This window comes from Pinus tabuliformis, chromosome 3_2, assembly GCF_031772625.1.
Source record: "Pinus tabuliformis cultivar Carrire ecotype Pingquan chromosome 3_2, CPIR1, whole genome shotgun sequence".
NCBI classification, from domain to species: domain Eukaryota; kingdom Viridiplantae; phylum Streptophyta; class Pinopsida; order Pinales; family Pinaceae; genus Pinus; species Pinus tabuliformis.
In genome coordinates, this window is record NC_142302.1 from 295,686,391 (window position 1) to 295,758,479 (window position 72,089).

General features: G+C 36.6%; 1 pseudogene; it reads right to left on the reverse strand.

Moving 5' to 3' along the window:
- Positions 1-5,558: 5,558 nt before the first annotated feature.
- Positions 5,559-37,971, reverse strand: LOC149180753 (CDPK-related kinase 3-like; annotated as a pseudogene).
- Between the last annotated feature and the right edge of the window lie 34,118 nt (positions 37,972-72,089).

Consider the following 72,089-nt stretch of genomic DNA (forward strand, 5'->3'; position numbering starts at 1 on the left):
TGCCACTACTATTTACTTTATGCATAATTAATATTGTACGCAACTTGTTATCTATGCCACAATCCATGGTAACCAAATAGCTTAATATTGGTTATTCCATGTTTTCAATTTCATGTTTTAGATATAGAGAATAAAGATCTGACCAAACAGTTTAATCTTGGTAGATAAGTAGATAGGTAGAGTGAATAAAATGAGCTCAATAGTTTAATCTGACCCCTTAGATGTAATAAGTGTAGATTTAGATAGATATCACTATGTAAAAGAAAAGAAAGTTTGAAAAAGATTTTCCAGTCTAAGTGCACCCTAATAAAGAAGTGAAAATTCTAGGGTAAAGTAGGTAGGGTAAGTAGATGATGGTTGCAGAATAAATGTGTGGTGAATGGTTAAGTTTAATGCTCAAATATTTTTCTTCCATTACTTGGACAAAGCACAACTCACATTGGAGATAGCACATCAAGGAAACAAAGTCAAATTAATTAATTTCCCTATCCATTTTCCCCCTAAGTTTCACTAATTTCCCCTAAGTACTAAATGCACTTACAAAATTAGAGGGCTCAGAACATTTCTCTGACTTTTGGAGGGATCGGACCCTTGGCCCAATAATTGGAAATGCCTAAAGTACTTAAGTCCCTTTTATCAATAATTCCCCCACCATAAAAGCATTCATTTCCTTTACAAAACTTATCCTAAGTAAAATCCTATTTTACTTCGGGAAATGGAAATAACTCCCATTTATTTGGTTATATTAACCACTAATGTTATTATTATATAATTCTTGAATAAAAAAACACTACCCAGGCTCGTATTATTATAAAAATCCCAAATATTTACATATCCCATCTCGCGGTTAAATATAACATTAACAAAGTCAATAAATGGAATTAATTTAACCAATCTGCGTTAATTAAGAACCCGAACGCCTGCCATACTAAATGAGGATTAATTAATAACTCAGTGACCAATCAGATTGCCCCCAATATGAGTAACTCCTTTAATTAATATCGGGCCAACCTTCCATTATCAATCAGTCACTTCATCAGCCCATCCACCATCTGATCGGATCCCTCAGATCCGACGGCTATCGCTCGTATCCCGTGGGCCTTTTGGTCGACCTTTAGCATGCGATGTGAGCGGTTTCCCAAATAGTGCCTATGTTACGTGTTGAAAGATGTGTGGAATCATGTGGTCCTCCCTAAAAATGATTTCCCTCCCATAAGCGGTGCGTTGAGAAACCCGCTTACCACCCCCCACAAACGACAAAAAATGTCAAATCACCCCCACTAACGCAACTTGTCTGTTTCACAAACTTTCCAAAAGATTGACTTTGCATAAAAAACAAGGTGAAATCCATTTTCATCCTTTATTATGAAAAACTCATGCATGTAGTCAGTACATAGAAATCAACCAGCTCGTACCCAAACCATCAACTACCCTGAAAGTTGCTGCCCAACACCGCTCCAGTCCAATGTATGCTTCCAGTCAACAAGTTCACCATTACAAGTCACTTAATAACAGGTACTTACCAGTTTTCTTCCAAAAACCCTGTTAAATACTAAAATTCCTCTGGAATTATGTTGAAACCCAAAATTCCAATGTAATTTAGTTGCAAGGCTTAAAATCAAATACTCCCATGACCTCTGTTTCACCTATTTTCACTCAAAAAAGCCCCAGTTTCATTTCTGAATCCACAAGAACCAGAAATGGAAACCCCCGTGGTCCTCATTGTAGCTCTAGTGAATGCTCCACATAAATATTTGGACCACCTTCCCTTAGCTGATAGGGACTTCCAAATCAAAGACCTCACATTTGATCACTCCCCCCTAAGACTACACTGCAAATACTGGGACCTTTACCTCAATAAGGCTGACAATATTGGTCTGTGGGAATCAAATCTACCAAAGTACCAATTCCCTTTTGTGCATATCTTACTAGACATTTTCCACCAGTGCCATGCAAATTACAACCCTAATCTTAGAGCTGTAATGTCCCCCGACCAACAAATCATTTTTACCATTACAGCAGAATCCATCAATGAAATATTGTAGTTGCAACCTAGTCAGGACCGTACCCCTCTATCTATTGGTGATTTACTTGCAAATCTTAAAAACTATCCAGGTCAGAAATCACCAGAGTTTGCCAAACTTTCATGTTAAAAGAATACATCTTAAATAATCCTCCACCTTACATGACAGGTGCTTTTGCAAGCCTGGGGAGGGATATTATTACCATGATTGCCTGCATTCTTGGTTTCACAACCAATGAATATATAGATGAAATGACCTTTGCTTACATGACTATCTTCACTCGTGGTTAGCCTCCTGCTGTCAAATACAACTATGCTGCATTCATAGCTGACAAAATCCATGAGCAATTCATGAGGCTAGAAAATGAGAGAGCATTCAAGTATTCTACAATCCTATATCACCTCTTCCTTTACTATCAAACTAACAAATTGACCCTTTCTCTATGCATAAGCTTGATACAAAAGGTAACCCTAGGTCAGTCATTTTCTGGACCTCTATTTTTCACTACTCATCCTCCTCTCCCTATTGATACATTGATTTCATTGATCAATTTGTCCATCCTATAACTACCATGTTGACAGGAAATTCTCCCCCTAGAATCAGTGATGATATCAAAAGAATCCTTCAATTGTCAAAGCAGTATAGGATAGGTGACTGGTACTTATACCAGAATCATACTAAGATCAGAATCTATGGGTGTGAACTGCCTCCCTACAAATTGCCCAAATATGTCCCCATGAGATTATTTGCCTTGCAGTACTATAGGCAACTAATCAGCTTTGATCAAATCCATTTCATGAAAGCAAAGAAGAAAGCCCAGCTGAGGATCAAAGACCACTTAGGCCCATTTGTGTGCAACAACAGAAAAGCGGGACAAGAAGTAGAAGAAATCATAGAAGAGAAGATGTATTTAAAGAAGAGATTTTCTTGGACATATGATCCTCATAGTTTCATCTGTCATAGAAGGACAAAACACATGTTATCACCCTATATACATCACAGCATTCCTGAAATAAAGAAATATTCCAATTTAAATGAATGGAGGGAAGGAACATTGATAGCGCAAGATAGTGATAAAGTTGAAGTTGAAAATTTGATGAGAGATTTGGAAAAGGGACTTGACCTGCACTCCTTTGTACAGGTGCATGCAGAGTCTTCCCAAAGGCCAACCTAGGAATCTAGTGCTCCCACAGCAGAGCCTTCATAGAGACAAACTCAGGAAACAAGTCCATCTACATCAGAATGACTAGAAACAACAGAACAGCCAGAGAAATTAGAGCAACCTAAAATATCAGTAGAGTTAGATACACCATAGCCACATCTAGTTCAGACTAATATGGGAAATCATCTAGTCCTACAGACTCCTTTGAATGAGGAAAGGAACTTAAAAAGAGACAGGGAAGCATCTACCCCTCCAAGCATACCTACATATCAACCCTTTGCTAAGGAGAAAAGTATGAATCCATATTTAGAAGATGAATTCATTGGAGAAACCACAGAGAGCATAAGGAAGGAAGGAACAGACAATCTACATACGTTCCCAACAGGTGGGACACCTTCAAGCTCACAGAGGTAAGAACTAGAAAGGAAAAACAACATAGAAGTGTCATCCTTCAGGACTTCTTCTGAGAAGATTATAGATATAAAGGGGAAGTTCAAAGAGATCAAGACAAAGAATGAGCAACTGAAGGCCCAAGCCTATGCTTAGGACTTAAAGATGGCCCCTACAAGCCAGACTAGACTGATGTCAGCCTTTGACATCAAAGAGGGAAAAATGCAAATGAGTTTCCTGAATCCCACAGTGCTGCAACAAAAATCCTTGGCAGATTATCTCAAAACTGACTTTGAAGTCATGGCTAAAGACATCCACCCCATAGACCAGATTGAACTACACAAGCAAATGGGTGAGGTGGTATATTCAACACTGACCAGCAAAGCAATGATCAGGGAAAATTTTAAGAACCCCCCCTAAATTTATAAATATAATAAATGGGCGAATCTCCATGGTATATAGGAAAAATGGAAGGCGATTTTATCAATAATATAATATGTATATATAATTTTTTGGCGAATCTCTCACTAGGCATGGCGAATATTTTACTCAATTATAAAATCTTGTAAGATCTTGGCGAGTCTTCACTAAATAATAAAACTTTGTAAAGTCCTAGTGAATCTTAGCATAGGCTACATGCTGGTTTAATTCCCCCATTTAAATAGGCTACATTCCAGGTGAATACCATGGGTCAATACCATGTGCCATTTTGGTGAATACCATGGGTCAATACCATGTGCCATTTTTAATTTTATTAATTCTAATATTAGGGTTAATAATGGTTTTTTGCATGGTATTAATAACAATCTAGTCCATGGTATTTGTCCCATAGTATTTTGGCCATAGGTGTCACCTAAATATAACCCATTTTTTGAGTGTCCTTAAATATAAGGTGACTTATGGAGTAAATATAAAAAAATGTTTTATTTGTTTACCATACCTCTCGTTTATTTATATTTTTATTAATTTACCATACCTCTTTTACAAATATGGTATTTGGCCCATAGGATTCACTTAAATAAAACCTCTTTCTTGAGCCTTCATAAATAGAACGAGGGTTATGGACTAAATATAAAAAGAGGTTTTATTTATTTACGATACGTCTAGTTTATTTATATTTTTATTTATTTACCATACCTTTTGAGTAAGTATAAAAAGACGTTTTATTTATTTACCATACCTCCACTTTACTTATATTTTTATTTGTTTACACCCTTACATGTATATAAGGTGACTTATGGAGTGAATATAAAAAATGTTTTATTTATTTACCATACCTCTCGTTTATTTATATTTTTATTAATTTACCATACCTCTTTTATAAATATGGTATTTGGCCCATAGGATTCACTTAAATAAAACCTATTCTTGAAAATGGGCGAATGGATTCACTTAAATAAAACCTATTCTTGAAAATGGGCGAATGGAAGGTTGTAAGTCCTAATTTCAAGGGCTAAATTTACCTTTTTTACCCTCTGCCTTAAAATAAGGTGGGCTATTTGAGGTGATTTGTAAAAATGTACTATGATACAAAATATTCGCCCACTAAAAATTTAAAACCCCTTAATTTCACCAAAGGGCAAACATTCGCCCCTAAAATTATCCTTCGCAATGATGGCTCATAGACTACAAAATTCATTGAGAAACACTACAGCCCAATTGCAGTTGGAGAAAGCCTCCTCATAGGGAAAAGATAACAGAATAAAATCACTTGAAGATTTAGTAAATGAGTTGGGTCATGACCCAAAAGATTTTAAGGCAGTAGAAAGATTAATTAAGAAAAAGAATGAAGATATAGTTGCACTTAGAAAACAATTGAAATTTCCACCACTCGTTCATTCTTAGACTATTGAGGTTATAGAGAAGAAAAATGAAGAAGAACTTATGGACTTGGTCCTTAAGTTAAATGAGCAATTAAATGAAACAAAGTAGGAATTGGAAAAAGTAGTGCAATCAAGGCAGAGTGAGTTGACCAAACAGCCTCAAACTATAGTGCCAATAGTTTCAACAACAGTCCCTTCCACAATGGCAATTGTTTTAGCACCTAACATTCCTTTAGTAACAGCTGCACCCATAGAAGCAACAGGCACAACACAGGCAGGTACACCAACATAGAGCATAGAGGACTTGATTAAGTCAATGGAAGAAATGAAACTCCAAGTAACAGAGCTGCAGAAAGTATAAAAGAAATTGACAACTTTGGAGCATAAATATAATATATCAAAGATCAATTATGCAGAAGAGATAAGAAAAAACAAAGGCATGTCCCAACAAATTAAAGCATTGGAGAAGGATCTGACATTTGAATAGCCTTTGACAGGCATTAGGAAGATCTTGTGGACTAATATCATTGATTCCATCAATGATATTTGGTCATCCATTCAAATTATTTTTGAAAAAATTGATTTGGTTAAGTCCGCTCTTGAAGAAATTCAGAAGACCAGAGAGGAACTGGGTAGAAACCCTGAAGAGGCAATCTAGTTAATCAATTTTCTAAATAGTAAAAATAGACAACAGTTGGAGCAATTAGACATTGAGGATAGGACTGCTACGATTCTCAAAATAAAGAAAGTGTTGACCAAAAAAAAATTGATGTAAGGCCTGGAACGTAGATGTCTAAGCATGCAGGAAGATATAGATGAGTTCATGAAGAAATTTGACATCTTAAGGAGTAAGGGACTCCCAAGCCCTTTAGTCATAAATGATAATCTAATGGTTCAGATAGACTACATCAAGAAATTACATCAGCAACCTAAAAGTCAAGCTATTTCATCCTCAGCAAAGGCACTACCCACAGGAAAAGTGCTTTATGATGGTTTAGAGAACCTTTTCTTTATTGAACATGAAGTAAAACACTTATTCACAGTCCAGCCTAATTTTGTGAAATACACTGAGGCTGATGAAATTTACAGGAAACTGACAAGGATGATTATACCAAAGGATGATTGGTGGACCAACATGAACGACATCCTATAAATTACCATGACAAAAGTGAGGTAAATAGAAATATTTACCACAGTGATTTTTTGTAAAAAGGATGAATGTTGGTAAACAAGTAAAGAGTATCAGTTAAAAAGGTCAAATCAGATGTCTAGCACAGAGTTACTAAGGCAACAATAAGACGCAGATTCGTAGAGCATGCCTCCAGCTCCTTCAACAAAAACAAGGACAACAAAACTCAATTCATTATCTGTCACTATATTTGAGACCATCTGTCTCTATATTTGTGTAAAGAGATATTTTATATTCCTAGAATAAATCCCATTTAGTTATGAGATATTTTGATGTAAATTTTGTAGAAATACTTCTTTATTCGAAGTATTAGGGGTGGATTCTACAACATTTCTATAGAAATTTTCTTCTGGAATTGAAGTGCTATTGTACGAACATTTGTATGGCTTGCTGGATCAAGAAATAAAGCTGAGGCAGTTTACAAGATATTTGTGTCAAACAGAAATCAAATAAGTATTCTATATCTCTTGTGTTTTACTATTTCCCTTCTGTTTATTAATAATTACATGTGTTTTCATGAAATCTGAATGATAAATGAAATAATGATATTTCAGAAGTTGCTTTGCTGCAATCTGTTTTAAAAGGTTTATCTTTCTTAATGTTTTCTTCTAGACTATCATAGTTAGCGAATTCTTAAATGCTCCCTTGCTTTCATAGTTTATCATAGTGACCCATTTAAGAAAGAATACTTAATTGCTCCGTATTAATGAGTACCCTATATTCTACATATTAAACATGGTTAAAGGATTCTTCATTGCCCTTTCTCCCTGTTTATTACCATTTCATCCATCCATCTGAACTTGGAATTTGCCTTTTGTTTTACTACCTTTCCCTATGAGTTTCCCCTTTAGTAATTTGATCTCATCCAGTTGGGCCATCACTCAATTTGACTCCATAGCCAATGGCTTGAAGGCCTTGTTCTATCCATCTGTTACCAGAATTTCACCACCCAACCAAAATCCCCTACAAGTTTTCATATCTAGCCTAATATCCCATAAAACAAAGCTAAATCATAAAGAGAGAGCCCTATCTAAGTACAAATTGGCTAGAGCCTGTACTTAAAAGATTGGTTTGTGATTACCTTGGACCCCTTTCCTTCTTCCCATAACTTCTAAGGAAAATCTGAGTGTTAACAGAGGAAATGGAGAGTCATCAAGGGATGAAGTGAATAGTCACTCCCTCTTATATATAATAATGAACAACCTAAATGAATAATACAATTTCATTTGAGGAGTTACCTCCTTGCCTGACATGGTATTAGAGCCAGCTATATCTTTAGCATTACAATTTGCCTTTGTAGCTCCCTCTTGGACTATGTTCTACCTATTTTGTAGAATTGACACCTTTTTCATGCTCTAGAGGCCTGAATAATGCACTATCATATGCATTTTCTTAGTCCTCCATTTAGAATTGGCATCTTCTGCTCTGTTGCCAAGTGTTTCCTCAGCTTTACATAAACATTGTCCCCATATATCATATGTGTTTTTATTATGTATGTTTTTATACTGTGTGCCTCCTCATATATGCACTCCACTAGACTCGAATACTGCTCCATACTTCTGCTTAGCTAATACTCTCTCACTTAGCTAATACTCTCCTGCAAAATAGTTGTTTGTGGCCCTGGAAATCCATCACAAAGGCATTTAAAAAGCCCCTCTATTCATTATTTTTTTGGGGGTTCATCGCGAAATTAAATGGATTCCGATGGAGAGCAATTTAATGTAACATTGTTTGGCTCCATGTTTTTTCATAGTCCCATATATATGTTGTTCCATGGTATAAATGCTCCTCAATATATACGTTGTTTTTCGTGGTTTGCTAGGGCATCTGCCAAGTATGCGCATTATCATATATAGTGTCTATGCTCTCTCCGCATTTTTTTTTAATACAGGTGTTTTGGATATAACACAGGCATGTTTTATATATTATTGTGTGGAATGGGTACTATTATGTACCACTTATTGGGTTTTGTGAGCATGTCCATACCTCTGTTATATACATTAAAATTGTAGTTTTTTTTTTACAAGCGGAAGTGCAATTTTATACAACATATTGGCAGGAGAAGTATATTTTAAAAAAAATGCACTCATTAATATCTATTGTGGGAGTGCTTCTCACCGGGAAGGAGAACTATCCAGAATGGTGGCGGAAAATCAAACACACTCTCATTTTTAATGAGTTGTGGAAAGGAGTGTGTGTTGGAAATGAAGACAGAGAGCTAGAATACCCTACCTCAGACAAGGAATTTGACATTTGGGAAAATAAGAACAACAAGGCCTATGCATTGATTGAAACATCAGTAAATGAAGAGGTGAGTCACCATATTTCTCTATTTTCAAATGCTTTCAAAGGCTTACAAAAACTGAAGGAACTCTATGGCTCACACTCCGCACTTGAAGTTGTTCAACTCATGATTTAATTGTTCATCCTTGAATTGCAAAATGATGATCCTCTTGCTCTTGCATCGGAAGTAAAATCTATTATGCATGATATTGAAGTCACTAATGTTGAACTAGACATTCCTCTGATAACTTTTCTCAAGGCACTTTATCCCACTTACACAAAGTATCTTGAGTCATTACAAGCAAATGGAAACCTCAAAGATATTACCTTTGACTCGCTTGTGAAAAAATTTGTTGAAAGAGAGAAATCTTTTGGGAAGAAGACAAATCCTCAGTCTTCTGAAGAGGTTGTGTGCCTTGCACATAGAGAGAAGAATCTTGCTCAATATTCTTCCAGAGGAAGAGGTGGTCGAAGAGGAAGAGGAAGAAATTTCAGAGGCAGGGGGGCAGAGTCTCTTAAGGAGAAAAGTCAGATTTGCATTGCATATGTTGCAAAAGAGATGGATCACATGATGCATCCACATGCAAGTTTCCTTGGGACAGAATTGAGCATGAAAGAAACCAACCCAGAGGTAAAACTAATGACAAAGAGAAAGGTAAATCACCTGAATCCACTCACTATGTTGTGGCACATTGTAATATTGGAGTAAATGAAGACTTATTTAATGCTTCACTTGCTTCTTGGAAAAATGATTGGTTGCTTGATTCAGGAGCAACTTGCCACATGGATTTTAGAAAAGATTTTTTTGAAGAATTTTCTGACAATGTTGATGGAGTAGTATACTTTGTAGACAAATCAAAACTCAAGCCATCAGGGCTTGGCACAATCAGGCTTAAATTGCGTGGTCTTCCAGACTTTCTTCTGCATCATGTTTTATATGTCCCACAACTGAGGAGAAACATGTTTTCCTTGGTCCACATCCACCAGCAAGGACACTATTCATATATTTGATGGCAAGCTTGAGGTGAGAAAAGCATCAGACCACTCACTTGTCATGATGGGGATAGAAGAATAAAGGCTTCTCAAGCTGCAGGGTACCTCTGCTCGTACACAAAATTTCTCATACAATTATCATTATGAAGAAGGTACATTGCCATCAAGTTTATTATGGAATGCTATATTTGGACACTTGAACTATGACAGCCTCCGCTTGTTGAAGAAAAATTATGTTACTGGTTTACTTATAATTCCTAGGATACTTAAGCAATGTGATGCTTGCATTCTAGGAAAGCATAGCAAACAGTCTTTTCATGATTCACATTCCATAGCACATAGAAAACTTGAACTCATTCATTCAGATTTATGTGATCCAATGCCTATTCCTTCTGCAAATGGAAATAAATATATGAGGACATTTATTGATGACTACACTAGAATGTGTTGGCTTTATTTATTGAAGAATAAATCTGATGCTTTTCAAACATTCAAGAACTTTCATACATGGATTGAAAATTATGCACAATCTCATATTGGCTCTATTCGCACTAATAGTAGAAAAGAGTACATTTCAAATGAATTCAAAAACTATCTTCACCAACATGGGATCAAACATTAAACAATTGTGCCTTATAATCCCCAACAGAATGGAGTAGCTGAAAGAATGATTAGGACAATCTTAAACATGGTGCACTCCATGATTTTTTTCAAAAATGTAAAATTGATGTTTTGGGCTGATTCAGTTCTATGTGTTGTATATGTAAAGAATAGATGTCCATCTAATTCTATTAGAAACAGAACTCCTTATGAAATGTGGTATGGGCACATTCATTCCATAAAGCATCTCAGGGCCTTTGGTTCCACATGTTATCCGTTGATACCAAAGGTACATAGAAACAAACTTGGTGCAAGAAGTCATAAGTGTATCTTCCTGGGGTATTCAAGCACCTCCAAAGCATATTGTCTCTATGTTGAAGTCAATAAAAAGCTTGTTGTATCTAGATATGTATTCCTTCTTGAATCATCAAAAACTTACAATGGTGTTGAGTGGCAACTTGATCGCTTGGATAGAATCACAAATGCAAAATCATTTCAAGAATTTGATAATTAGATTTTGGATCTTGAAGGGGGGTTTCCTATACTAGATGAACTTATGGAATCTTCTTCTAAGGCACTCTCTCCCCTGCATGAAACTTTAACAATGGATTATACTTTGAGTGATGTGATTGACAGAATTGGGAGACTCAATCTTGATTCAATCCCAACTAAATCAACAGAGTAGCCTGGACCATCTCAGAAAGGTCCCCCAAAGTGGCTAACAAAGACACTTGAAAGTTTTCATCCTGATGAGGTGGGAAAGGCAGGAACTAGAGATTAAACCTAACAAAATGGGGGGAATATAGTTGAATTTGATTCACCTATTGATATGGATGTTTCTTCTAATTGTGAATGGAATTTTTCTATAGATTTTGAACCAAATTCCTTCAAAGAAGCTGCTTCCCATGATGAATGGAAATAATCAATGCAAAAGGAGTATGATTCCTTGATAAAGAATGGCACTTGGAAGTTGGTTGATCCTCCGTTGGGAACCAAACCAATTGGCTGCAAGTAGGTCTATAAGAACAAGTATAAAGTTGATAGCTCACTTGACAAACACAAATCCAGGCTTGTGGCAAAAGGTTTTGCACAAAAGGGAGGGGTTGATTATGAGGAGACTTTTCCCCCACAACAAAATGGGCTACTATCCAGACAATCTTTTCCCTAGCAGCTCAGAACAGTTGGAAAGTCCATCAAATGGATGTAAAAACTGCTTTCTTGAATGGAGATCTAAAGGATAATGTTTTTATGTCCCAGCCTGAAGGATTTTTTGTGAAAGGACATGAACATAAAGTATGCAAACTTGTGAAATCCTTGTATAGCCTCAAACAAGCACCGCGAGCCTGGTTTGAAAAACTAACTGAGCATCTTCTGAAAATCAAGTTCAAACATTATGATATTGATGATGCAACTTTGTTTGTCAAGAAAGTTGGAAAAAAGTTGTATATCTTGTGGTATATGCAAATTATCTTTTGATGACAGGGAACAATGAGAGCTACATTTCATCCATAAAGAAGGAATTGAGGAAAGGTTTTGAAATGACTGATTTGGGCTATGTTCATTACTATCTTGGTCGTATTGAAGTATCTCAACATCCAAGGCCATATTTCTTTCTCAAAAGAAGTACATTGGAGATCTGCTTAATAGGTTTGGCATGACTGAGTGCAATCCTCTGACTACTCCAATGGAACAAAACTTAAATCTCACATCCATTGAACGAAAAGAATTTGAGGTTGCAACAAAGTATAGATAGCTTGTAGGAAGTATCAACTACCTAACTACTACCAGACCAGACATTTCGTTTGCTATTGGAATCCTCTCCAAGTTTATGCAAAATACTTTTGAGGGACATTGGTCTACTGCAAAAAGAGTTCTAAAGTACCTGAAGGGAACTCAAGACTTTGGACTCAAGTATACACAGGTGTGCAACTTTAGCTTGATTGGATACTCTAATCCATACTTCAATGGAGACAAAGAAACTGGGGTATCTACTTCAGGTTATGCTATGAGTCTTGGATTAGGAGTTGTCTCCTAGAGATCACAAAAACAATCAGTTCCAACAGATTCCCCAACAGAGGTAGAATATGTGGCAACAACTGAGGCAACAAAAGAAATTGTGTGGCTCAAAAAAATTCTGGAATATTTGCAGGTAAAATAAGTACAATTGACTCCACTCATGATTGACAATACCTCAGCAATAAATTTGGCCATGAAACCAAAGTTCCATGATCAAACAAAGCACGTCAATACAAAATATCATTTGATTCGACATCATGTTGAGGCCAGAATAATCCATCTTCACCATTGTTCCACTAATTAGAAGATTGCATACATGTTCACCAAAGCACTTGGAAGAGAAAAGCTTGAAAGATTTAGAATGATTCTTGGACTCACCAACATCCCTTCAGATTAAGGGGGGAATGTTGACACCTAATCATAGGGATTAGGTGAACAACTGTAATTAGTGTAAATAAATAATAGAGGAAATGGAGATTCGTCAAGAGATGAACTAAATAGTCACTCCCTCTTGTATATAATAATGAACAACCTAAATGAATAATATAATTACATTTGAGGAGTTACCTCCTGGCCTAACAGGATACCCGCTTTACTTTCACAAGATAATGAAGCCCTAGGTAGAGCTAGATAAAGCATGAATCCAGATGTTCATCCAAAAATATGAGAAGCTCCCTTCGCTCATCACTACCATTCAGGCTTCCTATGCACGGTTGTTAAAGAGTCTGGATGTCAGAGTGAGGACACAAAGGATCCCTTCAATTGGATCCTTCACTCAACCCATGAAGAATAACCAAGTCCTATTGGAGGTCGAGAAGTAGATGGAGTAGTTGATGTGAGATGCCACCAATGATAACTTGTAGTGGAGCACAGAAATCATGTAGAAGTACATCGGGGGTACAACCACACTTAGGAAAATGTTGTGCATGCATCAAGATGAGTTGGACAAAGGTTCTAAAACCATATATCCAAAATCAATGGAGATGAGAGTGTCTTTCCATAAATACATCACCAAATAGTACGAGGAAGCAGTAGTGCAAAACCAAGCTTGGTATCACTTTGTCAGTGAAGAACGTCAAGAGGATATTGTTGAGTTAGTATTTCCTCAAAATTCCAAGTGATGGTGTTTGTCTTCTTAGGCTGACTCAAGCCTATTTTGTCCTACATGGGTATATGTGGAAATTGTATTATTATTTGTAAATTTATTGTAAGTTAAATTCAATAGTGGAATGTGAACAATCACTATGTAATGTAAAGAGTTATTTATAAATGAGTTGAAGAATCATGAGGGTAGTCAAAGAGTCAAAGGGGAATGTCAAGGGTCACCCCACCCTTTTGTACATATAGAAATTCATAACTCAGAGTAGAGACTTTTGGGGAGCCAAGGTTTTGGCTATGCATTGCTTAGAGAAGGCTTGGAGAGTATTGTGATGAGCCTTGGCTTCTCCACAGTGTAGAGTGAGTACACTTCTTTGGAGGAGCAGGAAGTGTTAACTGTAACATTCCACTATTGGGGCTAGTGGTTGTCAATGGTGTATGTATTGATGGAAATTTCACTTAACAATATAGATGAGCCAACACGTTTTCATGCATATGTTTTTATTGTAGTTGGCCTATTTTGGTTGCTTTAGTGATGTATGTTATTTAACTTATGCATTTGTGTATGAACTATTTTGTATGAAATTTTATGAATCTTGTTGGAGATGTGTTGTTGGATTAACCTGTTGGAAATAATACTGCTGCAATTCGTCTCTTTCTTCCTTTAATAAGAAACTTGTTTTACAATGTACTGGTGCAGTCCTTTACCAGCATGCAGGCTTAAACCTGCAGAGGGCTACAACCCTCTTAGCTCTTGTACTAGCTAATATACTAGTACGTAGGTGCTGACCTACAGAAGGCTACAACCTTCTTATCTTCAGGGACCACGTTTCATCAATTTTCAGACTGGATCCATGAGTACAAAACAATCACTGCTACAATACAATCATCAACTTATATTTGCATCATAAATCTCAAAATCACCCAATACTTAATCACTGAAACCCTGTCATCAAAAACACAGAACACAAACCAGAGCCCAGAACTCTGTAACAACCACTAGAATCAACAACAACCTGAAACACCAAATCTCATAATGCATACGCTACTTGACTATATCAAAACCGCGTGTGTACGCGCTTTCACCAGAGACAACCCGCGTACAGATCTAAAGATAATTACTTATACCTTCCCTGCCAGATCCAACCTTAGCCAAGCATCACAAACAGATAACCAGCAATACTAGATCTTCCCACTTCGTCAGACATCCATTCCTTGCTCCTCCTCTTTGCCTAATGATCTTCTCCTCCTTTTATAGTCTTAGGCCTTGCTCAATACCACGGTCCAAAACCATAATAAATCAATACCAAGAGCCCAATACTTGGGTTCAACACACTTGTCGAGATACCATGGTCCAAAACCATAGGTTCAAATACCGAGGACTAACTACCATGGACCAAGACATAAGTTTTCCCACCTGTACACGCTTTTCCTTGCATGAAAGTCCGTGTATACGCATACGCATCTTCGACACGTCCAACCCGTGTGTATACACTGATTTGTCACAATGAACCTGCGTATATCTCTTTCTTGACCTTTGACCTGTTGTACTAAGATCTGTCCTCTGATTAAGTTGCCATCACCTGTATCAACCTCTGAGAGAGTTGCCATCAAGGACAACACTTGTATCATAATGCCAACAATCTCCCCCTTTGGACTTGATGGCAACCACCACACCAAGTCACTCTCCCCCTTTGACATCAAGGGCAAAGGGTGGACCAAGGTATTCTCTTCCTTGGTATACCTTTTGCTATCCATACTCCCCCTGAGTACATGCTGAAGTTTTTGATTGAGCTCCCCTTTGTATATGCCAAGTTGTATCAATCCATCCATGCTCCCCTGGAGCAGATGCAAGTTCTAAGACCAACAATTCATTCAAGACCATGGCTATCATTCATCATATATGATCTGCACCATAAGCATCAGCATCCAAACCTGCAATACCATTCCTTTGATCAAACAACAAATTGTATCATTTAGCTTTATCAACAACTTCTAACCATAATGCCAACAATGCATTATTTGAAGTATATGCTCCCCCTGAGCCTGAGCCAACCATGACCGAACCATTTCCTGGGTTTGTTTTGCTGCCCTTTCTTCTGATCTCCATATACGCGACTCTGCAGCATGTAACTCGCGTATATACACGACTTATCTTCATTATATCAGGGTATGCAAGATGGAATACTGAATTTCTTCACTTTCATATTCCCCTGTGTCTATTATGTCAGCTAACTGAGTTATGTCACACCTTTCTGTCTCTAATTCTGTCTTCTTCAATTCCTGGAACTGTGATGATGTATGGTCCTCTTGTTTTCAATTTTGAAATTTGCTCCTGCATTCCCTTGCTTTATGTCCAAGTTTGTTGCATGTATAACATCTTACATATTTCATGTTCCTTCTATTGCAATCAATCGCTTTGTGTCCATATGCATTGCAGGCAAAGCAATATCCTCTGAAATACCTGGGATGCGATGATCTTTTGTGATGGTCTTGAACCATTCTACTTCTACATCTGGCTGCAACATGTCCAAGATTATGACATACATAGCATTCAACATTATTCAGTGGAGGAAATAATCGTCTATCACTTCCATAGTTAGGAGTAAAGGATTTTCCTTGAGGAATTTCTTTCTTTGGTTGTTCCTTGTTGAGCATTTCAGATTTCTCATTAGAGTTTCTTGCCTCACCTTGTGAGCTAGATTCACCTTCAACAGATTCATAAAAACCAAGACCAATTTTGATAATAGGGGATCTTTGACTACCAAGAATGTCACCCAAAATCTTAGTACTATCTTGAAATCGCAACAATTTATCCTTTTCTTCTAATTTACCTTTTAAGATATTTACCTCAACCTGATGTTGTTCTTCTTTTTCCAGATACTGATTCCTTAGGTCTTCTTCAGCTTTTCTTCCTTGTTCCACTTGTTTCTTTAATTTGATCACTTCATGTTCTTGATCTTCAAGAGCTTCTCTGTTCTGCTCTCTTGATTTTTCAAGATCTTCTTTTAGAGAGAGGATCTTTGATTCAAGTCTCTGAATTGTTATGCTCTGATCATTTACTATATCCTGCAATTTCTCCCTTACCCTGGTTACTGTCTCCAATTGTTCGTTTAATTTGGTAACTTCCTCAGTTTCTGCATTCTTCTTTTCATATGCCATGAGACTTCTAATGTCTTCACTACCATTGAATGAGTCATTACTTTTAACATGGGTATAGTAGCTTCTATTACCTTCTTCAGACATCTTTCCTTTGTTATGAGGGCATCTAGCAGCATAGTGACCAACTCTACCACATGAAAAACATTTGAAAGGTAGCTTACCTTTGAACCGTCCAGTTCCCCGTTCAAGATTCTTGACAAAATTTACCTCATCTTCTTCCTCTGACATGTATCCTGACGCTTCGAATGCGGCTTCTGATGGTCCCTCTTTTCGCATTTCAAAAGCAGTTAAGATTCCGTGAAGCTGTGACATGGTGATTTTCTGCAGATTCTCCTTTTCTTCTATGGCAGACACTTTGGAATCAAATTTAGCAGACAGAGATCTCAAAACCTTTTCAACTAAGACAACTTCCTTAAATTCTTCACCCAAATCCCTCATACAATTTACAATTTCATCCATACGCAGGAAATAATTAGCTATGCTTTCATTACTATGCATCTTAAGATTTTCATACCAGATTCTGAGGGTTTGAAGCTTTTCTCTTTTTACCTGATCATCTCCTTCGTAGCTTAGAATGATTTTGTCCCATATTTCCTTAGCTGATTTGAAATGCATGACCTTCATAAATTCTGATTGTGTCAAACTTCCCAATAAGACAGTAACAGCTTTGGCATTGAGCTCATATTGTTTTTTCTTTGTTGCATCTGTAGGAGTTGCTGATGGGAATTTGTATCCTCCTTCTACGATTCCCCAAACTTCTGCTCCAAGTGATTGTAGATATGCAGTGGTTCTTATCTTCCAGTGGGTAAAATTGTTCCCGTCAAAGATTGGTGGCCTGATGTGTGCCTTTCTTTCTGGATTAGTCATTCTGATGGATCTTTTCCTTCAAGCGATCAAGCTACCTCTAAAGGACCCACTCCGATACCAATTGTTGGAAATAATACTGCTGCAATTCATCTCTTTCTTCCTTTAATAAGAAACTTCTTATACAATGTACTGGTGCAGTCCTTTACCAGCACGCAGGCTTCAACCTGCAGAGGGCTACAACCCTCTTAGCTCTTGTACTAGCTAATATACTAGTACATAGGTGCTGACCTACAGAAGGCTACAACCTTCTTATCTTCAGGGACCACGTTTCATCAATTTTCAGACTGGATCCATGAGTACAAAACAATCACTGCTGCAATACAATCATCAACTTATACTTGCATCATAAATCTCAAAATCACCCAATATTTAATCACTGAAACCCTGTCATCAAAAAAACAGAACACAAACCAGAGCACAGAACTCTGCAACAACCACTAGAATCAACAGCAACCTGAAACACCAAATCTCATAATGCATACGCTACTTGACTATATCAAAACCGCGTGTACGCGCTTTCACCACAGACAACCCACGTACAGATCTAAAGATAATTACTTATACCTTCCCTGTCAGATCCAACCTTAGCCAAGCGTCACAAACAGATAACCAGCAATACTAGATCTTCCCACTTCGTCAGACATCCATTCCTTTCTCCTCCTCTTTGCCTAATGATCTTCTCCTCCTTTTATAGTCTTAGGCCTTGCTCAATACCACGGTCCAAAACCATAATAAATCAATACCAAGAGCCCAATACTTGGGTTAAACACACTTGTCGAGATACCATGGTCCAAAACCATAGGTTCAAATATCGAGGACTAACTACCACGGACCAAGACATAAGTTTTCCCACCTGTACGCGCTTTTCCTTGCGTGAAAGTGTGCGTATACGCATACGCGTCTGCGGCACGTCCAACCCACGTGTATACGCTGATTTGTCACAATGAACCTGCGTATATCTCTTTCTTGACCTTTGACCTGCTGTACTAAGATCTGTCCTCTGATTAAGTTGCCATCACCTGTATCAACCTCTGAGAGAGTTGCCATCAAGGACAACACTTGTATCATAATGCCAACATAACCCATCACTTTGGATTGTGGACTACTCTTCTTTCCACCTTGTGATGTCATTCCACTCATGTGTTCCTTTTCGGATGCACACTATTAGATGATTCTAAGGGACACACTTCCTTTTCCCCTCTGTCTGTTAGAACCCCCATGCATCTCACTTGAACCAATACAAGGTCACACACTTTCTTACGACCAAAAATATCATACTTACCTGTACGCGCTACCACGGCCAAGGCACTAATTTAATACCCATGGTTGGGACTCCTACTCCAAATGGTATGAGGTGTAGTTGGGACTTCTTACTGGGGAGATTGCTTGAAATGTTGGCAAGTCAGGCGTCGTCAACATTTCTGGCACTAGAAGGAGGGGCAGATGAGAAGATGAGTCCTCAAAGTCTATTTTGAATATCTGCACATCATTCATGGCTTACATTAAAATCTCAAATCCGACATGTTTTTATCATGCACATGATTTCAAAGTGTCAGAGGTTGTCATTGATGACTTGTCACCAATCACATACAACAGTGAAGGAAGAATAGCCCTATTAAGACACAGAGTTTCCTTCTTAGGCTTCTGCGAGAGGAATGAAGTCCCTTTGGATGAAATTTGCTGTGGGTTATTCACTCACATGTTTGGATGGTGTGTTCAACAATGGTGTATCATATTTCCTACAACCTCTATTCACTCTTTTAATCACATGATCAGAAAGTTAGGAAATTATTTCTTTTGTTGTGACTATAGAGAACTTAATAGAAAAAAATTGGAATTACGGAAAGCACCAGATGAATCTGTTTCTCAATTTTGGGATTGCTTTTGTAATATTTCTTTTCAAATCCCTGAGGATAAAGCTGATTCAAAATTTCTGAAAGAAATATTTCAGTGTATTCTTCACATATCTAGAAATCCACATGACTTAGAATCATTCGAACCCCTCCCAGCATACCTTGGTGTTAGAGCTTCCAAATTTAAGACATAAAAGGTCGTTGTTGCGAGTGACTCTCTATCCTTTTCTCATAAAACAACTCTAGCTTCACAGGACGAGGTGGGAGAAGTTGTGAACCCATCTATTAAACTATCACCTCCTCCCACAGCACTTGCCCTGGATATCTACACAGATTTGGATTGCAACCCTAATGATTTTCATGTGACCTTGTTGTGTCAACCTCCATCCTCTAGTTCCTATGATCCTCAAGATTTTATTGTGCTGTGTTCACCCATTCCGAACTCCACAAATGTTGTTCACAAGGATCAAGTTGTCGATGGAGTTGGTGTTGAGCAGCCAACCTGTGCTATCATTTTTGATGAGTATGTGTGGGAATATGAAGAAGACCTATGGTGAAGGATGACCTCCTTATGTCTGTAACTCGTTTTCTTTATCCTAACATCTTCTGTGATTCTACTATTTCTGATTTTTCTTGTGAAAATTCATACCCGAATGTTTCCACTTCTGATAATTCACAAGAAAAATAGGAGGTTAGTCCATCATTTGAATGTGGAGAGAATTTTTTTTTCTCCCTAAATCCACCCTGTCTGTCACCTTTTCTTTCTAGAAATTCAGGGAGTGAAAATTTTTGTGTCTCATCAACCCCTCTAAATGATTCATCAGACCATGAGGATGTCGATGCTCATCTTGAATTTTATGATTGTGGCTATCGTTATCCTTTTACTCATTCGTGTGATCATAGTTTTGATTCAATTACTATTGATATTTCTAAGCCATCAGTCTTTGATGATCTATTTGATGATGATTTGGAAACCCCTCAAGCTGTTGAGGCAATTCAGCTCGAGATGATGGTTATGTCAGGTTCTCGTTGCCCTGAGGTCAGTTCCACTTCTGATAAGAAATATGTTAAATCACCCTGAATCCTCATCACTCTCTTATTTACATTGAGAATCAACTTGATCTACAAATTCCACATCCTCAACCAGAATCACACAATCCTATTGCTCATGCATTGGAGGATTCATACGTAGCAAGTCATGTTGTGAAACAAAATTTTTCTTCTTTTTGCATGTTTTCTCATTTTTCAAGGTCAAAAGAGTGTAAATGTTTGTTATCTATGCACAATGTGATGAAACACCATGATACATATGTAGAGTGCCTATCATGTGCTTTTACTCTTTTCTTTTCTGTGGATGCATTCAAACTTTGAACGTGTTGGTTTTCATCACTTCATATTTTTTCTTTCTAGTTTTCCTAAATGTCTTTCTTTTCAACCATTCCTTCACCTACATGGGCCAACTAATGCACCGATGGCTTCATTAGAAATATCACTTCAAGTGAGAAGGCCCATGCACTATTTAGCTTGGGGGTAGGGTTACTATTTGCTTTCTTGTTTTTCTTTTTCTTACTTGGTTTCTCTTCATGTTACTACTTTCCTTTGCTTGTTCATTTGTTTATGGACCCATAGGATTATCTCTCCCATGAAACCATGTTTGGCTTCCTGAGGCAAGCGGGGTGAAATACAAGAGGACTTGTACAAATATCAACATTTGGTTACCTTTCAATCCCCTCTCCTTACGAAGATATTCCATTTCTTTTAGTTGATGATACCTTGATGGAAAATATGTTCCTTTCAGAGTGAATCTTGGTGAAGTCACAATGCTTGCACATTTACCTAGTACCACCTAGTCTAATTGGTTTTCTATTTTCGATTAACCCTTTTCGACTCAGTCAAGTAGAGTAAGGTGCAGTAGAAAACCTTTACAAGTATTTCAAAGGTATATATAACATCCTTCTATGAAGGGATAACCTCTTCTGCTCTCAATAAGTCAAGATCCCTCTTCTACCTCATGAAATAAATAAGTGCCTATGCACAGTTATTTCAAAAATGAAAAATGAAAAAAAAATGAAGGCGAAAGAAGAGAAAGTATTTTTGCATAGGGATGTGAAGAATGTATCTCCATCTAGGTACTTTTGAGGCTCACTGGTAGTGAATAAATGCTTGTGTTCCTGAAGTGACTTCGTCGGGCACTGTCCAAGCCTGCTAGTAGTGGAGAAACACCAAATATGAAACTAAAACTCTAACAGTCTATATTACTTGTGCATCGATATACCCCTCATCCCCAATCAAAATAACTCAGCTAACTTGGCTTGGTATGTGTGCTGACCGATCAAGAGAATGGTAGGGATTATATCTTTGACTCAAGCTAGTAAAGAAGCCATGATGACGAAAGAATTGAACAATACTTCCAAAAGAGTTAGAATCGCTTTACATGAGACAAGGTCCATATAGAGAGCTAGAGTTTTACCTGTGTGTCGTTAATGTTGTAGCGGCTACAACCAACCACCAAAAATTTTCCTTAGCTTTCTTTTGGAGCCTCCCTACTCAAATATCAGCAGCTTATGTTACACTACACAGGTACTTTTTCTTTCATTTGATTTTTATCTTTCTCTTTACAACTTGTGTTTTCTTACTTGCTTTGTTTTCCAAGCACAAGATGACCTCCTCACTTGGTTGCAATTTGATTTTATCACTGCCTTGATGATCTATGCAATCCAAGAGGGCAACCAACCTTGCTCTTAGGAGCTGTGTAGTTCAACCTAGCAATGAGCTTTGGCTCTAGAATTACGCAGTCCTAGCTAGAAGCTTGTCTTCAGCTGGGAAATTGCACAAAGCATGAGAGGCAACCATAACCACTCAACCCAAGAATCACACAGAAGCATTCCCCCAGTAGCTACCCGAGGCATGTGCTAGTTAGTTTCCTAGTTCTCCCCATCACTATGCAATTTCTCCATGCCTGCACTGCAACATTTTCTGAAAAATAAAAAAGGAAAAAAATGAAAAAATCATCCCTAAAAAATAGAGACCTATTTTTAGCAGTAGAAGTTACTTTTGAGTTATTTTTGGAAACTACCGCCATGTGTTGATTTTTTGTAGATTTTTGGTCTTGACATCATAAACCCTAAATATATCAAATATGTTTAATGGATTCCACCAAAGCTCATTTTCACATTCGATCTTGGAGCTCTAGAATTCCCGAGGACATTTGGGATATTTCAGCATAGTCGACGCAACTTTTCTGGGTAAGTCTTTCTTTTCTAGTATTTTATTTCTTTTTCTGTCACTTTTGTTTCCTTGGCTTGTGAGAGTGGTGTTTTACTCGTTTTATTGAGTGAAATCTGGTGTTTTGATTTTTTTTATCTTGTAGAAGTGTTTTTTTAAGTTTTTCATTGCCTTTCCTAACTGTCGCATGCATAACCCAATTTTTGCACTAACTGATGCCATTGTGGCGACTCTCTCCATGAGCTTCATTGTTATTTTGTTTGACTGATTCTTGCATTTTTTTAAATTTCATGCATCACCATTCACTCATATCTACACCAACCTTCACTCACAGATTTAGATCTACTCATTGTAATGTTGCCCTTAGGTAGATCTAGGCTTCCTTGGTCTGGATCTAGCTCTTCTCGACATGCACTGCACATTTTGGATCTCAAGGCTCTACCTTGGCTCCTGGAATTGTGTACAGGATGCCAGTTACTAGATCCAACTACATACTGTGCATTTCTAGGAGTGAGTCTCAGAGTCTTGCACACTAGGATTGCACAATGCATAGTCCCAACCAACATCAAAGCTAGACGAAACCGCGCATTGCACAATTCCTGTCATCAGTAAGCCATAATGGACTAGAATTGTGTAGTTCCAGTCATGATCACCTCTCACTGGTAGTTGGTACTATGAAATGTGCCGATCCAGCTGACATCCCTCACCTCTCAGAGCCAGAATTGGGAAATCTTGCCTAACATTTACCCAGTTTGTTGCATGACCTGTCTTGATGCGCTTTCGATATCAAGCTAACATTTGCATGCCATGAGTGTCCTCTTTATCTCTAGGTACAATAGTTTTTGAGTAGCTTCTGAGTAATACAGGTAATAAGGCTTCCAAGAGAGTTAGATCAAAGGATATTGTAGAGTGCAGTACTAGAGATCTAGTTGAATAGGTGCCAATGAACTTTCTAGTTTATGCAAACACACATTTGTTCAAAGAGAATAGGAAATCAAGGATATATTTGTAGGAAGTTTTAAGGAAGATTTGGAAGATCGACAGGTCTATGTCAACATCCACAAGTTAGGCTTGTACAATATTGCATGCAGGTACCCCGCCTTCCCATGTTCAGATATCATTCACTAGATTGTCTCACATACCGATCTCGAGATGATGACATTGAGCAATGCCAGTGGAACATAGCCTGCTATCTTCAGGATGAAAAACTATCATCAGACGTATCACTTACCATAGCTAGTGAACCACATGGATGCACTCTTCTATACCCCCAACAACAATGTGAACATTAGAGACATCATGAAGCATTAGGTAAAATAGCCATCAAAGTTTAGGTCGACACCCAATCAGGTCTACAACACTAAGTCACTCAGGAAAGCCTACCAAATCTTGATCATCTTTGCATGCTACTTGTATGGTCAAGAGAGCACAAATACCTTTTTGTAGAATTAGGTAAATTTGTTGGATCAATTGGAAAATGAAGGAATGCCATTCAATACGTTAGATATATTGGATCTTTAGTTGAAGATGAACGTGACTAATGCCCAGAATCCACCTAAGGATGAGGAAAAAAGATTTTATATGTTTGTGTACCTACTTGATGCTATATGGGCCTAACATCATTTTCTTGTTATGGTTTGGACATAGATACCATCAAAGAATGTTGTGAACATTTATTGTAAGTTTATTTCTGAGTGCAGTTACTGAGGAGTCATGGAAAATCTATTTGACCATTTCATTATCCTGGTTTACAAGATGATCTTTGAGCAGGATCCACCTTGCATGTCCCAAGAAGCGATGCAGTAATTGCTTAACATTAAATATTGGTATGCATCTCTTGGTGGGACTTTCATCATCGTGCTTGGTGGGGAGAAGCCTCCACATATGCTACTAAGGTTTTCCACGGATAAGTTGTTCATGCAAGAGGTTGCATATCAAATCTCCATAGGGTTATCAATAGGCCTAATCTTCCTTTGTGGATTTGATTGTATGAGATTTGGAGCTTGAAGGATGCGGATGCCAAGGTAAAGGCATTTGATAAGTTTGAGTTCAACACCAAGGATTTAAATCCATATGATCCCCACCGCATATGCAATAACCATTGTGCAAAGTTGTATTATCCATGGATCCATGGGCATGTCATTGGGTATAAGCAAACCCTTGGAGGTATTGTTACAACTCCTATAAGATCAATGAACCAGTCAACATGGATATAGAATGGAAAGTAGCTCTGTAGGTAGTAGTTCCATAGGAAGCAACAACAACAACAACAATGACAAACAAATCGGCGCAGGAAACAGGAAAGAGCAAGATTTCTGAGAACCCAGAGGCTTAGCAAAGCTACAAGTTCATAGAATATCTTGTCATTGAGAGAGTAGCTTTAGAAATAGAGACAAAGAGGCAACACCGCGTAAAGAGAGTAGAATGGAATAAGAGAGAGAATCAAAGGTTGGAGGATGCAGAAAGGAAGTTATAGGAAACATAGAAGAACATGAAAGAAGAGAAGGAGCTAAGGAGGAGAGAAATGGAAAAGAAGAAACATGAATAGGAAAAATTCAAAGTGCAATGATATAGAAAACTATGGCTATACAGGTGGAGGAGTTAGAGAAACTAGCAGGTGAAGAAGAGAGTGAGAAGGTGAAGGCTTGGTAACTTGCTCACCATATTAAGAAAATGGTTGAAGAAATAGACATGGAGTTGGAATAGGAGCCACAGGACCAAGATACCGACCTCATACCAAGAACATTTGAGGTCACACCTCAGTCTCCTCCACCTCTAAATTCAGAACCAATCCTTAGCGAGCAAGGATAGGTTGTTCTCCTTGATGATGATTTAGTGATGGATGTGTACAATCTGTCATTTGATGAGTCACAAGAAAGGATTGTATAAGCACAATGAAAACAAATCCTGGATGATCACATGTCACCTACACACATCGAGAAAAGGGTGATTGTGTCATATGTTAGAATACATCCAGCTTCCATGTATGATGGCTCTAAGGCTTATGCAGAAGACATAAGCTCAATTGTCAAGTTATTGTTAGAAGACAATGCTCAGATGGCAAAGGACTTGTAAGAGGCCAATAAGATGAAAAAAAAATCCGTAATATTTTCTATGGAAGAGATGAGAAAAATGATACTTGTTGAAGTATCGACTCTTGAGAGCACCATGAAGAAACTGTATGAAATATTTGGTACCATGCACAAGGTGGTTATTCATCTATATGGTTTTCAATAGTAGTGCATGAAGATTTCCCAAAATCTCAAAGATATCCACGATGCTATTATGCATGTATAGGAATGGAAAATGAGGTACACGAGAGCCTTGATGTACTTTCATAAGATAATGAATCCCCACACAGAGCTAGACAAAGCATGACTTCAGACGTTGTTATGAAACTAGGAGAAACTCCCTCTTCTCATCACTACCATTGATGCTTCCTATGCATGGTTGTTTAAGAGCTTGGATGTCATAGTGAGGACACATTGGATCCCTTCAATCAGATCCATCACTCAAGCCCTAAAGAAGAACGAAGTCTTGTTGGAGATCGACAAGTACATGGAGAAGTTGATGCAAGAGGCCACCAACGATGACTTGTAGTTGAGTGCTGAAAACATGCAAAAGTACATCAATGGTCCACCCACACACAGGACAATGTTGTGCATGCTTCAAGATGAGTTGGAAAAAGTTTCTAGAACCATATTCCTAGAAGCCATGGAGGCAAGAGTTCATTTCAAAAAATACATCACCAAATAGTACGGGGACACAATAGTGTAGTACCAAGCTTAGTATCCATTTGTTAGGTCCTTATACTACTAGTGTAACCCCTTATTGTTATTAGTGCAACACTTTTATTATATCGTTCCACCCATGTGGTCCCCATATTGTTATTATTTTGCCCCATAGAAGCCCACTATTGTTATTGTTGTGCCCTTACATTATTACTATTATGTCAGCTCTGATTATATTATAACCCCTTAGACTCCTATATATAGAAAGGAGGTATTGTCATTTGTATCATCCAAGAATTGTTCATTTGTGTAATGTAAATGAGGATGCCCCCTCGAAGAGGCTTATTTCTAAGGCATTGATCTATCTTTTCTATCTTTTCGTGAGCTAGTTTCATAACACAGTTCATCATTGAAGAACATTAAGAGGATTTTGCCGAGTTGGTCTTTCCTCAAGATTCTAAGTGATCATGTTTGTCTTGTTAGGTTTACTGAACCAATTTTGTCCCACATGGGTATATGTGGAAATTTTATTATTACTTGTAAATTTATTGTAAGTGAAATTCCAAGTGTCATCAGTGGAATGTGAACAATCACTATGTAATGTAAAGAGTTATTTATAAACGAGTTGAAGATTCATCGGGCTGGTCAAAGAATAAAAGTGTTATGTCAAGGGTCACCCCACCCTTTGTTATATATAGAATCTCATAACAAATATTAGAGGCTTTTGTGGAGCCAAGTTTTGGCTAGGCATTTCTTAGAGAAGGCTTGGAGAGAATTGTGATGAGCATTGGCTTCTCCATAACGTAAAACGAGTACACTTCTTTGGAGGAGCAAGTGGTGTTGACTGTAAGGTTCCACTACTAGGGCTCGTGGCTATCAATGGTGTATGTATGGATGGAATTTCACTTAATAATATAATTGGGCTAGCACATTTTCATGCATATGTTTTTATTGTAGTTGGATTATTCTGGTTGCTTTAGTGATGTATGTTATTTAAATTACACATTTGTGTATTAAATATTTTGTATGCAAATGTATGAACCTTGTTGGAGATGTGTTCTTGGATTAAACCATCACTTTGGATTGTGGAGTACTCTACCTTCTATCTTGTGATGTCATTCCAATTATGTGTTCCTTTTCGGTTGCATACCATTACAGGCTTCTAAGGGACATAATTCCTTTTCCCCTATATGTTTTAGAACCCCCATGCATCTCACTTGACTTGTTGCAAGGCCACACACTTGCTTCTGACCAAATCTATCATACTTACCTCTGCATGCTACAACAATCAAGGCACTATTTTACTACCCACTGTTGGGACTCCTATTCCAAATGATCTAAGTACTAGTTGGGAATTCTTACTGGGGAGATCCCTTGACATTTTGGCAGGTCCAAGACCATTAACAATGTGCTAGTATCTAAACTACTCAACATGGTATGAATCTACTTATGTATTAACGCTTGTCCAATATAGTAGAGAAAGGATAAGGGGAAAATATAAAGAGAGAAAAATAATATCATGGGTTCTAAAATAATTCTTTAAAGGGTAACCTCCTCTTCTCTCAATAATTTGGGATCCCTCTTCCACTTATTGAAAATAATAAGTGTTGAATCATATTCATATTAAATAAATAAATAAAAAGTGAAAGAAGAGAAAGACTTCCTACGCAGGGAGGTGGAGAAAGAGAAATTTTTGGGGTATATTCTAGGCCTACTAGAAATGGATCAATGCCAGAGATGAAATATCATACTCTAAATATCATAAACCCCTCATGCATATTACCCTTTCCTGGATTGAAACAATTGTGATATGGCATATCTTTTGTGCGTTGAACCAAGTAAGAGAAAGTAAGGTGTTATGTTTATAACCGGGTCGAAAGGGGAAGTCAAGGAAATATAATTGGTGAATCAATACTTCTTGAAGGATTAATCATTTAACTAAAAAGCCATTCCCAGATAGAGAAGTTGAAGCTCACCCAGTGTGTCACTAAGTGTTTCCCTCGCTGTAAAACCCTCCAAAAATTTTAGTAGATTTAAATTTTGGATCCTATTTCACTATCTTATCTAGTGTTTCCTTGGTCATCGACTGTCGCTTAATTTTATTCTATGTGTTTCAAGTGTTCTTGATCATCCTTATGAATTTTCATATTCATTACAACATATCCAGCGCATTTCATGGTCCTCACGCCTTTATTGTTGTAAAACAACATGTTTGGTTTGCAGCCATAAACATAACATTTATTGTACTTGGGGAATGTATGTAATGTGGAATTTCGATGTCTATTTGTCATTTTAAAAACTTTCCTAAATTTTCTTGATGATTTGGTACATGTCACACATTATTTTTTGTTTAAACTCATTTTTTTCAACCCTTTTTCTATCTTCCAGACTTAGGAAAAAATTGGTTGCAAAATAAATCCGTTAAAGAAAGAAAGCACATGAGAACTCTATGAATCTTTTATTGTGGATCCTTAATTGTTGATAAGTGTTCCTTGTTCCCTCCAAGAGTTCATGTTTCACTCCTAAGCTTCTTTCCCTTTCCTTGTTCCAAATTGCACCCTTTGAAAAACCAAGTCTTCCTTTGAGTGCGTTGCTTTGACTTGAGTAAGTGCTCCCCCTTGAGCACATGAGTGCACCCAAAACACCTAAAGCTCAATGATTTCATCCATAACCGATGTTCCCTATACCCACCTTGTCCGGTTTATTACATGAGTGCACTTCGAAGCCTTGAAGCCTCATCCTTTTTCCATCAACACTATGTCCTACATCCTCCTTTGCCTTCTTGAGTGCATGAACATACCCCAAAGCCTTGAATCCTCTCCCTTTAGTCTCGATATCTACACCATGCACCCTCCATGTCTCCTTTGGGTGCACAATGCACCTGGGAACCCAAAATCCTTCTCCTTCATCCTTCAGGCATCCACCCTGCACCCTCCCTTGAGTGCCTCTCTTGCTTGAGCACATGAGCACATCCCAAAGCCTTAAAGATTCTTTTCTTCATTCCTTTAGTTATTTGAAGTGTTCCCTACACCTAAAATCTCTCCTTACCTCTCCCAAGTGCACTGTTAGGGTGTGAATAGAAAATGTACATGAAATATGTTGGACTAGGGGAATTTTAGGCTAATGGTTTCTTGCCATGAGTGATTGTAGTTATAGGTATTCTAGGAACAACATGGAAAGCGTGCATGAAGAATATAGGGAAAAGAAGGCAGCCATAGGAAGCATGCAAAAAACATAACACATTGTATTCTTGATGATCAAAGCATCTTGAAATCTCCATCAAACCAAAGTCCCTTTGGAGGGTGAAGACATAAACGATCATAAGTTGCATTCAAAATAAAGACATGAGTGGCAGCCATTTTACCCATTAAGGAAAGTCCATTTCATCAGTCACTATAATTCCTAGTCCTCACTAATATTAACTCATCATGTCTCATCACATGATGATGTGGAATTTATGATGTAATGACATAATCACTGTAATGAAAAATAAGTTGAATTCCAAGAGTCATGTATGGGAAAAAGCACCATGGAAATCTAAATGACATGTAATACCAAGAGTCATTTGTAATTTCAAATGTCATTTGGAAGTCCCAATGTCATAGAAGTCCAAAGGTCATTGGGATTTGGAAATTCAAGAGACATGAGGATGTGAAAGGTTATGCCTCAAGTTATAAAAGGATCATCACTACTCATACAAAGGACTTTTAACCTTGGCTTCTCCCACAAGGAATTAGGGAGATAGAGTTAGTACTTTTGGGGAGTAAGTAGTGGCTTTAATGCTCCACTATTGTACTAGTGATCCTCATTGTCCTTATGTATCTTGGAAGTTTTTCTTAATACTTGAAGCCTTCTAGACACCACATTTTCATGCATGGATTATAGCTGTTTCATGACTAGTCTTTGAATGTTTATGGTTCATGTTAACTTTCACATGTACCTAAGTAATTGACCTCGTTCGATTAATTTGGTCATTAACTTATTGGGAATGTGTTGTAATTATTGTAATGATCATCACATCTATGTGAACTATTTTTCATGATGGTAGACAATCCTTTATCATCTACGTGTGTCTCCATTAGGGTAGTACTATTACTTCTCTTTTAGAGCTTCACTTTAATTCGCATCTACAGTAAAAAAAACCTTGATAAATCTCAAATCAAACATTCACAAGGTGCACTTTATTGCTCATTCAAAAGCACATGTGTGATTATCTCTCATGCTAACTACTTAAGCTAAGGAAAATATTTAAGTAAATGACAGTGAGGTTGTATTATTGATGATATTCCTACATGAAATTGTGTGAGATACCCTATATGTTGGTGGTACTCAACACCATCAACAAAATATTAGTTAAAACTACCACATACTTCACTATTTTCTACCTGGTGCACAAGGTGAAGGTGGATTTTCCTATTGAATGAGAGATTCCATCTTTAAAACTTGCTATTGAATTGATACCTAGCACTTCCATTGAGGAAGAAAATCTTGTACATTTGGCTCTTCTTGATGAAAATCATGGTTATATTTCAATTTCCAATGAGACTCATAAATATTTTATGAAAGCCCAATATGATAAGTTTGTGACCTCACATTTTTGTGGAAGGAGATATGGTTATGTTCTATGCTGAGGATCATGAAAAGTTGAGTGCATGAAAGATCACACCCCTCTTGAATTCACCCTATGTAATAAATGGGTTTGAAAAAAAAATGCCTACCATGTAGTGGACCATGATGGAAATCCTTATCAGAGCCACATAATGGTCTCTTTCAAAAGAAATAGTGTGCATAATTCTTCTATTTTAATGGTGCTTGTACATATTTTTTATAGGTTTTGGGTGTGGTGTATCTTTCCTTTTTTATTTTCTGTGTCTACAATACTTGAGTGTTGAGTTATGTGAGGTTCTTTATTATCATATGTTAAATCCCTCCATGATCTATGTAGGCTATGTGTATGCTGCTAATTGTATTGCTCAAAACCTAGCTTCCAATACTTAGGTTCTCTTTTCATCCTCCAATGAGCTTGTGAGTTTAGGGGTCAATTATCTTAGCCCTCTGACCAATAATATGGGTAAATATAGTGCCATCATTGAAATATTTTCTAAGGTCGTTTCCTTTGGGATCTTTCACTTGGTCATTGAGCTTATCTTGTAACTCATAGTTTCTTATTTGAACCATGGATATTATGCTAGGAATCATGCATTGTTTCATTAATATTTGAGGGTACGTCTCTTTGAACAACATTTTTATATCAATTCCTACATTCATACTCCTAGAGACTCTAACATATTGGTTGATTCAATGGATAATTATCTCAAGGATTAACATATGTCTCATTAACTTAGTAAATAATGTACATCATAAAATCATTAAAAGTATCAAACAAAAAAACATAAGAATAACCTATACAAGTTAACACCATCGTAACCATCGTATATATACCATAGGTCTAGAAATAATTTTTTACATCATAGATGTAATAGCCCCAGGTTAAAAGTTAATGTAATAAAGGTTAAAAGCAGAAAAATACAACCAAGGTCATGGAACACATATTCCAAGTTGAATGTTGGGAAAAACATCCTAGTGGGTTTCACTTTCAGTTTATTTTTGGTTAATGAAATTAGCAAAGGTTTTGTAAAAGGAAAAGAGGCATGAATTGGCCTTAATTTATGAAAAATAAAGGAAAATAGGAGAAAAGGGAGATGAAAGGTCACAAATTTGCATGAGAGAAAAACTGAAGGAAAATGAATAAAGGCCTCAATAATAAAAAGGCTTATGAGGATCATTTCACAACTTTTGTTGGTTTTAGATTTCTCCAGTTTAGTTTTGGAGCTCTCTCTCTATTCTCTCATACTCTTGCACACATAGATCAATCTTGGAGTGCTCTAGCATTAGAGAAAGGAAATCAAAGGAAGGACAAGATAAGAAAAGGAAGAGAAAGGAAGGTTGTATAAATAATCTTCAGCAGGAGGATTTTGTAGGTAACAGGATGCATGTGTGATTTCATAGCTAAGGTGTGAATGCATGGTACATGAATTTGTTCATTTGGTCCATTTGTTATCATTGGCATGGGTTTTTCCAAGTTTGGCAGTGGTTTCAACCTTGCCGTTCCATTTCCTGGATAGCCATTGTGTCATGGGATTCTTTTCATGGTTGAGCTTTGGATTTTTGGAAGGTTTTGGAACCGGGTGATGTGGTCTCACGAAAATTCCCAAGGTTTGGGGGTGGAGGTGGTTTAATCTTCAGGAATCCCTTGACAAGTGGGTGGAGATAGGAAAATTCTGCAAGGTAATGGTGAAGAAACTCTGAAGAATCTAATATTATTTTGGCTTTGTGATCTCTTGATTGATTTTGGAAAGATATCAATAGCTCGAGGGTGTAGGTGGTTTAATCTCCAGGAAACCCCGGTTATTTATGTGTTGAGATCCCACATTCAAACTTTGAATATGGCACAGGGATGACTGTCAAAAAGAAATATTTGGTTCAACCCAATCTATGGTCAGGTGGTTTGTGGAAGTCCTTGACTTTGTTTCCTTTTGCATAAGTTAATAAGAGCTATTTTTCTTATTGATATTTATGAGCACTTGTACTTGTTATTATGGTGATTTAAGGGTTTCTATTTCATGGTTAATAATATGTTTATATGTTGGTTATAAGCACGGATTTGTATTATTCACTTGCTATGACCTATTGAGGATTTTATAAGTATTTAACGGTAAATGAATGCATGGGCTACCAAGTGTTATTGCAGCTATTATGAGAGGGAATTACACCTTCTTGGTGATTCTCATATACATTTCAAACCCCTGTCATCATATATGCATTCATTACTTGTAGTTTACATGTTTACCACGTGTTTGACAAAATGAATTTCTTGGTTAGGCCTAGTTAGGTCAAGTTATTATTCAATTTTTGTATGAATTAAATTGTCATTATGTCATTTATCACTCTAAAAACTTAAAAGAATTTCTAAGTAGTGGTTTAGAGGATGGCCTGGAAATGTTTCTTAGATCTCAAGACTACAATCATTGAACTGGAAAATTTAGGTCACAACCACATGGAGCAAGGCTTGTGACTATAGTTGGAGGCCTTCAACCGAATGTAGGTAGTGTCAAGGGTGTGGTTGGGAGTTTAGGTCTTTGAAACAAAGTTCCCGCTGAGGGATTGATGAGCTAGGGTGTTTTTTTAACTCATGGGTGATTTGCAGTCCCTATAGGATGTCAATTTGTGGTTAGTATGTCTCAATTGTAGGCCCCACTTTCTTAAATATATCTAGGAGGTTATTTCATGTCATAGTGGTAGTCTATTTCACATTTACCCATAGGGCTCATAAAAGTGGGTAAATGTGGGAGGGGGTGTTATAATAAATACTTGGATTACTATTGATGATCTAGAAATTCTACCAACACTATGGGATCTTTGAAGTATAAAGTCTCGATTAGACTCCAGACCATTTGGAGTGTGATTCCCATCTAGAATGATGGACTGGCTACCATTTTTTTAAGTTTATGATATGCCTTGGCGAAGATTGACAACATAAGAGGGAACCCATATAACTTTTGAGACATGCATGTAATTTTATCCTTGTCAAATATCAAAATTATATTGTGCACAAAATACTTTCATGAACAAAGTAAATAATGCGATCCTCTAGAAGAACATTGATAACACTACTCTGATAAAGACGCACATAAAGAGAAAGACTTGTGAATTGATTTGAAAAATAGTTTTCAAACATACATGATCATGAAAATAAATAGGACATACAATTTTGATTAAGATATGTATTAAAGACAATAAAGTAGTTCATTCTGTTAGTGCTCGAATCTATCTCAGGCTGAAGGAAGGCAAGGTTCGAGGCAACATCAAACCAAGCTCAGCCTCATAGCTAGCCCTACGAGGACAGGAGAGGGATCTCTCCGGGTCTATCTCGATAAAATGACCAATAGGGTGTGAGATGACTTAAAATGGGAACTGATTTTAGGCTAGTAAATAGATAAGAAAGGGTATTTTGATAAATGACTGGGTTTTCTGGGCAGCGTGGGATCAAGGAACAACATGAACAGAGAAGTTAAATCAAAGACACAAATTATCTCCTGAGGCAAGATAGGCAAGAGATTTAACATCAAATTTGAAATACTGTGGAGTGGGTGAACTGTTGAGAGGTTGACAAGGGCATAGAAGATGAATCCTTGTCAAACAGAAGAAAACATTAAATATGAACACTTTCCCAAGGCAGAGCAATAAATTGGATTCTGCCTTTCTCACTTTAAAAGCATTCAACTGAAAACGATTATGAATGAACTATGAAACGGAAACAAGAGACATATGAAACAGGAGAAGAAACACATGCTAAATTCATACCACAAGGATCTCACAAAATAGAGCTGTACCATTCAATTATTTCTCTGTCAAATCTGTACAATGAAGCGATGGGTTTTTTCCTCCAACACTTTCCTCAGAAACTTGGAACCCTTTTCACATAATTTTCATACAATAAATAGACTCACTCTATCAAAAAATGAATCGATTCAGAATATGGGATGATTTAATCATTACTAACTGAAGATGAAAAGCCATCCATCGCTAAAGGAGCAGCGTTACATTTTGCTCGGATCTGAAAGAGTGACATCTGTAGGTGTGAATCCCTTGAAATTCTAACTGAACTCAGAAATAGACCATCGTTTCCTATTTTTCGGCTGTGGTAGGTATTCTTCATTTAATTAGGCGTTGGACCTTTCACCTTCTCTTTTGCCGTTTAAAACCAATTTTTGTAATTAGCGACAGATCCATCAAATTTAGTATATCTGGAACCTTGGATTCCTTCATGGCCTCTGTCGAATTTCTCATTAGAGCTGATTTAAAATTTTCTAGAGAAATCCTGGCATCGTTATCAGGTTGCAGGAGCTTAAACTGAGCTCTGAGGTACACCAATTCATCCTCACTTAATGATTTCACCAGTGCCTGGAACCATTTGGTCACATCAACTCCTTATTCTTGAGAGCTACATGTTTGAATGGTAATCAGCGGAGATAAGCTTTAACATATTTGTACACCGAAATATCTAATGGAATTACATGTTTCCCACAAAGCCATGGATGAGAAAGGGCCTGAGCTGCACTCATTCTTTTGCATATATCTTTGTTAAGAAACCTTTTCACAAAATCCTTAGCCTCAGGAGAGATAGAAGGCCATGGTGCATCATCAAAATTAGGTTCAGTGCTCAAAACTTCATGAAAAATTCCTGATTCAGAGTGTGCCCAGAAAGGTCGACTACCACATAGTAAGATGTACGTTATCACACCAATACTACATACATATGCTTCCCTACTATATGATTGGTGAACCTGAAGGTGACAAAAGGCAATTACGCTCAAAATCCGCACAACAATACTCTTGGCATCTTCCTCTGAGAACCTCCCACCACTGGACAAAATTTTGTCCAACAGTTCAATCACCATCTTACTTTGTGCCTTGTACCCCTCAATAGCCACAGTTTTGCGTTCAACTGTATCTGGAACAATATTAGCATAAAAGCCTTCCTTACCATGATTGTCCGTTTTGAATTGATTACCATCTCAGAGTCTCATCTGGAAAACGATATTTAGTTTGACCCGTTGTCTTTAAAGATATCTCAGTTGTTTGTATGATGGATTATCTATTAGGAGGTCGTTCTGCGAATTGTTTAGTTTTCCTTTACATTTGTCATCTGAAACTAATTTTTCAATAAAAATTGATTTTCCATTAAAATTTTGCCTATAATGAACACACCCAGCTACAATTCTCCTTTAATACCACGTGTAACTCAATCACAACAAATTCATTACTCTGTTTAGCAGGCTCAACACGTATGATTAAGCGTCCTTCATCCCTCTGAACAATGCATTGGTTTAAAAGGGCAGTCTTTGTGTGCCCAGTATGAAGATATCCACGTAGTTTCTGAGGAACATGTGTACATACGTTTAAATCCAGCTCCAGCCAAAAGATATAGATGTTTTCCAACCATACATTGGTCTGGGCTGTCTTAAACTAGTCACGGAATATATCTATGGCTATTTCATGGAGATCCTTTCATGATCAATACTTTCACCTCGATTATGACTTCATTTCCTATGTTGAGAGAAGGTATGTTGGCGCTGAGATCATGACCTTTGTAATGACATTGTGGCTGTTTATTTTTGGGACCATTATTGTTATCGTGACTGCATTCCAATTGCAGCTGCGTTTCAATTGTGTCTAGCATGAAATCATATCCAACGTCTCAACTGAAGTTGTAGTACGGGAGGAAAACCAAGGAAAAGAACACCTTTTATTGCCTTCTGAAGTCCATACTGCTCTGCATGATATTTTTTATCACCATTAAGTTGTTTCAACCTCAACATACTTATTAAATGAAGCATAAACATCTCGGCGGCCTCTAATATCAAACTGTAGATCATAGAATGATTCCTTCCTTGTAGATTTATAATCCTCATTTATACACTCGATGTAGTTTCATATGATGTCTTTCAAATAGATGGCTTTATCGTATCCTCAACAGCTGTCCCCTTCTAACTTTTTTGCAGAGTACTCGGTTCAGCGCCTGCCCATCCTGTTGCATAAAAACAATCATATGTGCCCAATCTGAATGATTTGGTTAAGTCCTTTGTTGAAACGCTGGCGTCACTGCACTGGATTTATAAAACAAGTTCTGTGGAGCCAACGAAATACTGTTTGAGGGCATATCATTCTTAGTTGTGGGCATGTGATAGTCAACATTTCTGAAGTAAGGAATATGAAACGATATCTGAAACAAAGAATTCATGTAGGGTGTCGCCCCTTGTTTCTTCAGCACAACAAATCCCGCCTTCCTTTATGAATCATACGCCCAATAATCAAGTATCCTTCGTGAACTGGCTCCTGCTATACTAACTAACATGTTTGTGCTGGTTCTATTGTATCAATGACCCTAAATCCATTTTTATGCAAATCCTTTCAGAAAATACACAACTGCTTTAGAATCCTGGTGAATGATTTTCTCTGGCTCTTGGAGAAGAATTGAGCCGCAGCAAATTGAATTTTTTATGTATTGATGATAAATTTCGGCCTTGGGGCTCTGTGCGCTGCGCTTGGTGAGTGTGTCACGCCAGTGCAAAAAATGCACTGTGGAGGAGCGCTCAATGCACCGCGCGGCCCATGTGCGTCGCGCCAGTCATCCTATGCATCGCACTGGCCAATTTCATGCTTGATTCTCTTGTTTTTTTCATTTAAATTTGCCGTTATTTCAAAAGGAATATCCTCCTAAGTTTGGTTGTCCAATCACCTAGGGTTCGGATGTGGACACTCAAGTAATCGTTTCCTGGAGCTGAGGTAATAGAAAAAGGATGCCATTCAAAAGAGGATACCGCCGGGCAATCGACAAACATGTACTGTCCACTCTCATACTTGAAACCTTGTGGTTTTGACACGTGAAGAGACAAAACATTGCCTGGATAGATGGCTACCTTGAGGATTTTAACGGATTTGTAACCTGATCTGAAAGCTCTCAGAGTTCTTTCTCCACCATATAACAACATCGGAACTGCAAGGTGCATTCATGTCGTTTTCTTGTACCAACTGTGACTGAGGTACAGATATATACCATGGACTATCAACAACACATAGACGATTACGAATGAGTGGTGTGAATACCAGAAAGCATTGAATCCTGTGAGCCTTTTCAATGGTTTTGGAGGATTAAGTTTATTCCTTCTGAACCACGGAGTGGCCAGAACGAATGCAGATCGCCATGAAGATCACCATCATAACACCTATAACGCCCTCAACTTCTTTGACAAACCACCAGTAATTGGGAGGCCTGTTATGTCCAAAGAACTGTTGCAATTATAGCTCTAATGAACATGTAAGGAACATGCTGACTAGGTAATACATTTTTGTTTTAAAAGCAATACAAGAACCGGCCATTTCTCCACAATAATCAAAAGCCGAGCACGCGTGGCCTGAACTACTTTCGTTTGATTACGCTGTAAAGAAGAAAAGAAGAAGCCTATGATAGAAGAATTGAATTGAGTAACTTCTTCAATTTCCGTTGTCCCATTCGATGTACCTCGCATCCTACAAAATGATTTGCCATCAAATTGGGCATGCCTTTTCTTTACAATGCGATTCACTCTTAATTTCAATAATCCAACTTATGGAACCGCCCTATAGCTATCAATACTGGATCTGCAAAATAGTAGGGGATGCCCAGGAGTATTGCGGTTCCAGTAATTATTATCATGGACCTCTGGCAGATGACTCCAAGCATGTTGTACTGTTTAGCACCGTAAGCTTTCCCACACACAGTCTGGACTGCTGTTGCCATTCCAGGCATAATTCCATAGGCCAATCCTTGAATGGCCATACTAGCTATGGATGCTCCTGCAAGTTGCAACTCTCCAAGATGATCAACAAACATTTGAGATATGGCAGAGGGCATAAAATTAAAAACACTAACTATTATAGAAGGGGCAGAGAGAATCCATAGTTTCTTGGATTCAATAATGGCAGCTTGAGCAACTCTGGACTAGGAAATATGTTCTTGAAATAACACTGATTTTATGAAGGCCAACTCCTCCTCAGACTTCTGCTGACTCTTGATATCCTCATGTTGAATCAATGGGTCCACAAGATGATCAGCCCCATTGTGCTCCATGGCAAAATCCCAAATTAGTTTACAGGGCACAAATCGCAGTAGGATGTTTACTTTACAGGGCCTGAATCATAATTTCACTGCTGTTCCTCCTGTTTACATAGACTGATGGAGCTATTGAACCTAGCAAGATGACCAGGGCCTGTATTCGAAGTACTCCATGATGGAAGACTTTAAAATGAAAATTTATTACAAAAACAAATTTGTCGATTTCTTCTCCAAAACAGAGTTTTGGAGAAGGATCATTTTCGAGCATTACTGATGATGAAACTCTTGAAGTAAGAGACTTATTCAACCTCCCTCTAGCCTGCAAGCGTTATTTCACACTTCTGGAGACAAAACCCTGGACTCAAGAATTTAAAATGACTCTTTTTGACCAAAATGGCATTTGAGGACTGCAAATGACGAGAAACGAACCTTGGTGAATTTGATTCTGACAAAGGACTGACAAGATTGAGTCTAACACATTCCCTTCAATGAAAATAGATACATGCACATACCATAACCATTATAATACAAGTCTTATAATAAGTTTTAATCATGGGAAATAGATGTCCGACTCAAAGAGAGCTTCTTATGATTATGTAGAAGTACTGAAATACACAATTAAAAAGACATTTCACTTGTTCGAATAGTGGAACATGGAAGCCACAACTTGCTTCTCAAAAGAACAATCTCTCTATTATATTATAAAAAGAGAATGCAAGCCTAAAGTCCTTTTCTTGAGCTATGAGGGTTTATATATAATAAACGAGGTGACCTTTCACCTTCCATATAACCCTTGAGATCTCTCGTGACTCTTTGTCTTCCATGTGACCTTTGGACTTCTTGGTGAATTTTAAACTTCTACATGAATTTTCATTTTCTCTCCTTCTATTTCCTAATTACAATATTTATCCCTTCTTACAAAATTATGGCTAAAACCATAAAAAAAGAAAACAAAATGTATTTATGTTCAAATTTTAGGAAATTGTAATTCAGGCACTATGACATGGATCTCCTTTGTGAAGTATTGGTGCCAAGCTTTGTACCTTGATACTATGTCATTCACCTTTAGTGGTAACTCTTGTTCACACCCTATATTTCATTCTAATGAATCTAGCAATATCATTTTAGATCCCACTTGTATATTGTCCAATAACATAGTCAGTTTCATAAGCAGCGTAACTAGTTTGACGAAATATTGAAGAACAATCCCCATGGTTACCTACATGTCATCTTGGGTAGCCGCATGCCTTATGGTGTCCAAAAGATCTTCAACTTTTGTCTCATCGCATATCTATGTTTTGCCTCTCTGGGTGCACCTACCAAGGGTATCCTGTGCATTTGAACTAAAGATTCCAATACAGAAAGAAATTTCATAGGAGTCATAGTGTTGGCTATGTGGATGTTGAACTCATCATAAGCTTGCATATTTATTATTTCTCTACTCTGTCTATTTTATCTTCGACTCTTCCATCCCTAGCCAATGTTGTTGATGTATTTAGGTATTTGGTGCCCCATTCCTGGATCATACCTACAACCATGTGAGCCAATATTGTAATCCTTTGCTTTTCCTATAACTCCTTTTTGACATCGTACAAATGTTCCATTACCTTATGAAATCTCAACATCTCTTCATAAACCTCCTTCATTATGGATTCCAACTACTTAATATCTTTAATTATCATGGACTATAAACCTTCTATCATGGAACCCGTGGAAGATACCATTTGATTTTCAATGAGAAGTTGCTCAACATGTTGCTTTGCACTAGAGAATTCTTTATTCAACCATTCATCCTTGTGAGGAAGATAATCAACGTTATTTTCAGTTCTTTTTCCAATGGATATACCACTGAAGAAACTTTCGTTGGATTTGTCTTTGTATTCAAAACAATTACTCCTTATTTATTTATAGATATTGGTTGATTTGGCTCAGTCAAAAAGTATTCTCCTTTCTTGAATGATTTTTTCTTTAAGTTGATCAAAACTAAAATTAGAGATATCTAAAATCCTCTCTTCCTCTAGAGGTGGAATTCCCATTTCACTAGGAGGATGATGCCCCCATGTCAGAGGATTTGGAGTCCAAATATTCAAAGAATATATAATTGGCTCAGTTAACATTGTTTGATTTTCTTCTTGTTTCTCATCATCTATCTCTTGATCGATAAGTCTTCCTTCTAGTTTCTTTATCAATTCTTTCTCTTCTTATTTCTTCCTCTTCTCTTCCTCAAGTTGTAACCTTATTTGTTCTTCTTCCTACTTTTGCTTCTTGAGGACCTCCTCTTGTTATTTCTTTAGCGGTTCCTCCTCTTTATTTTTCCTATGTTCTTATTTACATGTTTACATGGATCTTGTTTTATTTTTATTGGTTCTTCCTTCTTCCTTTGCTCTTCTTCATGTTTCTTTCTTTTAGCTTCCCCATCATCTTTCCTTATCTTCTCTTATTTAGCTACCCCTTTGGTACTTCTATCAGCTTTAAACTTCTTACACCTTTCTTCTATCACTTGTTTCTCTTATTTCCTCTTTAGCTCGTCATTGTCCTGCATGTTCATCCCCTCTTGGTTTTGTTCCATTGGATCAACTGGAACAATTGCTTGGTTTAAAAGAAATACTTTCTCATCGATTCAAAATTCTATAGAGGCATTATAATGGTTCTTGATTTTCTCCTCATCCTTCCAGGAGTATGAGGTGTATGGCCATGTGTATCTCAAATTTTCATAATGTTGCATGGATATACCTTTAGGATCATATCAATGATATCCCATCTCACTGAACTTGAGATGCTCTATTTATGCAATTTCTACCTCTGTTACCTTCAATATATTAAGGCTGTATGATCATATTTGTAGAGACAAAATGGGCCATGGATACTTCTTTGATTTATGCAAGGATCCAGAAAACCCTATTCAAAGTTGATAGAAAAAATTATCCATCACCACCTAATATCTCACAAGCAATGGCATGGGATGTGTACTTTTATATGCCCCAAATACTCTAATTAATGTTCCCTTCGATGATGGAAACCACTATCCAACATATGTTATAGATTTCTTTTCCTTATCTATCATGCAGGGTACCTCTATGCCAAATATCATCTGATATAGTATTGAGATGAAACACTTAGTGATCTTTGCATACCCCACCCCATAAATTGTTTCCTAGAGTATCTTTCAATATGTGTGTAGAAAAGTTGTATCTTTATTATAAGTCCACTTCCATTCTAACCCTATAAATTTGTTGTTCACACATATACCATATAAAAAATATGAGGAGATGTTAATAATTCATTTTCTTTCCTAATGCAATGTTCTTTTCCTTTGCAACACACTTCACAATTGTTGAGCTATGAGGTCAGACCAATTGAAATTAGTGCCTTTAGTAGCGCAAGGGTAAACCATGAAGACCCATTTTTATTCAAGGAATTCTATGTTCTCATGTCCATACAATCTACATTACATGGCCATTAAATATTGATAAAACTTTCTTCAAAATATTGGTTACGTAAATACCCTCAAATTTTTGTAAAAAATTCCTTGACTCTTGCCACCAAGTTTTGAGAATTCCCTTTGTCGATTACCCAATACTAGCATAGAATATTTTTTTGAGATATTATTTGAGATTTGGGAGGTTATAGTAGATATGGATATCATGGGCCTAATTTTTTGGAAGTACTTATTCCTTATCACTTTTGACAATCATTCTTTAAGGGTCAATGTGTTGTGATATCCATCCCATAGTCTCTCCACAAGGTAGAACTAGATAATGGCAAGAAACTTTATGGAATTTTTATCTCCTAACATTGATGTACACCTCTCTATATTCTATATCTTGTGGTATTTCTTTCTTCGTGAGATCCTTAAATATATTTTTCCAAGTTAGACTAATATACTTCTCTCTAAAACATGTTGTGTCCATCAAGATTGTTACTTTAGATTTTATGCTATTCACAATGCCTTCAATACTGCTTTCAACTATCTGCATTATAGGTCCCTTCCTTGTAACCAGAGGCATGCTTTCAACATAGGATGTTATGTTAATACACTAGATACCTCTAGTACCTAGAAACTAAAAATCATTCATAGCAGGATAAATGATATTAATCTAATAAAATCCCTATCCTATCCTTGTTACATGTATGTAAATATTACTATGGAAAAATTGCACATTGGTATTGGTGCAAGCGCATAGGTTAGAGATGAGGATGGCCTTCGTTAGGTGTTAGGTATTTGAAGTGCGGTCATAGAAAGTTGAGAGCACATATGTTGTGTGTTGCCATGTATGCTAGAGAAAATGGGCATTTACACTAAGGACTAAGAGTGCACATTGCGTGGGCATAAGGTTGAAAATGTATATAATTAGCACAATCATAAAGTGTAGAGGTAGGAATTTGGCCTAGATTTAAATGATGCGCATGTGTGGCTCAAAGTATGTGAGATTCATAGGATAACTTCGGTGGGTTTTGCAAAGGCAAGGAATTGACGTTGTTTCTAAGATTTGCACCAATGCACTAGGTAATGAGGAGAATTAACATGGGTGCAATCACATATTAGGGAGATAAGGGAATAATTTTAGGTTATAGAGTGTGCGAATGCACCACCAAGATTCTAGGAAATCCAAAATTTTGGCTATGTGTGGGGAAGAAATAATACAAGGGAGCACAAGGAAAACCATTAAAATGAAAATTAGACATATGAATATATATATAAAGACATCAAACTACTCAAAAGAATATGAAAGGTAATATGAATAGGAACATGTGACAAATCTGAAGAAATAAAACTTCAAACATATACTCACAGTCATAGGGTGCAAAAAAATGATTTACCGAGAAGGAGCGGGTGATGCAGTCGCAAAGTGTAAGCCAATGGCTATGTGCTCATAAAGTGTGCAGATAAGCCAAATACAATTTTCAAGTGAATGTTTGGGGGAGGTGGGAGGGGGGGTGAAGGGGGTGACTAGTATTTATAATTATGGCACATGTGTGAGTTAGTCAACGTTTCACATGTGCCTACCACAAGTTCTTACAACAACATGGTGTCTGTGAAGCACAATTTCACTAGAGAGAGGAAGTTCACTAGTCCTTAGAATTGAGAGTGTGCTAAGGAGAAATAGTGCACTAACCTTGTAAACAAGAAGTGAACCCTCATGTAATAAATTTCAAGAAATTTGGCATAACTTAGAGTTCTTAGGAAAAATTCAAAACTCGGAAAGACATTAAACACTTAGACAAATATGAGCACAAGATCAATAGGGGCCCCAAAATTAGATGAGATAGAAAATTTTATAGGGTTTTCGTAGTGGCTACAACACTTGGTGATTCACTAGAAGGACCTCAACTTCTCTATATGGGCCTTACTTAAGCTCAAAATCTAGTCCTTTGGGAGTATTAATTCAACTCATCATTCACACTAGCTTCACACTCAACCCAATTATGGGTGTATTTCTTATTTTTCTCTCATTGTCTCAAAAACGTTTTATATAACTAGTTAAACTCTAATTAATTTGATTAGGGAAAGGTAGTATGTATTCGCAAGTTTATGATATTTAAATTTTCAGAACTTATCCCAGGTGTTGCTCCATTGAAAGCAGGCCTCTTCAGTACCACATCAGAGTCACTCCAAGGAATCACAAACATTTCTTCACTTATAGTAGGCATGTTCAATAATCAAATGAAGTTTCTTGCTTCACCTCTTTGTGCAAGAAACCTTTCTCTTCTTTCACCCTTTATTTTATTTTCATTTACGCACATTGGAATTCTAAAGGAATTTATTTTTCCATGGTGGATGATGGATCCCAACTTATTTCATGGGAAAGAGAGGTTGTTCCTTGTTTTATAGGGACTTAAATATTCTCTAAGATAGGCATGCTCACTTGAGTTTTCTCCTTTACCTTCTCTACTCAATTGGACTGGAATAATTAAAACAACAATTGATATAAAAACAAATTTGATAAATGAAGGTACTATTATAGATGCAAGTGTCCTAGATATACTAAATATTTCCATTGGGAATGATTCATATTTTTCTTCTAAACATCATTGAATTTTATGATTTTTAAGACCGAATAAAAGAAGGAGATCTAAAGTCTACCAAGAGTTGCATAGTTGCCACAATTCCCTTCTAAATGTTCACCACATTATCATTGAGCCAAACAAGATACTTTTTCATGAAATATCTTATTTAAGTACAATGATCGAATATCTGAACAACAATGCAAACAAATTGAAAATAAAGGATAAAGTAGGAAATAACGAGGAATATAACCCTATGTAAAAGTGTGAGATGCAACCCAAGGCTGTTACTAGAAATAAGGCTTTAAGTCTTGGCCATTCATGGGAAAAAGGTTAGTGTTCCCATTTAGATATTTCATATGATAAATGTGTAGGCCAAGCTTCTCATGTACCATGTGTGAACCAATCCAAAAGGATTGTAACTTAGTGTATTTAGCTTTTTCCTTGTGGGTTTGATCCCTATTTCAATATTATATCTCCCACACTGAATTACTTATTCCCTACAGAATTTTTATCAAACCAACTTTTTATATGCTTCTTATGGGCAATAATGTTTTCTTTGGGTTTTTTTCCTTTCCTCCTCCAACTGAGAATATTTTCCATCCTACTTTGAATGGTTGGACAAGGTCTACCTTGAGATCCTGAGACAACTATGAAGCTGGGAGTTAGAGATTCATTAGTAAGATTTCCTATTTAACATAGACAAGGAAGTAGGGAGATGTTCCTAGGGAAGGCTTTAGAGTTACTCGCACATCCCACAAAGCATTCATCAAAGCATTGTGAAAATTTAGTTATTCATTTAAGATAATTTTCTTCATGATTTGAATTGTATTCTCATTTGTTAATTTTACTAAACTATTTCCTTGAGTGTAGTGATTTGATGAATGTTTCAAAACAATGGCATTCTCTAACGTAAAAACATATAATTCCAATGATGAAAATTATGTTGCACTATCAAACATAAGTGAAGTAGGAATGTTCATATTAGTGATGATATTCTGGTTGATAAAATGGATGACTTCCTGATCATTCAGTTTCTTGAGAAAAATGGCTTTTACCCATCAATTAAAATAGTCTATGGAAGTCATGATGTATTGATTATGCTTCAATGAGTGATGAAAAATATCCCCACTTTTGAAAGGTTTTTTCAACTTTAATAAGTTGCCGAGGGGCAACTAACCTTTTCTCTCAGCCATCACATATTGGATAGATAGTACAGTTGTGAGCATAAGCATGTTTGTCATTAAATAATGTTAGCTAGTAATATCCAGCTCACATAACTTTATGTGCAGTGGTGTCCCCTGCATAATTCCCACCAAATGGTCCATCATGCAAATATTTCAAAATATTCAATTCTAAGAATTTTAATAAGACATTGTACAATGTTTCTGAAAGAGTACACCATGAATAATTTGATATGACAATGCCTTTAGTCAAATACCACTCGTTTATTTTGTTGAAAGATGAGAGGAAATAATTTCTTGTTCAAGATATTATTGTATTTTAATGTATCTCGATGATGTTGTACCTGATGGAGAAATGGAGTAGAAATTGTACATCATGATCTCTTTCTCCCATCCAAATGTATATTCTTCCTATGAACTAGTTTCTTCTATGGTGTGTTGACAAATACCATGACCCATAATAGTCATGGATTAAGCTCCAAATCATATTCTTGTAAGCTCGTCATCTAGTTCATTCTTCGTTTTCCCAACTCTTGTTCTACAAATAATGATCAAATTTTTGGATGGCGAACAAAAATTATAATGTCACTCTTAAGAATATAGGGACTGAAATGTTTTACCATTTTATAAATTATATATGCTTGCTTTCCCATAGCAAGATAGTTCAACTCTAATACATGTAACCTAGCACTCATGAATTAAATTAGCCATTCGTTATATTGATTATCTATTTGAGTTAACATGGCAATAATCGAAGAGTTTGAAGCAAAATTATATAGGAAGAAGTCCTTCTCGAAATTTGATTTTTATAGTGTAAGTGCTTTAGCTATCAACTATTTTATTCAAGTAAATAATTTTTATCCTTTTGATCCCATCAGTAAGTTGTATCCTTCTTTATCATTTCATGTAAAGGTTTGATGATATGTGCATAGTTAGAAATAAATTTCCTAAAGAAATTTATCTTCCCAAGGAAGGACTACATTGTGTTCTTATTCCAGGGATATGATATTTCAAAATAGGTCTAAATCATTCTAGGTCTACCCTAATGTCACATTTCACTATAATGTTTTCTAGGATATTTTCCTCGAACATTGTGAAGATTATTTTCTTAGATTTTAAATATATTCCATATTGTCTGCACCTTTTGAAGATCTATTTTAGATGATGAAAATTGTTGGACTATTGTTTAGACAAAACCATTATGTCATCAAGTTATACCACTATTCTTTGACCAAGGAGCCCTTGGAATGCAATATCCATGACTTATTGAAACATTCCCCATTTTGTTATGAAGGTAGTATTATGTTTTTCAGGTTCCATTACAAGGCCTTCATTCTATCCTAAAAATTCAATGTTGTAGCAAAAATATTTCTACTCCAAAAATTCTTTGTGATATTTGTTCCATAGAAAGCACACAGTTGTTATCCTTATCAAATGATTGATTGAGGTTTCTGAAATCTACACATAAATTTATATCATTTAACTTATTTCTTACTGGGATGAGGTTTGAAACCCATGTTAAATATCAGACTTTGAATATTATGTAGGCATCCAACAACTCCTTTCACCTTTCCTGTATCAACGGCTCAAGCATGTGATGTACTTTTCTAAGCTTATGTTGACACATATTGGTCCTTATTTTATCTAAATCATGTGTTGGATGATCCTCATTTCATAAGCCTTTAAATATCTATAACTCCATGCAAACATATCTCAATATTGTTTGAACAAATGAATGAATATGTGTCATTCTTGTGGAGAAAAACACATTTTGAGATTGACATATTTAAAATATTCATCCATCCCTAGGTTTATCTTCTCATATGATAAAGTTGATCTATATGTTTTTGTATTTCGCAGTGCTTTAAAATGGTTTTGCAAATCAAAGATATTTTCCAATAAACCACCCCTTTAGGAACTTGGTTGCCTTCATGTGATTTGGCTTCTTCTTTTAAGGATTTTTCATGCACATCTTCATTAATAGATGCCTCCTTGAATATGTCTAAATTCACCCTAAAATAAAGGATCTATTGATCATCATTAAATACACACAAATTAGTCACATTATTCATAATAGAGGTTTTACAAATAATTTCAATTAAAAATCCATCACTAAGCAGAGTGAACCTAGAAGTTTCATTTTCCAAAGTATATGTGGAAATGTTTTTTATTCTAGGTATAGCGTTAATTTTAAAACCTTTGGAAAATGAAAGAATTCTCCATACCTCTTATTGATAGTTATTGAGATTAGGTGATTTATAGTGGATGGAATTTTATAGTTGTACCGTAATAATTTCAGAATCAGTTATCACTTTTAAGCCATCTACCTTAAACTCAAATGGATTTCTTTATTCCAAGTATAAGCACTTCGTATTTTGTAACACAATTTGTACACTAAAACTCCATGTAGCGAGAGATAAAATGTTTATTTTTATTTGGGTCCATCATGATGCAACCTACTCCACCATCATCCCATGTCTTTGATCCATCATAGTACAATTTCAAAATATTAGTAGTAACCTTGTTAGTCTCTAAACTAAAATTATTTAGATATATGGTATAGGTGTCATTAACTCAATCTAGAGGAATAGGAAGTAGTTCCTACTGGATATCTGATGGTATAGTTGATGGAAGCATGTCATAACATCCAATGTTAGATTCAAGAAAACAATTCCATAAAATTTCTTTCACTACATTTATAGGCTCATTAGGTGCTTCCAATTCTGAGACTGTATATTTCATTTAAGGCTTGATATTCACCTGAATATGATTGTTTTCCCCTTGTATGGAATCCGTAGCTAAGAACAATCTCTTACAAGGTATCATCCTTGTATCTTACTCAAACAGTCCCTACTTAACAAAAAACCATAAGCCTACGGAATGCCCACAATAATAATGTTTATGAATTAACGAAATCTATCATCAAGAGACAGTCAAATCAAAACATTTTTCAATTCTAATCACTTGGAATTGGGATTTATCAAGTTGTATAATATTGGAGTTTATCTTTTTTAGTTTAGTGTTAAATATTTTCTGCAAGTGACAAAGGCATTAGACTTGTATATGCACCATAGTAAAAAAATACCATTATGGGAATTATAATTGAAAATATTAAATGTTAATAGAAAATGAGGTCAAAAGTATTTCAAATTAACATTCATAGAATTAACAAAAAACTTAAGGTTTGTGATACCTTTAGAATTACCAAACGAAGTCTTGGAAGTAGAAATTGTTTTGTCTTATGGAGGCACCGACTTAAACATTTTGATCATCAATTCTCTTTGGCACACCAACTTAGGTAGCTCATAAACAGATATGTTTGTTTGCATCTTCTTCATATCTTCGATGATATTGTATTCGACATCGTATGCCACATTCTATTCTTTTGTAGGATGACTTGTAGAAGTAGGTGGGGAAGATTTGTTTGATACTTCAGGTGTGTTAGTATTACTTTTAGTAATCTTTGAAGTTTTCATGGAAGGGTGGGTGCTTCCATAGTTGCATTATGAAATATGAGCTAAATCATTCACAGGTAACATCCTCCTCAAAAATGTATTTTTCTACTTTTCAACTTCCATCTTAGGTGTTGTCCTCTTTCTCCTGAGATTGTATTGTTTAGGTTATTGCATTGGAGTAGCGTCACCAATTATAGCTTCAACAACAACTTCTTCTTCACTATTCACAATGAGTTCAAAGGAAAAATTAGATTCACTATCATTTTTGTTGTCTTTTAATGGGGGGATTCACTTTCTTCCTTTGGTGAATCAACTTATTCCTTCATAGATTGATCATGAAGGAATTTTTTCAATATCACAGTCACACACTATATCCATTTTGGGGATGTATTCTTATAATGCGTTACCTGATGGAATGTATAAAATTTTTCCATGCCCACTATATCAGTATTTAATGCCACATTAGAGCTTTGTGAAGATTGAGATGATTGATTAGTGTTTTTATTTAAAAATGGTGATGAGCCCCAGAAATGGGTAATTATATGGGCTCATTTTGCCGCTTAATTTGACTTAACACCATTCTCATTAGTTTATTGCATGTTTTTGAAGATATTTATGCTAATAGAGTGAATTGGGTTAGTCATTTTGCCATGTAGTCTAATGTGTGCTTTATGTAGATTTTTGGTCAATTTTGAGACAAAATCAAAGGTTTAATGAGCATTTGGCAGCCAAATTCGAGGAAAAAAAAGGGAGAGGATTTGTAGGAGGGTGTCCCCCTTCATTTATGGACCCTTACCTTGAATTTTCCATCAGAAGCTTGGAGTACAAAGGCCCACATTGATGATTCCAAGGGGCAACCGAGCAAGTCAGGTAGGACTGTTGTTATCTTCAGTTCTAAGGAGCCGAGTTCCTTAATTTTAGGAGGATTGTTGGGAGTCCCCATTTTTATAAATAAGAAGGATTACAGGATCAGTTTTTTTCAGTTAGATGTTAGCCATTTTCATAGTCTATTTTTGCACTTTGTGCAGCCTTGTACTCAGCTCATTTTGGAACTCTTTTTGCAGACAGTTTTGTGATGTAACTATTATTTTTATGATCAATGAAGATGAATCCCGCTTTGAACTAGCACTGATCTTTTCTAGAGGGCTGCAGCTCTTGGGTTAGGGCCCAACCCAAGTTTCCCAACACCTCCTTTGTGTATTTATATTCTTTTTGCTTGCATTCATAAGTTGATTTCTATTGTTTAGGTTAAATCTTGCTTTGGTAAAATAGGTTGCTTTTGATGGTTAAAATAGTTGTTCTTGCTTCAAGTTGCTTAAGTAGTTTGCTGTAGTAACAGAGAAAGATCCAAAAAGGCTACCAGCAGGTCTTGATCTCCTTTCTCCCTCCTTGGGACCATGATTTGAGGTCAAGGCACTACTGCTGCCACCAAAAACACAGTTTTTTCCCTCCATGCAATTGCTAGTGTGATGCTTTGAGTTGGAGAAGTTGATATTATTTTGGATTCACATGTTTATATCATTTCTTGTTCATTTACCATGGCTTTCTCACATAAATTTCTCTTCATAAAGTTTTGTTTAGCAGTTCACTGTTTTTAGGTCAGATTTTAGGTCAAAATAAACAAACTCTGTTTTTTTGGTTTTTGCTTGGGTTATTTTTGAGAAGTAAGTGTGCAACTCACTTGCAGAACACTCCAGCTTATAATTCCTCCATAGCACAACCTGTATGAGTCCATATTTCAAATATTTCCCCACTCTTTCGCCATATTTCACCAATCTGCCCTAATTCTTGCATTTTAACATAAAGTTGCTCTCTTGACCTTTGAACAAATCCAACCATCTCCTTCATTCCTGATCTTCATTAATAGAGTCCTAGACCCTTCAACACCTTCATACAACCTTCATTCCCCTTTTCTCATCATTTTTCCACCTTCAAACCTCCAAAAACCACTTTCGGCCTCCCCCTGTAGATCCTCCTATAGAACCTCCTGTAGATCCCTTGGAGCCTTCTGTAGAAGTTCATCCGAGTGATTTTTCGAAGTCTGATCATAATGGAAGTCTCCAAAAGGGTACTAGGGACTTCTTAGGACATCTCCACACCTTCCTCTCCATCTACAAAAGTCAACTCCATCTTCCTTTGCCACCGAACCTCTGCATAGTCACAAACAGTCAAATCACAAGCATAATACTTCCACATAAAAATACTCAAAAGTACAAAAAGATGATTTCTTCTCATTCCTTTTCAGAAGTAGCTTGAATAAATGTAATTTACCTTTCAGTAATCAATGGCACCCATTTCAGTAGTTTCCATCTCTTTTCTTGCAAATTTAGGGTTTGCTAGATTTTGGTAGGGTTTGCGTTTCATTTCAGTTTTCCTTCTATTTCTACAAGTAGAAAAGCCCCTGTAGAGTTAGCTTTCTTCCATCACAGTAAAAGCTTCTTCTGAGAACTCATAGAAGTTGTCTTAAGCTCCTAGCAAACTTGTGCCAGTTGATCAAGTGACAGCCTGCAGTAAGAGCTAGTACTTGTGCATATAGCACCGTCGCTTCCAAGTTTGTTACGAACTACCGGGTTGATAAAAGTAAAGAAGGAAGCCCCAGGAGTTGCAGCATTATTTCTACAATACTGGAGCTCACCACTCTTTTTGGCACCATTTCTGGGGAAGTGTCAGATTATTTTGTGATTACTGCTTTTCTTCTATTTTTGTACTGCAACATTCTGCTAAGTAGTTTATTTCAGCAAAAGTAGAGTAGTTGCTTCATTTCAATTTTGCAATTTCAATTTTGAAAAAGTAGATTATACATTTCCTACTGTCATTTCAATTTTGCAATTTCATTTCAGCAAGCGTAGATTAGGCATTTCTTGCTTTCGTTTCAATTCTGCAATTTCAATTCTGCAAAAGTAGATTAGACATTTCTTGCTTTCATTTCAATTCTGCAATTTCATTTCAGCAAAGTAGATTAGTCGTCTCTTGTTTTCATTTCAATTTTGCAATTTCCATTTCAACAAGATTCATTTCAGTTGGTTGAAATTTGTTGTTCAATCCATTTCAGTTTTGTAGGTACAAGCATAAAAAAACAAAAATCACCCAAAAGGAGATTTCTTTTCATGCCTCATAGGAGTAGAGATAATTCAGATAAATGTTTACCCAACACCCCCATTGCTTCACACAGCCAACCTTCTCCCTTCTTTGGTGGCTGCAATCAAGAAGCACCCTTAGGTAACAGCTAGAAATATTTGAAGAACCTATAGGTGAAGAAGAAGAAGAAAACATTCCTCTGCAACCAATGGCTGAAAACAGAAATGTTGAGAGCAGTACCTTTTTTTCCAACTCATCGATTAGAAGTGAATTGGAAAATTGGCTAGAAGATTTCAAGAGTGAGATGTGGCAGATTCTTGCCATGCATATCAAGAGAAAACAAGAGGAAGTAGAGAGGGCTTTGGCCATGTTTTGTCCTAGATGCACCAGGACGCATCCTAGGAATGGATGCCCATGGAAATATACAGAGGTTTGTTCAATCTGTGAAGAAAATACTTCTACAGAAAAGTGCCCTTCCTTGTCCAGATTTAAAGCTATCTACCAAGAGGGTGAAGTAGTCACTAAACAGACCTATTTCACGCATCAAAGGAGGCCACATGGACCTAGACCTTACCAGTAGTGAATGCAAGGAACATCCTAGACTTATTACAACCCCAATCAAACCACTTCCATGCCTTCTTGGGGTCCCCCTGCTCATGCTTCCTGGCCCACGCCTCCTCCTTGGTCCTTCACATTTCCATATTATGCCCAACCAGCTGCTCATCCATTTCACCCCTATGCTCAACCACAGCCTCAGTGGAATGCACCTCATCAAGGGTGGAGGCCTCAGTACAACTCTCCTCCTGCTCTTTCACCTCCACCACCTACTCAACCGCAGACTTTGCCTCCTGCTCCACCAAGGCAACCCCAAATTCCTGCTCAACCGAACCCGAAGCCGAATAACAAACAGGCCCAACAAGTATATAGTGGGGAACCACCATTTCCAAACCTGCACATTGGAGTAGCTCAACCCAATTGCAAAGCTAAGGTACAACACATCCAAACAACTCCCCTTGAGCTCAATGATATTCACCATAGCTCAGGGAGAGTATTGCAAAAAGAGATTATATTTATATCATTGAAGGGACACATCTAATAGAAGAACATGTAAAAGAGAAGATCAAAGAACCATGGGCTGCACTTGATGAAGAGAAAACATTAGAATTAGAGATCGAGAGAGCTCCCTCATGGTTACCATCAAATTCTCCATGTATTCAAGAGAAGAATCAACAAAAAGAGGAAGATATGAAGGTCATGGTAGAAGAAGACATGAAGAATGATCCAGATCAGTAGAAAGGCCAAGGACATCACAGCTACATTGAGATATGGTTCCACACGGTCACTAAGGTGTAGCATCACTCTCTTTCTCAACTATGCTTGATCCCTTCAAAGTCAAATCATTTGGTCTTTGAAATCCGGATACTTGTCAAAGCATGCATTTCAAGCTTCCACATCATTTTTTCTATCATCTAGATGTGCACATGGCTCCATTGGAAGTATTCTTATACTTGAAAACGATTTTGTTTTTCAAGTAGGGTAGGGTAAAAAAAAAAAGGAAAAAGAAAAAAATGAAAAATAAGAGAAAAAATAAAAATCTAAGGTGAAGACCTCCTTGGAGGCGCCGCAGATTGGCTCATTGATTGAAAACCTCCATGAGGCAGTCAATGGGTTGGAAAGAAGAGGAAAGAAAAAGAGAATAAGATCCCTGGGTGAAAACCTCCCTTGGAGGTGCCCAGGGTAGGCAATTAGGGTGAAAACCTCCTTGAGGCGCCCTAGCTGTTTTCAAAAAAAAAGAGAAAAAGAAAAAGAAAAATGAATTTCCAGTTGTATTGCAGGTCTGCAAGAGAACTTCAGGAAGCAGCAGCATGTGCCAAGAAAGCTCTGAAACTAGTAACAACCTCTATCCTACCTTCCCTCACCCTTCTACATCATTCTCGACATTCATTCCACCTCACTGTGCTTCTTTGCTGAAAACTGTGTTTTCTACAGGAGACTCCTGTAGAAATTACAGAGAGCTAGAAATGGATTTTAAAAGAAGTTTGGGGAACAGGGAAGCTTCATAAAGGATTTATAAATCCTCCTGCAGTCTTCAAACCTCTCTTCCATCATTTCCAAGCTTGCATCACACCCCAAGCTCATTTTTTCTTACTGTCCAAAAAACTACAGAATGCTCTGATACAAAAATACATACAGCATAATTTTTTTTTTTTCCCTAACTTGAAAACCATGCATCCATTTAAAAGCCTGTTTCATGGGGAGTTGCATAGGGATGATGGCAACATGCCCAAGCAATTTCAGCCAATTCCAATGCACAGTTTCCAAGAAATCAGCCTCCATCACCTTCAACCATTTTTGTATTTTCTCCATATCCATGTATCCATTTAAAAACTTGTTTCACTGGGAAATGTATATGGGTGATAGTAACATGCCCAAGCAATTTTAGCCAATTCCAGTGCACGGTTTCCAAGAAATTGACCTCCGTCACCTTTAGCAATTTTCAAATTTTCTCGAAATCCACGCATCTATTAACCACAATTTTTTCTATGGGAGGTGCATAATGATGATGGAAAGATGCTTAGAAAATTTTAGGTCAGTCTAGTCTACTGTTTGGGAGATATGGACAAAACAAGTCATTGTCCCATTGAAATCTAGCATCAGCAGCATGAGCATGAAAATCTGAAGGTTGAAGCAAACTCCTGAAGATTAAATTCAGCTAGAGGATACCTGCACAAAGCAGACAACCACACATCAGAAAGAATAGAGCATGCAGCAAGGAAAATACAAGCATGCAACAGTCCAATGAGCCATAGCACCTCACAGCAAATGCACATTTCGGCTTACAGGTAAGTGTCTAAAACCATTCCTCTGTTGCACCTGTATAATTCAAAACTACATGAATGAATGGAATGGTTGGGATTAAACTAGATAAGTGGATAGTTAGCTAGCCACCCTCATCCAGTTCAATAGCGCTTAGCTGGAGTTCACTCTGCATGTGCAATCAGTCTGCTTGGGAAAATCTCAAAATAGGTAGTGGTGGCATCAACGGGAATGATTGAAATAATTATGGCAGGTGGCATAAAGGTTTCATCATGACACTGCAGCGGGGGCCCTCCTACTTATCGTAGGCCGTAAGAACTCCTTGAAACACTCTCACCACCTTTTTTTCCAGTTGCATCGACGAGTTCTCGACTGCAACACTCATATACCACCTTTAGAATAGCGAACCAGTCGTTCTCTACCATTTTTCAAGACCCTCCTACTTATCGGGCTCTACAGGAGCATTATCGAATTCTACAGGAGCAGGAACACCGTCTACAGGAGGCTTTCTATAGGAAGGCCAGAGAGTAGCTCTGTTGAGGAAAAATTCGAAATTTTTTCCAAATTCGAGCTCCAAAAGAGGTAGGCTTAGAAACCCACTCTACATGTGATATATCTATACAAGGTGGTGGGATTAGAAGCAAATTATTAGGGTGAAAAAGGAAAGGAACGTGAGCACAAAACTCTACCTGTGTTTTTCTAAATTCTATACAGTCTCTCCATTTTCTTCTTTGTACTAAAATCCTGTCTTTTTCTTCCACATCTTCTCCTGTAAAGAAGAGGTGCAACCATAAAAAAATCAAGCCTGTGGAAAGTGTGAATTTGCATTTGAAAGCTTGTTGATTTTGTGAGAAAGAAGAAAAGCATTGTTTCATATACTCTCTGTTTTGTCAAAATAGTGATTTCCTCCAAAAAAGAAAAAAACCCGAGCAGTAAATTCAGGTTGAGAACAGGGTTTGAAGGGAGGGAAAATTTCACATTTCTATTGTGAAGGAGAGAAACATGAAAAATTCCCTCTCTAATTCTAGAAGATAAACCTCAGCTATTCCTCTGTTTCCAATTTTGAAAGTTGTTGCCTTCTTCCTCACATGAGAATTTCCATAAGTCACCAAACACCATGCCAGGTAGTTTTATGAGGAAGGAGCCTTTGAACTCCAACAAATTGCATGAACACCCGAAAGTGGTATCCCTCTTCACCAGGGCAAACTGGATGACTTTCTTTGAGAGAATTAATGGATATGATGAGGATGTGACTAATGAATTCTTAATGTCCTTAAGACCCCATTCAAAAGCCCATGCTACAGTCAGTTTCAGGAGTCTAACCATAGAGCTTACACGAGAATTTATCAGCAGAATCACAAGTCTTCCACTTGGGCTCCCTTGGAGCAAAGAATAAAAACCACTAGGATAGGTTGCTAAAAGACATTTTTTAGCCTGATGAACATCCTATAGAGGATAAGAACGGGATCAGAAGGACAAGTTTACCTCATCCATGGGGTGAGGTCAGCTACCAGATCATGAAATATATCTCTTGTGAAGGAAGATTTAGTATAGTTTATGGTTATCACTTCAAATTATTGCATGAATTAAGATATGGAATGGACCTACCTGCATCTATAAAACTCTGTCTGCCATATTTTCTCCTCTAGTCTTTGATAGAGTGTGACACCAAATTGAATGCAAGAGTTCCAGACCAACTGGCTCACCATGGGCTCATTAAGTTGTTGGTAGAGGATGCCCTCCACACATACACCATCCCTATAGCTTGCGAATTTTCAAGAACATGACTAGAGAATATGACATAAAAGCTCTCACTAATGACCTTAGCGCATCTAGCAGTGAAGAGGAGGAGCAAAAAGAGGAACTTGAAAAGGAAATCCATGGGGAAGCACAAAATATTCAAGTAGAGGAGGAAGAAGAGGAAAAACAGAGCGAAGAGGAGAAACATGACACAACCACAGTTGAACCTAAAGCATAGAAGAAAACAACATCAAAAGTAGATAAAAAATAAGAGGACAAGAAATGAAGAGAAGAAGCCTAAGGCAGTTCAAGAAAATGCTGCCACAGGAAAGGCAGAGACTAAACAAGCAGAGGAGAAAACAAAATCAGAGACAACAGCACAAAACCAGCAGAAATAGGAAAAACAAAAGATGAGGAAGAAGAAAAATAGCAGTGGGAAAAGTTGGATGCAAAAGATGGATTCCATGATAGGGAAGAGGATCTCATATCTGAGCCATGAATGTCAGGGATACCATCAAGGATGAGGAGATGGATTAGTTGCTCAGAGGATGAGAAACACCTTCAGTAGGGGGTAATGATGAGCCCCAGAAATGGGTAATTATATGGGCTCATTTTGCCTCTTAATTCAACTTAATCCACCATTCTTATTAGTTTATTGAATGTTTTTGAAGATATTTATGCTAATAGAGTGAATTGGGTTAGTCATTTTTCCATGTAGTCTAATGTGTACTTTATGCAGATTTTTGGTTAATTTTGAGACAAAATCAAAGGTTTAATGAGAATTTGGCAGCCAAATTCGAGGAAGAACAAGGGAGAGGATTTGTAGGAGGGTGTCCTCCTTCATTTATGAACCCTTAGCTCGAATTTTCCATCAGAAGCTCGGAGTACAAAAGCCCACATTGATGATTCCAAGGGGCAGCCAAGCAAGTCAAGTAGGACTATTGTTATCTTTAGTTCTAGGGAGCCGAGTTCCTTAATTTAGGAGGACTATTGGGAGTCCCCATTTGTATAAATAAGAAGGCATAGACCCTTAGTTTTTTTTAGTTAGATGTTAGCCATTTTCATAGTCTATTTTCTCACTTTGTGCAGCCTTGTACTCAGCTCATTTTGGAGCTCTTTTAGCAGAGAGTTTTGTGATGTAACTATTATTTTTTTTATCAATGAAGATGAATCTCGCTTTGAACCAGCATTGATCTTTTCTAGAGGGCTGCAACTCTTGGGTTAGGACCCAACCCAAGTTGCACAACACCTGTTTTATGCATTTATATGCTTTTTGCTTGCATTCATAAGTTGATTTCTGTTGTTTAGGTTACATATTGCTTTGGTAAAATAGGTTGCTTTTGATGGTTAAAATAGTTGTTCTTGCTTCAAGTTACTTAAGTAGTTTGTTGTAGTAATAGTGAAAGATCCAAAAAGGCTACCAACAGGTCTTGATCTCCTTTCTCCCTCCTTGGGACCATGATTTGAGGTCAAGGCACTACTGCTGCCACCAAAAACACAGTTTTTTCCCTCCATGCAATTGCTAGTGTGATGTTTTGGGTTGGAGAAGTTGATATTCATTTGGATTCACATGTTTAGATCCTTTCTTTTTCATTTACCATGGCTTGCTCGCATAACTTTCTGTTCAGTAGTTCACTATTTTTAGGTCAAATTTTAGGTCAAAATAAGCAAACTTTGTTCTTTTGGTTTTTGCTTGGGTTATCTTTGAGAAGTAAGTGTGCAGCTCACTTGTAGAATAGTCCAGCTTATCATTCCTCCATAGAAAACCCTTGTACCAGTCCATGTTTCAAATATTTCCCCACTCTTTTTCCATATTTCACCAATTTTCCCTAATTCCTGTGTTTTTCCATAAAGTTACTCTCTTGACCTTTGAACAAATCCAACCATCTACTTCATTCTTGATCTTCATTAACAGAGTCCTAGACCCTTCAACACCTTCATCCAGCCTTCATTTCCCTTTTCCCATCATTTTTCCACCTTAAAACCTCCAAAAAACACTTTCGGCCTCCTCTTGTAGGTGCTCAAGTAGAACCTCTTGTAGATCCCCTACAGCCTCCTATAGAAGTTCATGCGAGTGATTTTTTGAAGTCTGATCACAATGGAAGTCTCCAGAAGGGTACTAGGGACTTCTTAGGACCTCTCCACACCTTCCTCTCCATCTGCAAAAGCCAACTCCATCTTCCTTTGCCACTGAACCTCTACACAGTCACAAACAGTCAAATCACAAGCATAATAATTCCACATAAAAATAATCAAAAGTACAATTGGATGATTTCTTCTCATTTGTTTTTAGAAGTAGCTTGAATAAATGTAATTTTCCTTTTTATTAATCAATGGAACCCATTTTAGTAGTTTTCATCTCTTTTCTTGCAAATTTAAGGTTTGCTAGAGTTTGCTAGGGTTTGCATTTCATTTCAGTTTTCCTTCTCTTTCTGCAAGTAGAATAGCCCCTATAGAGTTAGCTTTCTTCCATGATAGTAAAAGCTTCTTCTGAGAACTCATAGAAGTTGGCTTAAGCTCCTAGCGAACTTGTGCTGGCTGATCAAGTGACAGCTTGCATTAAGAGCTAGTACTTGTGCATACAACATCGTCACTTCCAAGTTTGTTACGAACTACTGAGTTGATAAAAGTAAAGAAGGAAGCCCCAGGAGTTGCAACATTATTGCTGCAATACTGGAGCTCACCAAATGGCTTGAAGGAATTGCTACTAGGAGAAGCATCACTACATTTTCTCTTTATACCTAACATGTCATTTATCAACTGCTTTAAACATTTGCTCAAACTCTCCATATCAAAATAATAATTATTATTCGTTTTTCATGAGGAGGTTTGGGGCTTCTTACTAGTGTCCTTTGAGTCTTATTGATTAACAATAAATCCAACTTATTTTAGATCACTTTCAATAGTTATAGCATCACCAAAGTTTTATGTTAAAATTCCTTCAGTATCTCTTTTAATGAACACATAAATGTCGGTCAGAAAGGTTGAGGTATATAAGTCCTTGGTAATGGATTAGTATGGTTGCACATCCATGGGGAACTTATTAATACAATGGTGAATAATTGATTAATGTCTTTAACCTTCTTCATGTTCCCCATCTTAAGATTGCTAATCTATTTTATTAACATGGTGAGACACTTACCATCGATAAACTTATCCAAAAAGAACTTCTTGAATTCTCTCCAATTATGGATTGAGTTGGCTGAAATGTTATGATAGCATGTTGATTCCTTTTTCTCGAGTGTATATAGAAATAATATACATAATACATCATCATGACAAACTTCCAATATCATTAACTACAAATAGAAATTGTTAATGTCATCCTCAGCCTTAATTGTCTTATCAAGATCATACTTTCTTAGAAAATTTTCCAAGGGTTTTGGTAACCGATGTACGGCACCCAATATAGATAATGGCACTTGGGCCATCTAATTGAACTATTAATCATAGACAATGTTTTTAATTATTTCCCTTTCCATCACTATTCAAATCTCAAGATTCCTCCTCTTCAGCATTAAGGTTCTCATTATTTTCAACTCTTCCTTCTCTATAATATAGATGTTTTCTTTGTCTCCCTCCAAATTTTCAGTATATGGTGGTGTCTATTTTTCTTTGTCTAAATCTCTTCCAATGGAGTGAACTAGGTCATCCAAGGAAGTGTTCACCAAATCATGAACTGTAATAACTAGTACACCACCACAAGTTGTATCTTTAGTTGAATGCTTGTGAGGGAGAATTAATGTGACAAGAGGTAATTTAAGTGTCTTCGTAAACTCACAAGTGATAGAATGTAAATATCTAAGTTAGTAATATGTAACTCCATATGAACATTTCAGACTATGCAGATTTTATTCTTCTATCTCATGTAAATTGACAGAGACAAACCCAGACAATTACGATCATGTTGTGATGATTTAGGATGTGAATGTGCTTCATGACCTGGCATGCACTATAAACCATCCTTCTAGTGCCAAAATGTGTTGAAAGTACTATAAATTTTTCCAACACTAGAATATCTCTCCGGTATAAATTCCCAATTAGATTCTACACCATTTTGAGTTGAAGTCCCATTTTGAATGATGGCCCAACTACCATTTTGTCGAGTTTATTATATCCCTTGGCAAAAATAAAAAACGTAAGAGAGAACCAATATCTCTTTTGAGACATGCAAGTAATGTTAGCTTTGTGAAATATACAATTAAGAACAAAATACTTCCACGAACAAAGTAAATTACGTGAGCCTTTAGAAGAAAAATTATATGACTACTCTAATAAAGACACGCATAAAGAGAAAGTATTGTGAATTAATTTGAAAAATAGCTTTCGAACAAACAAAATCATGAAAACATATATTAAATACATTTTTTATTAACATATATGTTAAAAATAATAATGTGGGTCATTCCCTTCAATACAAATAGATACAAGCACATACCATAACCTTTACAAGATGATTATTACAATATGTTTTAATACATGCATGAAATAGATGTTTATCTCGAAGAGACCTTCTTATGATTATGTGGAATTACTTAAATTCACAATTACAAAGACATTTCACTTGCTCTAATAGTGGAATATGGAAGCGAAAACTTGATTTTCAAAAGAAGAATCTCTCTCTCCTATGCTAATAAGATAAGCCAAGAATAAATATTTTTCTTGAACTCTGAGAGTCTATATATAATAAATGAGTTGACCTTTCACCTTTCATGTGACTCTTGAGCTCCCTCATGACTCTTCGAATTTCACGTGAGCTTTGGAAAACTTGGTGACCTTTGAAATTCTACATGAATTTTCATTTTCTCTCTTTCTATTTTCTAATGACAAAATTTAGTCCTTTTTACAAAATTGTTGCTAAAATCCACAAAAGACAAGGTAAAACATATTTATGTTCAAATATGAGGAAATAGTAATTCAGGAAATATGAAATGGAACTCCTTTGTGATGTATTATTCCTAAGATTTATACTTTTATACTTTGAATTTTACCTTTGGTGGTAGATCTTACTCATACTTGACCCTTCCTTCCAAAGCATTTGGAAATATCATTTTAGAGCCTACTTGTATATTGCTCCACAACATAGTCAATTTCATGTGCAACTTAACTGGCTTAGAGGCATATTTCATAACAGTATCCTTGGTTACCTCCAACTCATCTTGGTTAGCCACATGCCTTATGATGTCCAAAAATTCCTTCATCTCCTCTTCAATGACATTTCTATCTTTCACCTCTCTAGGCGCACATATCAAAGCTATCTTATGCATTCGAACCGAAGCTTCCAATCCATAATGCAATTTCACATGAGAAATCAAAGTGTTGGCTACGTGGTTGTTGAGATGATGATAAGCTTGCATATCTATCCTTGTCTCTACTATGTCAATTCCTAGATCATATATATAGCTTGCATTTATTTAGTTGGCACCCCATTCCTAGATCATATATATAGCCATGTGATCCAATCTTGCAACCCTTAGTCTTTCCTACAACTCATTTTACATTTCATACAAAGATTTCATTACCCTATGCAAGGTCATCATCTCCTCATAAACTTGCTTGATTATGTCTTCCAAATACTTAAGTTATTCTATTATCATGGACTCTAGAGCTTCTATGTTGGAACCTATGGAAGGCACCCTTTGTTTTGCAATGAGAAGCTGCTCAACTAGTTAATTTGAAATAACTAATTCTTTTTTAAACTATTCATTCTTGTGAGTAAGATAATCAATGTTATTTTTAGTGGAAACTACAAAGGTTGTACATGCCGAAGTGATTCCATTTTGATTGGTCTTTGTATTTCAAACAACTACTCTTACCATAGTTATAGAGTTTGGGCAATTTGTTTCATTCAGAAAGTACATTCTCCTTTCTTGAATGATTTAAGTTAAATTAGAAATATATAAAATTCTCTCTTCCCCTAGAGGTGGAATTCCCATTTCACTATGAAGATGATGCCCACCTGTTAGTGGAGTTGGAGGAAGAATATTTAAAGTATCTAGAATTGGCTCAATTTCCACTGTTTGATTCTCTTCTTCTTACTCATCATCTATATCTTGAGTGAAAAGTTCTTCCAGTTTCTTCATCAATTCTTCTTCTTCTTATTTCTTCCTCTTCTCTTCCTCAAGTTGTAACCTTCTTTATTCTTCTTCCTCATTTTTGTTCTTGAGGAACTCCTCTTGTTGTTTCTTCAGAGTTTCCTCCTATTTTGTTTTTCTTTGTTCTTTTCTTCTTAGCATGGTCTCCTATTCTATTTCTTTTTGTTCCTTATAACTTCACTTTTCTTCTTGTTTCTTTCTTTTATCTTCCTAAAAATCTTTCATTATCTTCTCCTCTTCAGCTGCCCCTTTCGTAGATTTATTAGCTTTTGTTGAAAACAACAATAAGAAATGTTAAAAATAACATCTAGAAATTATAATTTAATTTTCTCCCTAAATTAAATTAGTAATTAAATCGAAATTATATTATCATAGCAACTTGTAGTAGTTAACTAAGTTAATTTGACTTAGTTGGCTCAGTAAATTCAAGTTGGAAGTCTATCTAGATTCATGTAGAGTGATTCCTGAATTTCAGGGTGTACGTTGAGTTCTTTTGAGTTGTAATTAATTAACTTAGTTTAACTGAGTTATAGTCAGTTAAATTAGTTCTAATTGTTGGAGGAATTAGTGAGTGGTCAAATGAATTAAATTGGATTTAATTCACATGTAGTGATCAATCATATAACTTCTAATTCACTCAAAAATAACTCATGCATGTCAATTTTGAGAAAGACCGAGTTGATATTAGAGTTCAGGGACAATGTACTATCAGTTTTATAATTTTTCCGATTTGTATAGATGGTGCATGCAAATAGTAGAAGGAATATGATGGATTCCACAATTGTGGTGAGGTATTTTACTAATTAAATATGGGTTAATTCCCTGAGGGATTGCACAAGAATGAGCTCAGAAGGCGATGAATTTAGGTAAGTATTGGCCAAAGGTAGTGAGTCAAGTGGAGGATAGGAAATATTTATGAAGGTTGAGCTCAAGGTTGAGAAGAGCATATTATATTCATATAAGGCTTTCCTAGGAAGCAGAGAGATATATTGTAATTGTGCAGGAATTTTTTGGGTAGAAAAAGCATTGTATTTGCTTCTCAGATCTTTTGGTTAATGCAATATAGATAGTAGAGGTTTTCAACAATTGCTTTCCCAAGAAAAATATTCTGTTATGTGCAATTGATATTATTCCTTTTCTGCTTATTGGTTTCATTGATCAATTTTGGTTTCCTCTAAAGAGTAGAGTAGATTCTTGTCTTGTGTTTTAGCATATAACATAAGCTATGGAATCTATAGTGAAAAACAACATGGTATGGGAGAGGAATATTTTGGTTGGAGAGTTTGCAATGCAGATCTGAATTTTTTTGTGCAAAACATAAAAAAAAAAATAGCTGATCTGGATTCATTGTGAAAAAATACCCAACTTGAAAAGACAAATTGGATGAATTGGAGTTTGAATGATGGAGATATCATTGATTTAAAATCAGATTTTTTTCAGAAAATTTTGTGACAGTGAGACAGTTATAGCATGGATCATAGTTTCCAGAGTGCCTAGATGATGTGATATTTATAAAAGGGAAGTTTTTCCTTAGACACATCATCACGGAGAAAAAGAAATAGATTGGTGTGAAAGTCAAGAACCTATATGCTCTCAACGTCGAAGATGCATGCAAAGTTTTGAGGAGTAAGGTAAAGGTTAGAGACTTGGTGGTTGAGAGCGAGCATTGAATTACCTCTTAAGATGTAGCCTCAGAAAGTTATGGAACAACCATAATTAGAGAAACAAAGAGGAGACCAAGTGGAGGGATCCACTGAAGAAGAAACCTCTAGTTGGGGGGAATTTTAAGGGCAAGTGGTCAATGGTAGCATGTGCAGCCATACCTCCAGGTGAGAAGTGGGGAAATGTGAAGTAATAGTCCCAAGAGTGTAGACATTTTGGCAGGGTCCATTGATATGTTTTGTCTCATGGATCATTGCCTTGCCACGAGAGCCCATAGTACAGAGTATCATGATGGATCAATGGCGTTTGATGCAGTCAGATGTCAGAGTGACAGAGGCAAAGACTAGCAATAATGAGATAATGGTGAGCGCAGAGCAGAGATGACAACAGTGTAGATAACACATTGCAGAGTCAACAACAGCACATAGTTTTTAGTAGACAATGCATTAGCTAGTAGTAGTTAGAGACTCTGGTGATAGATGCATCATACTGCTTTAGTTTGGATGTTTTTTGGTTGTAGATGTTGTAGTAGCAACAACAACATTGACAAGTGTTGCATATAGAGAAATTAAAAGGTACCGTATCAGGATAGAGTTGAATTCCTTTTTTGTTGAGAGGGAGTGTTGAAAATAGAAATAAGAAATGTTAAAAATAACATCTAGAAATTCTTATTTAATTTTTCCTTGAATTAAACTAGGAATTAAATCAAAATTATATTCTCATAACAACTTGTAGTAGTTAAGTAAGTTAATCTGACTTGGTTGGCTCAGTAAATTCGAGTTGGAAGTCTATCTAAAGTCATGTTGAGTGATTCCTAAAATTCAGGGGTTCACATTGATTTCGTTTGAGTTGTAATTAATTAACTTAGTCTAACTATGTTATAGTCGATTAAACTAGTTATAACTATTAGAGGAACTAGTGAGTGTTCAAGTGAATTAAATTGGTTTTAATTCACATGCAGTGATCAATCAAATAAATGATAATTCACTCAAAAATAACTCATTAATGTAAGTTTTGAGAAATTCCCAGTTGAGATTAGAGTTGAGGGACAGTGTAATATCAGTTGTATAATTTTCTGATTTGTACAAATGGTTCATGAAATAAGCAGAATGCATATGATGGACTTCACAATTGTGGTGAGGGATTTTCCCAATTAAATATGGGCTAGTTCCCTTAGGGATTACACAAGGAAGTAGGAGCTTGGAAGGCTAGGAATTTGGCTAAGTATTGGCCAAAGTAAGTGAGTCAGGAAGAGGACAAGAAATACTTGTGCAGGTTGAGCTCAAGGTTGAGAAGAGCATATTGTATTCAGCTAAGGCTTGCATAGGAGGCAAAGAGATAAGTTGTCCTTGTGGAGGAATTGTTCGGGTTGAGAAATCATTGTATTTTTTTATCATATCTTCTAGTTAACGTAATATAAATAGTTGAGCTTTTTAGTAGTTACATTGTCCAGAGAACTATTGTGTTATGTACAATTGATATTCTTCCTTTTCTTCTTATTATTTTCATCAATCAATTTCAGTTTCCACTGAAGAGAAGAGTAGATTCTTGTCTTGTGTTTTATCATATCACACAAGCTATTGAATCTATAGTAAAAATCTACAACTTTAAAGTTTTTACATCTTTCTTATGCTGCTTCTTTCTCTTTTTTCCTCTTTAGCTCAATGTTTTCCCCAATTTTCAGGAGATAAGAGATAAGGCATGGAAACCCCAAGTTTCACGAAATTGGTCATGTTTTTCATGTTGTGACAGGAAAGCCACAAGCTCCAGAGACTTGATCGATTTTCATTGCATCGGAACATGGAAACCATAGGCTTTTCACAGTCGGGTGATGTCATCACACCGAGACATGAATAACCCAAGTTCCACAGACTATGGTGATTTATGTCTCATAAGGAAATGGAAGCCCCAGGTTCCACGTAGTTGGGTAGCTTCCTTCACGGTAGGACAATGAGACTCCAATCTCCCCAGAATTGGGTGTTGTTCCATTGTGTTGGGACATGGAAACTCTAAGTTCCACATACTTGGGGAACTTCTAACATGTCACAACATGGAAACCTCAACATAATTGCGTCAGCGCTACAATTTATATTGTGACAAGACATGGAAACCCCAAGTTTCATAGACTTGTATGGTTTCCATCATGTTGCAAAATGGGAATCCTAAGTTCCATAGGCTAGGGTAGGAGTTTCCACTGTGCCAGAAAATGGAAACCCTAACTTCGCTAGACTTAGGAAGTTCTTTGTCATGCCATGATGTGGAAACCATTAGTTCCATAAAATTTGGAAATTGGAGTTGTGTTGTGACATGGAAGCTCAATTTCTCCGCACTAGGGCCATGGCTTTCATTACTGTGGGAGATGGTGTTTTAGATCCTAGAGACAACCCATTTTTTGAGGAGAGGTCAATTTTTAGGACATATTAGTGTCTCTTGAAGATAATTCATTGTTTCTCAAGAGATAGATGTACAAATGATTTTAAATCTGGTTCAATTACCTTTTAAGTAGGTAGATCCAAACATACAAATAGATAATATAGATCATTCCAAGAATAAATGTCCAAGTCTAGTGGCCTACAAAAATTAAATGAAGCTCAATTTATCATTGCAGCAAAGATGGTAAGGAGGAAAGTAAGGAAGGAACTCAACATAGAGGGCTCGATAGGCCCTGAATCCTAAGCAATAAATCCCAGTAGAATCATGAGATAATAAGGAAATTAAGTACATAAATTATGGAGCACATTTTAAGGTTTCCGACTCATTATTTCATAAGTACTTTATCCTACAATATAACATAGTAAATATTCCATCTCACAGGTACTATCTACTATAATATAACATAATAAATCCATAATTTATGATTAAATCCAATGGCTACAACATACATAATTTGTAATGAAGAGAAAAACACATGAAGTGACATATAGAGAAAGAACACATACTACACATTTCCTTGCTTGGAATCACCAAATATCCTTTATTAATCTTAAGAAATGGAGTCCATATCACAAGCTCAAACTATTGAAATTTGTATAATAATTACCACATCAGGAAAAAGTAATTGAACCAAAAATTGGAACCTCTCTCAGAAAACAAAATGCAGAATCATTGAAAAGACAAAATTCTAACTCTTAACAACATAATTTAGGAACGTTTCTAATGATTTTCCTCTTCTCTTTTATAGGGAAAGAGGGCTTGAACAATAGTTACAAAATATCTCAAAATGCTCCAGCTATCTGAACTACCAGTTGTGTGAGCATGCGAATGACCTAGCTATCCTAATAATTATATAAAGGACTTGATTATTTTCTTGAAAATGCAAAATTAAGAAAAGTTGGAAAACGTGAGGTGTCATGATTAACACAACAAAAATTCTCCAATGTTGATTCCTGTAATTTCCTCTGATCAGGCCACGCCTCTGCCATTGTATTCCTCCATGGTTACTAACCAATTCACCTTTCGCTTTCTTCCTTTAACATCTTTAATATTCCATTTTTAGAGCTAGACATGGCCAAGAGTGGTGAAATTAGAGGTGCTTTATAGTTTGGCTATTGATCCATCCATACTTTGTAGCCTTTGTGTTGTAGTATTAGGCCTTATTGTATCGTAACTCATATTAAAATAATGTTACATAATGAAAACATTGTGATGCCCATAGCTCCTTATTTCTTATTCACCATAGTATCTTATTCACCATAGTCTCTTATTTCTTATTCACCATTGTGATTCCCATAGTCTCTTTAACCTCTATTTACCCTACATTAATTATCAATCCAGGTATGATATTTTATCTCAAGAGTGTACTCAGTCTGAGGCGATCACTTGTTCGAGAGTAATTCTAGCAGTATAGTGTTTTACAAAAGTAAACAAATGCTGGAAACAACTCTAAATGTAATGGCAAGAAACTTAAATGATTTGGAACTAAATCAAGAAACTACAACAATCATCAGTCAAAGATACAGTAATGATAACTCTTTCCTTTGTAAACTGATGCAAACGAGAATCAATCAAAGACAAGATCTCCAATCTGGGAACTAGACAGTAGTAGTCAATGTTCGCTACAGTTGTGGATCTTTCTATTCACACCAAAGAAAATGCTGGGAATAACAATTCAATTAAAAGAAAAGGAACAACAACTAATCTATTGAAAATATCGGACAAGAAAGCTTAATCTATAGGAATGAATTAAGTAGCAATCTTAACCAAAAGGAATGGAACAACAATCTTTAACTAATAAATGAATTGAACAATAGCTAAGAAAGGAACGACAAAAATAAGTAAGTCTACGAAATATTGAATAGCAAACTTAATCAAATGTAAACAAACAACAAATCTAGAACGATTGAATCAGTAATCTTGTTGTAGCATAATAAGCATTAACCACAGTTATAAGGGAATAGCAATTGCATTTTTAATGGGACAGTAATCGATGAACAACAATCACAATTATAGGTGAGCCGTAGCTAAATGAACAACAATGTCAATCTGCAAATGAACAACAATGTTAATCTACAAATGAACAACAATGTCAATATGTAAATGAATAGCAATGTCTGAATTAGGCAATGCGATATTATTTCAGCATAACATTTTCCGTTGCAATTAATAATCTTACTATTCAATTACTAATTCAACATAACAGAGCAATTCAACGAAATGTTTAGGAACGGAAGATTACTGAATAAAGAAAGTAAAGAAAATCAAACCACACACAATTGTAATCGGAAAGTAATGATATAGAAAGCAAGTGATCCACTAGGGTCGGGCCCTTAGCCACCAGGGATGCACTGCTACAGTTACTCCAGAATCAGATAACAGAACAGCAACAAAGTTTATGTATTAATAAAAAAAGAGAGTTACAGTGATCGCTCTTTAAAGAGAGTCGATGATCAAAGTTCAGATTGCAATAGAAAAATCTATAAATCAACAATAATCTGCCCCTTGGGCTAGCAGCGCTGTCCCCTTTTATAATGGCCAGGTGAAAATACCAAAAATACAGATAGCCTTGACGTAACGATCCCTCAGGATCAAAGGATCCTGAGGGATTTGCCATGTCTTTAACCTTTAGTTATCTTTTCATCTTATTGTGTTGATGCTGCATTTCTTCTTCCTTTTCCTGGCCCATGCGCTCCAATCTCAATTTCCTTGCCTGGATGCGGTTCCCTATCAAAGGGACAACAGTTGGTTTTGCCCTGTCTTTTCCTCTAGAATGGTGATTTTCCATTTCCTTCACTTTTTGCATAGAAAAAGACAATAATTAATCATTTTACATCAGCCACAAATCCCCTTAACTCTATCATAATCCTTTATCATATGACCATGTTAGAATGTAAGGAAGTTGTGAATTAAGGGAAAAGATAGATAAATAAGTGGAAATTACGTACCTTTTCTGGTGCTCAACACACCCCCCTGCTTACCCTTTTTCATGCCCTCATGAAAACATTGTAATTGACATGCAAGGCAGTTAGGGAATAGGCTGGAGAAGGATTTTCGGTTAGTGGTCTAAAACAATGATTTCTAGCTAAGACTTAAAAAATGTGCCCTGTCTGACCTTCAAGAAATTCATATAAGGATCTATACCCTGGTGCAGGATACCAGATGATTGGACTTCAGAACCTATAGCCTAACCAAGACGTACCTTCTCTCAAGATGAGGTCACCATAGGTAACCAAGCGATCAACAACTAGCTTAAAATTCTCATAATTGAATGGTTCTCTATTTTGGATATTCCGATTGGAAGTTTGGTATCGGAATTTGGCTGCTACTATGGCAAGGTCTTTGATGGTTAGGAAGTATTCTACCCCTTGCTGGATGACTTCTGTGTGAATAGGTCCCAATGTCTGGATCACACCCTTTGTTGTCATTAAGCTCCTATATTTATTCCATATTTGCAATGGGTTTCTAGGTTCACCCCTTACCCACAGATCTAACCCATTCTCCTGTATATGGAATGTATTGTAGGCTTTAATCCACTTTATTTGGTTGACAACCAAAGAGATAAATACCTGAAGCTGGATATCTCCCTCAAAAGGGCTAGGGCTCTTTTCCGTTTCTCCATCCAACACAAGATTGTGCAAATAAAACTCACATAACAATCGCTAGACTTTCACCCTGTAATGCTTACAACAGTTTATGAAATCATCAATGGTTTTTATCTCTATAGGCACCCCTACCTTGACAACCTTAATTTTCAATTGTAAATACCTTTCCATAAAAAATAAAGCATAGTTTTTGGCAGGTGCCCCACATGCTAGAACGTCAGTATATAGAGAACATAAGGTATCCATTTGATTCATAACTATGTCTAGTCTATTGGTTACCTTTTTAACTTTCTCCTCTGCCATTGGCCATCCATCGAAGGCCTCACTCTCTGATGCATTGATGTTTTTGACCTGATGTTGTAACTTATGATATTTCTCTTGAGGAACAGTTTCCTCTGTGAGCTTTTCTATTGTTTGTTGGGCTTGTGCCAAATATTTTTGTAGTTTTACTATCCTCGGGTCATTATCCATCATGAAATTTTTGGGTTGGAGATATACTTGGATCTCCTTATTGTGACATCTAGTTTTTATAGTCTGTGTTTCCTTCTCACGAACTGTTCATTTGGTCATGCTGCTAGAGGAGAATGACTCTGTCTGAACTTCCTTGTCACAGACTGGTGTGTTTTCTGTTTGTGCTTCTGCATTTGTAATAGCCACATGTTGTTCCTCGTGGTCCTGGATAATAGGTTTGAGTTGAGTCCTCTTGGTCTTCTTCTTATGGGGTTTTGCCCGGGTGGCTACATGATTTGCTCCAGAGGTTCTTCTTGAGCTTTTCCCCATTTTTAGGACCCTTATTTGTTGTCGAAGTTGTTTAATTACATTAAGCAGTCTCTATTATTCCTTTCGCAACTTTTTGATTTCATTTGTTTTCTTAAAAGGAACAGTTATTTCTTTTCTTGGGCCTAGGATTTGTACTTCAGGGATTGTACCCTTTCCTTGG